The sequence below is a fragment of the Miniopterus natalensis genome, chromosome 14 (assembly GCF_054644295.1).
Source record: "Miniopterus natalensis isolate mMinNat1 chromosome 14, mMinNat1.hap1, whole genome shotgun sequence".
In the NCBI taxonomy this organism is placed as follows: domain Eukaryota; kingdom Metazoa; phylum Chordata; class Mammalia; order Chiroptera; family Miniopteridae; genus Miniopterus; species Miniopterus natalensis.
The window spans coordinates 48,860,279-48,932,367 of NC_142094.1; positions in this window are offsets into that span (position 1 = coordinate 48,860,279).

Sequence of the window (72,089 nt, forward strand, 5' to 3'; positions counted from 1 at the left end):
GATTCAGAAATTATGTCTGCTCAGAGGTTAGGAGTGAAGCCTGTGTGTCACAGATATTTGCCATGGACAATCCAGCCTTAGAAGACAGAAGGCTCCTTGGTAGACCAGAGGGACACTGGCTCATTAGCCCTGCGCCCTGTAACTGTGAGAACCAGCCTATATGCCATTTTCCTCTTTTCTCTTGTTTTCAGCACCGCTGCACCTGCATTTGACGATAATATGCCAACTTTGGCATCAGGAGTTATGTCTAATTACCCAGTCAGATATGATTTTGTTTGATGTCTTCTCAGTTGTATCATCTATCCTACCTGATGGGCATTCAAAAAGGCAATGGTTTCCTGGCTAACTAAGAGAGAAATAAGATTTGTCAGTTGGTCTTGGCTGGCTTTCTTTTTAAATAAGTAGACTGTCTGCTCCCTGAAGGGTGTCTCCCAGCCAGGAAGCTGTCACCTGTCACTCTTGAGTCAATCGCTAAAGAACACCTTGTCTTGCTCATGCTCTGGATGGTGATGTGATCCAAGAGTCTCCTGGTCTGGAGGCTCTGCTGACCAAAAGGAAGGTTTATGTGGTATTTCCATCCTTTCGATAAAGTGCCCTTTGCAAGACTAAGCTAAGTTCTCTTATTACACCTAGCTCAGGCCATTTTTGCAGGTGCATTTTTTTTTTCCTCTCTCTCTCTCTTTAGCCTTAAGAAAAAGTGACAAGCTGCTATGCAGGTCAACTCAGAAATGAGCTCTGAATCTGCTGGTCTTCAGTGAGTGGTTTTGTTTAGCAGAAACTGAACTGGTTCCTTTGGATAATTCTGGGTCCAAATTCTGCCATGTCTCCTACTAATTGATGACCTTGAGAAAGCTATTAGCCTTTCTGAACCTTTATTTTCTCATCTGCAAATTGGGGACAATAATAACTACCTCCTTGGTGGTGATGTAAATATTCTGGGTACTGAGGACCTATCTTGATGTTTTTTACATTTGTCATGCAATGCATACCCAGTAAATAGCTTTTCCTCTTTTCTTTCCCTTATGTTTGACACAGTCTTATTGTGTTTTGTTTTGATTTAATTTTCTTTTGGTTGTAATAATTGAAGTACTCCTGGAATTTCTGTGACTGCGGGATTTTCTAGGTAAACATCAGGTGCCAATAGAACTGAGAAGAGAGTGAGGTCTTAGTGACATTAAGACCCAGGGCCCACTAGACTAGAGAGGAGAACGGAGTTTGGAAGCTTCCAGACTCAGTGAATCTTTAAGGGATTACCAGATTATTAGATATAGGACCTTATTTATTCAGAGGCAACTGAAGCATGACAGTGGGGAAAGTTCCATGGAAATGTTTAGAAATATGTCCTCCAAACAAGGCTGGACTCAAGCCAAATTGGGATGCAGGTGATATTCCATTCATTCATTCATTGAATCGTTCATGTTCCAAACATTTACTTAGCCCTTTGTGTATGCTACACCCTATTTCAATCTTTGCCTCAAAGAGCTCATGGTAGAGTGGTGTGGTGGTAATTGTGTACTATATTTTGCACATGAGTGGATCACATTTCTTTTGGTGGTGGTGGAGGGTATTGGAGATATAATCTGGGAGCAAGAATGGTAGCAAGAGGAAAGCCGGTGTCTGATTATTCAAATCCATGCTTGAGAAGACAGTGCCAGAAAAAGAGGGTGTGGAGTCTCTTCAAGGCACCCCAGGAGGTACCATCTTTAGAGAATCAGCCTCATCCTAGTCCCATTCAACTGAAATACCCTCATGTGCACCTTGTACCCCGAGTCACCCTTTCTATGGCTCTAAAAGGGCCAATGGCCATTGCAATCTACACAAATGGGAGCAGACCCTCCCCACTTACTCACCATTCATTAATCAGATAGTTACTGGATGTCTCCTTTATGTGAAGATAATAGATGTGTATTTTATTGGGGACATAGCTGAGAAACCTTGCCCCAGACAGACAGGACTAGAATATGCGTGGAAGGTGTGGAATACAGTAGGAGTCAGCACCGGAGTACAGAGCCACAGCACGAGGCGGATGGCCCTGTCACTCAGCAGCCCGCCTCTCCTGTGACAGAGGCGTGTGACTGATTACGCACGGGGACCGTGGGTATGCTTCCTCACTTCCTAACTGCAGTTAGTTGCGGGGAGCACTGAACACATTGCTCTTGGTGAATGTCAAGGCGTTTCAGTGGATTCCCCTTGGCTCTCGGAGAAGCCACAATTAACTTGACTAACTATTCCCTGCACCGCATGTGCTTCACTTAACGTAGAACCAAACTAATGAATATTGATCTTTTAAAAACTTTCATTTTTTTTTTCTAAAAGCCATCTTGGCTGCCGTCCAATTAACACCAACAATGGCTCCTTAGACAGAATCACAAATATCATCAAGTCCATTCAAAGTTGGTGGGAGAGAGGAAGCAAACTTGAATTTCAAGAATTCTCTCATTTCTACTCTAGGGAGAGAGAGGCCCTGTGTACCGGCAAAATGCCATATGGCACTTTTGGTTGGATCTGCTTTGAAAGATTTTGAAACTGGCCAAGGAAGCATCTCTGCAGCCACTCATGCAAAGCACCTGGTAGTGGAGGGGAGTTGGCAAACCAGAGACCTGTGCCAAGGATGAGGCCGGGAATGCAGGACAACTTAAAAATGCGCAGAAATCCCACTCCAACTCCAGCAGTACACCTAGAGTTGAGCAGGGCGCCTTCCTCTTCCATGATCTAGGTGGCAGTAATTCAAACTTCTGCCTCCTTAAACTTCTATGACTTTTCTCAAGATTCCCGTGAGTGCATGTCTGCGTGTATGTGTGTGCCAGGAATGTCTTAGACACCCATGGCTTTTCCTTTGTCCATGTGTCTTGCCTCTGCACCACACTGTATTGATTTCAAGAATCAACTCCCTCCTCTGTTTTTCACACACACACACACACACACACACACACTCACTCACTTTCCCAAAGCATTCATGAGAATTTTAGGACAAGATAGTAGCTGGATTCACATTATGTCACCCCAAACAAGCTCAAGTGGAAAAGTTGGCGTCTTGCTTTAAAATGTCCTTTAGGCAACCACTTCATGGAGCTCTTCACCCCATATAGTTCCAGCTGCGCCACCTGGTGAGGAACAGCTCTATTTGCTCGTGGTCTTCTGCAGAGAAATTTCATTGTTCTCCTCTGAAACATGATTTTTCTGATTCAAGTGTACTGATGAATTTTTTTTTTTTTCCAAAAAGGCCAAGAGGAAAAGGGAATTCTCTCTTCAACAGCATTCTCTCTTTAACAGGAATTCTTGTGCCAGCTGCTAGGACAATATTTCTTTTCACTTCATCATCACCACAGTGCATTCTCCTAACTACCACTTAAAATATTTGGTGCTCCAGTGAGCTTTTGAATATAACACCTCTGTTGAGGACGCCATGTCTGGTGGGCACATTTTGCAGGTAAGGAAACAGCCCAATGTGCCTTGTTTTTGGTAAAATGTCCTTTTTTGCCTTATCTTGTTTAAGATGGCTATTTCTTGGAGGTACAAGACAGCTCAGGAAGTGGAGAGTCATCCAGCGCAGGCCCTTCCCTCTCTTTCTGCTCCAAGTCCATCTCGCTTTAAGGCAGTGCTCTGAGATTCATGCAGCAGAATGTGCGAGAGGCCAGCCTGCACTGGGTTATTTGCAACGTTTCTCAGCCTCAGCACTATGGAGATTTTGTGCAAGCTACTTCTTCATTGTAGGTGGAGGGAGATGCCCTGTGCATTATAGGATGTTTAGCAGCATCTTTGGCCTCTATCCACTAGATGCCAATAGAACACACCCTCTCAATCTTATAGTTGTGATAGTCAAAGATTTCTTCAGACTTTGCCAAATGTCCTCCAGGGAGACAAACTCACCCTGGTTGGGAACCCCTGAGTTATTGTTACATGGCCATTGTCGTGTGGATCTTCATGACTTGGACCATAGATAATTGGCTCTTATGAGCAGCTCAGAAGGGAGATGCGAAACCTGCAAAGCATATGGTAAAAAAGAAAGGTTTTGAAACTTGTGTTTCCTTTTCACTGGAGAAAGGACACATGCCTTTGCTTTGGTGGTACAGAGGAAGATAAATATGCCAACTGTCTCCATGGCATGAGCTCTTCTGCTGGGGTATTGCTGCCGATAGCTGTGACTTTGACAGCAAATGGTCCAAACACTGCCAAGGACCACAAGCCAGTCCATTTGGGGAAAAGACGGGATATTTGAACAGCTTGACACGGCAAAAGCATAAATTGTCGGGAGAGATACATGTGAGCTGGAGAGATTTGCAAATGTGGCAGACGGTAATCCTGGTATTTCATGTTAATTGTTTTTCTCAGGCAGGAGACCTCGTGTGATTTACATTCTGGAGCGGCAGGATGACAGGCTGAGCCAGACAGCTCGTTACCTCCAGAGAAGGCAAGTGGGGACGTGACAGCTGCCTTGGACGCTCTCATTTGTTCCAGAACATGAGAGGTGCTGTCGTGTGCCCTCAGGGAGGCCACCCGACATGAAAGAAACCTGTGGCCAAGAGCCGAAGGGGAGAACTGAAGCATGGCCGCAGAGTCCAAGGCCCCGGGAGCCATGTGCGAATAAACAGGGGAGGCCAGCAGGCAGGTGCTGAGCTTGGCTTATCTGGCCCTTCCTGCAGGTGGGAGCCTGCCAGACCTTGTGCCGGTGGGTTTGGCAGGGCACTTAGAGATGGCAGAAGGGACAGGGGGTTTTCATACGGATCAGGAAAACCTTTGATGGGGCGGGAGTGTGGATTTACTCCTTGCTCACCTGGTTCATCTAAAGGCTGTTCTGATGAGGAGACAGGAGATCATATTGTCTCCCCTGAGTCAGTATGTTCCTTTACCTCAGGCTTTCCAGGGGCGCTTTGCCCAGAAGCTATTCCTCCTTTCTGCAAACCACCAGGGATGAGCTAAGCCCCTCTTGCACTTAGTGGGGCCTCAGTAGGACTGATTACCTGCGGACTCAAGCAGAATCGGAGTGAGTCAGGGTCACGGAGGCCCTGGAAGCCAGGCAAAAGAGGTAGAAAAAGATGTTTATTGGTCAGTGTGTGGTCAGGATTGGGCCGAGGAGCCATCAGGTTTGGCAGGCCCCTTTGAGAGGGGTGTGGTCCGAGAAGCAGTGACATTGACAGGGCCAGGTGGGTTTGTTAGGTTGTACTGTGTCAGCACCGCCGAACCTGGAGCCACGTCTCCAGAATCCCCTCCACTGTGGGGTTCTGGGTCAGAGTGTCCTAAGGAAGATTTTGTGTGGATTTGGAAGGTGGCAGTGAAGCAGCAACCATTCCTTGTGGAAGGTGGGCATGGTCACCTATGGTGACAGATGGACACCCAAGTGCCAGTGAGTCCTGGCTTGGCCATGTTCTCCACTCTATGTCCAGCCTGTCCTACTGACTGGGCTCTCTGACCAATAGTGACCCCAGGACGTTGGTGTTGACCCACAAAAGCAGCAGGTCCCCCTTCCAGGCTCTCCTCAGTGACTGGGTGAACTTGGCCTCTTGACTTCCCTGTTAACTCCAGCTTGCCAACCTGCACCAGGTGGACTGCACCAATTTCTTTGATTTTGATTTTCTGTCCCTTCCTTCCAGACCTACACTTTCCCAGCTCCTCCCATATTTGCATATGGTCTAATTCCTTTAATAAAACTCTTATCTCTAGAGTACTTAGAGTGTTTTGTTTTCCCCACTGGTCCTGACTGACATAGTAGGGAGGGTGCCTCTCAAGTTTGGTTTCCTGTTCTCGAGAGTTGGGTCTCATATATCCCAAGAAGAATAAACTGCCTTAAAAATGGGTACAGTGCTGACCCGAAAAGATTTCTTGAGGAAGAGTGATCTTAGCATTCCTTCATTATTCAATAAATAGAAAGGAAAGGGCTGTGCCAGGGAATCTGCTAGAAATACAGTGTTAATTGGTAAATAGAAGAGACATGGCTGTTAGAGTTTAAAGCAATTGGCAGAAAATGAACAAATAATCAGTATGTGATTATAAGTTATTATTTTTTGTGCTTATTACACAACAATACCAAAACCAGCATAAGGTTACAGCAGAAGGGTGAGGCCCATTTGAGTAGGTGTGCCTGGGAAGGCCATCAGAAAAGTTGAATTTTAAGCCAACACTTGAAACAAAAGATGGATTCAACTACAGAAAGACTGTTTGCTCTAGGCTGAGGCAATAGTTTGTACAAAGGCCCTGGGGTAGGACAGATACACCACCACAGAGAGATGGAAGACTTGTGTGTGTGTGTGAAATAGTGACAAGCTCTTCTACCGAAAAATATCAGCTTCAAGCCAAAACAGAGTGAGACCCAAGAACCCCAGAACTCCTAAGAGCAATTGGTGTAGGCCCACATGAAGCTAGAAAGTAGACCTGAGGGTCAAGGAGAGGAGAGAACACTCATGAAGAGAAAGTCAGGACTGTGATCGAGACCAGGGCTGCTGCTGGTGCATACGGTTTCTTTGTGTTGGTCACAGTGATAGACCCCAACTCAGCCCAAATTATTCAACAAAGGGGACTTGACTTGATGTGCATGTGTGTGGGGGGGGGAGGGGGAGGGGAGAGAGAGAGGGAGAGAAGGCAGCTCAGGGATGGTACTAACTCCAGCTATTAGAATCCGTCTTTTTTCTGCCTCTGGCCCCAGCTCCTCTCATGCTGATTCATCCTCGGCGGGCTTGCCCGGCTCAGTGATCTCATATTTATACCCCACCGGCTCGGCAACCCTGGATGTCCTTGGCTCTGAATCCTAGGTGGCCTTGGTGATGTGCACCCCTGGAACAGAACCAGTCACTGTGGCCAGGCGAGGCTACGCCTTCACTGGCTGAGCCTGGGTTCCTTGCCTTCTCCTAGAACATGAGAATGGGGGCTCCCCAAATGACAGGGCCTGCGAATGGGGGAGGAGGTGCAGTTAACAGAAGGGAGAGTGGAGGCCAGGCAGACGAAACCAGATACTGTAATATCATGTGTTACAGTTTGTCATTTTATATATTAAAAAGACAGAGAAAAATGTCTGAGGCCCCCCCAACAAGTCTGTAAGCCCCGTGAAGGCAGGACGGATGTCTGCTTTGGTCGCTGACACATCACTGGTGTCTATCAGAGGGTGTGGCATTCGGAAAACGCTCCGTAAGTAGCAGCTCTATGAGTGGATGAGTGGATTAGTGACCCCTGCTTGGGCATTTGGTGTCGCTCGTCTGGTCTTGGATGAGCACGGCAATGAACTTAGGACAGGCAGGAGGATGGAAAGGGTCAGCTGAACTTGTCACTTCTTTTAAAATCCCTTCGTAGCTTCCTTTATCTAAATTGCTTTTTTGGTTTGTGACCTGATATATCTGGAAGAATGGAGGTTCTCAGAGCCTCTTCAGTGTGAGGCTCTGGCTGAAAGTGAGGAGAAACCTGCCTCTCTTTGTGTCCCTCTCCGAGTATCTCTGAGTATCTCTGAGTATGGTCGCCGGGGCTTCTCCCGCACAGCGCTCAGCCTGCTCTCCCTCTGGGCACCCTGGGGCCCTGTCCTCCCTGCGGAGAGGGTGAGACATACGTTTCACGACTTGGACAAGGGGTCTCCTCTCCTTCCCTGGGCTCGTGTGAGCACCCACCTTCCAGAGGTTGAAGAAAGGAGCGGCAGGTAGGAATCCTGGCTCTGTCTTTTCTCTCTCACCCCCTCTGGCAGCTGCTCTAACGTTCTCGCAACCGCGGGGACGGGCCCTGAGCACAGTCGGGGGAGAGGAGGCTGAGCGTGAGCGTGAGCAAGCGCCTCACAAACGCTGGCGCTCAGCCTGCGCTCCCAGAGGGGCGGGCGGGGAGCCGATCGAAGCAGACGCTGTACCTACATGGACGCAAGAGTAAAACAGAGTCAAAGCCGAGCTGCACCGGGCCAAACAAGATCTAACCGAACCCGAACAGCAAAAGCCCTTGCAGCTGAGAAACTGTGCAGCATCTGTTGCTCCGAGGCTGAAGGGGGCCTTCCCGCTCTTACCCGCCTCTGCCCTCGGCCGCTCCTCAGACGGCCTCCTGTCCTCCGCAGCTAATCATGAATCAGCATGCACCTTCCAGCTGCTCCTCTCCGCTTCTGTTTCCCAATTATCCAAAGAAATAATTCGGCCAAGCGATGGAGGCGGGCATGTTTGCTAACAAAGGGACGCTTCTACCCCTGCGGAATAGAAATGCATCTGCTGTGGGATGTCATGTAAACACTCACTGTGGTGATCTGTGATTCTCGGTGAATCTTTGGTGTTAATCACGCCCAGGGTTTCCAGAATCAGCCTCTAGCCGTTTCCTCTGAAAACACCTTTAATCACTTTATGGCGCCTGAGTAGAGGAATCAGGGTAATAACAGTTCCAAGAGCTGTTTGGAGCTTGGCATAATGAGGCAACACTGGGCGCTGGACTCCTGGGCTCAGTTTAAGCACCAAGGGCTACATAAATTAAATTTCCATTAGCACCGTGGAGTGATTGCGGTATGAAAGAGAACAGCCACCTCAGCCCCAGAAAATGTGCCCCAGAGCAGTGTTTTAGCATCTACGGAGGTCTGAGCTCCTCGCAGATTGGGCCCTGAAAGGAGAAAGCAGGCCATTCGTCCCTAACTGGCCTAGCGTTTGCTGGGAGAGGGCACCCAAGATACCTCTGAGTAGTCTATTTGTCACTCTCCCTTTTGTGATGCTGAGAAATAGCTTCGGGCTTATTAATAAAGTTAATGATAAAATTGATGAGTATTGCTAACTGCTATTGAGCGTGTTTCAGAGTGCATGGCATGTGGCAAGAACGTTATAAGCATTGTTAGCTTGGATCTTTAAAAACACTCATAGGGAGGTACAATTTGATCCCTTTGTTGCAGATATTTGAGACTCGGACCTACCTGAGCCTGGATGGTAGGAGGAGAACTTGCCCAGGTCCTCACTGCTAAGAAGGTGGAGAGGCAGGGATCTCGCTGACCCAAGTCCATGCTTTAAACTGCTAAGTCTCTTTGCTTTTAGAGAAAAGGGGATTAATCACCCACTGTCTATGTGCGGCCACAGGGAGCAGTGTAACCGGGCTCTGATGTGGCTAAGAACCTCTCCTTTTGTATTAGCGGCTGATAGAAAACATTCAAATTTGTCACGTTGACCTGGTGGGAAAGATTCTGGGGCTTGAAAGCATGTTTTGTGTCTTGCTATTCTGTGGCATGCTTTTGTGTCATTCAGATATAGGGGACATTATGATCTATTTTGATGCCCAGTGTGGCTGTTTCATAACCATGATAGTCAGAAGCCGCGAAGATCTGAGAAATCACTTGCTCGAGGACTTGTTTTCCACAGTTGAGGGAAAGGCGGCTCGTGACTTGTCTAGGGTCCTGCAGGTCAGTCCAGGTGGAGTTAGAGCCAGATCCAGCCTCGTCTGTCTGCATCGCTCCAATACCCTGTTTATGGTGGCAGAGACCCTGCCCCTCTGAAGTGAGAAGGGAACTTGAAATATTGGTCCTTGACTGTGGCAGCCTTGGGAAAATAATTTAGAATTTAGGAGAGCCAGAGATGTCTAGGGAAGGCAGTGTTGTTAGTGGAAGGAAACTTGGAATGAGATGCTCGCTCATTTTTTCATTCATTCTTTCACTTATTTATACAACTAACAAATGCTTAGTGGAAATTCTGATTCTAAAACCAATTCTCATTTATGTAGAGCCTCTGTTTACTCATCTGATAAATGAGAGTATTGCAATAATCTAGTAATTTAAATATGGAAAGACTTTTGATCTCATTAGCGGCCATAGAAATGTAATTTTACACACTACCCGGTCGCCAATTTTCTTTTTACCTGTTAAAACAACAAAAACACATTAAGAGACAATGCTTAATGTTAATGAGCATATGATGAAGGAAACAGCCTCACATAGATATTGGTATAAATTTTTGGGGAGAAATGTAATGGGCTGGTAAAGAGCTATTAAAAGATTCATGCTCCTTGACCCAGTAATTCCATTTCTGGGAATCAATTCTAAGTATATTCTAAAAAAGAATCTATGTACACAAAGATGTTCAATGATATTTTTAATATTAGATGAAACATGGAAACAACCTAACTGCCAGGTCAAATGCATAATAGTTGAATAAATTATGGTCTGTTTACAGAGTCAAATGTTTATGCAGCCAATGAAGAAAATGACTATCATGAGGTTTCTATAGTCACATGGAAAATGTTTGCTGTAGTGCTAATTGAAAAAGAAAATATTAATTATTATCATACAGACGTGGAGAGAATTTCATAGAAGAAAGCGATCAAATTCTCGAAAGTGTTGTGGCAGGTGGGTTTGTGGGTTGTTTTTATTTCTTATTTTCTTAAATTTTGGAAACATGTTTATGTTGCTGTCTTCCTTGGAGGCAGAGTAGTGTTAAGAGCCAGGCCATGGTGTCAGACAGACTAGATTTGAATCCCATCATTGTCACTTACAAGGATTGTGTTTGCCTGAGTTTCCTTCTCAGTAGACTGGGAGTGATAACTGAATATATTATCACAAAGTAGATTTGAAGGTTAAATAAGACAATGGATGGTAAGTGCTCACACAGGGCTTGATTGGCTGAAATCTGTTACTTAATTAATTTATATTAATTATTATTATTTTTATGAACAGTTTTAATGTATTACTGGACACCAATGACTAAAAAATAATAAAAAGAAAGGCACATTGAATGATCTCTCAGGATCTTTCTCATTTTCAGTTTTAACACTTCTCATTTGAAACATGTGGTTTAAATAGATTTTTCATGACAGAGATATATTTGTAGATTAATATGGGGCCCAAATGTCTTGCCAAAATTGTAGAGTTTTGAAAATATAGCTTCCTTGGGGAATGAACTGAGATTATTTATGTCTATTTATAATCTGAACTGGCCCTTTCTTGCCCACATGAGGAAACATGGAGAATTTTATATGAAGGGATTTGGGAAGCTGGTTGGTAAAGAAACGGTAGGAGCCCTCACTTTCATCCCCTGATTGCTGCCTTTGGTTCTCTCTAAAAATACAATGGTGGAGTCATCATTTATGCACTTAGGAACAATGGGAAAATCTTTATAATGTTATATGTTTAGAGCAGCCCCATATCTTGCGTTTCCTGAAGCTTTTGATGTGTGAGGGACTTGAAGGGTCGTTCTCTTGGTATCAGCAGATTTATAACACCTCTTAAATATTTCTAGAAACAGATGAATAAATGTTTCCTGGGAGTCAAATTGTTCTTTCAAAACGACATTTGGATGATACCTGTGTAAGGGAAGCAGACAGGTATTGACTAAATGTCCTTCTAATACAAAAGAAATTGACTAGATGTGCAAAGGGTTTTACCAAACCCCAGCATTTGATATCCTCCAATGACATTAGGTTGCTGATTTCCAGCTAAGGCTTGAAAGGTGGAAAGTGTGCTTGGAAATATTTTAGTGGTGCAAGGAGAAGGCAGAAAGGCAAGGAGTCAGCTCTGGGGCAAGGAGGTGCTTCCAGCCCTTTTCTCCATACTCATGCAGATATTAAGCAAAAAAGAGAAACAAAAAAGTGATCTTGGAAAAATCCTGAGTCCTATGTGTTGATTGCCCTCCATTCTGGTAAGATAAGCATGAAGGAGAGACAACTGCTTTAAGACCAAAAGCACAGACCAAGGTAGATTCTATTCAGGGGAACTTGAGAGGGAACCTTGAGCCTCTGACAATGCAGTAAATCCAACAATGAATTTCACAGTTTTTACAGAATGGGAATCCCTCTCTGCCTGAACCATCACATCCTTGTCTCGTTGTACTTATTGAGGGTCTGTCCTTGAACAGATGCTCTGATTCATCTGACGGGGTTACTTTTTCAAACTTTCTTGCTTACTTGCAGCAACTTGCAGAATTACCAAACAGTGATGCCAACATCTTTGTATTATATCTCTGGGGTTCCTATCAGCTGTATGATGTATTTGAGCATCCCATCCAGGCATTCATGGGCTCTGGTGACCAGTACTCAGGTTTGATCAGGGAAAGGGTGGAGAGATGCTAAGGGAAGTGGCTCCTGAAAGTGGTGGTGGAGATGATTGGACCTGCCATCTTAAGGTGGGACAGCACTTGATTCTGGAATGAGTATTAATGAGTGTCTTTGAAGCTTGGGAATTTGGGGGGAACATGTTACAAGTGTAAGTCTTAACATCACCTGCTTGGATTAATATTTCTTATCACCTTTGAGTTGTATCCATTTCCAGTCACGTTGTTAAAGCCTGTCTTGGCCAGCAGCACCCAGGTTGGTAATAGAGGTCTAAGAACTTCAGGGTGACTCCTGAGATTTCTGCTTTAGTCTGCTTTAGCTTGACCAAGGAATTATATTTATGTCGATGGTGGGACTTAGAAGATTGGGAACCCAAGTATATAAGGTAAGTATTTGTTTGTTCTTCTATTGCTGAACATAGGCCATGTCAAAGTCTTCTGGAGACAAAACCAGCTCTTCTACTGTTCCTGACAAAGGATTGTCAACTTGTTCCTCAGGATTTATACCACTCAAAAGCATTTGGAGAATATGACATTGTTAATTCTGATGGATCTTCCTAAAACATGTTGAGTCTGGTGGTAGTGGCTCTGGTGTTGAGTTGATGAGGTCCTTGATTGCTGGCTCCAAAACTGGACCAAAATGCTTGATACCTATTAATTTGGAGAATATAATATCTTATTATCATGAATTGGCTGCTGAGTAATTGACAGCTTCTATTCCACCCTTTCTAGTCCCTAGTAAATATAATCACTTGTTGACCCAATCTGAGCATGATTGAGAAAGAGGTGGCTTTTCCTTCAATTTCTCCAATCAAGAAAACTATCCTCATATTAAATCAGTCTATTGATCTCTGATGAAATAGAGAAAAACCCATTGCCTTGGGAGGAATTAGTAGATCTGAGCAGTGGTTGGTCACTCAAACCTCCATGCTTTGCTGAGTTCTCCCCAACCTGATCTCACCAGATCACATAGTCACAGCAGAAGGTGACAAACACTGGAACAGATAGGGGCACCACACATATGGGAAACCCTTCTCTCATTACAAAGACACCACTTTCTTGGACAAGGCAAATGCCTTTTTTTATTGTTCGTCTTGGCAGAGCCTATGCTATTCTCTGATGAGGGACCTAAAAGCTAGAACAAGAGCCAATGAATCCTCCTCTCCTCTCCACTGTTATTTTTGAGGGAGACTTTCATCTGTTCACAGTAGGATGTTAGGATGGTGCTGAGTTCTGATGCAGGAAGCAGAGTGCACTAAGGATTTATAGATAGATCAAAGGATGGGAGATGAGCTCATGTTGCCCAGGGAACATATTTTCAAAAGGAAGACACCTTCAGTATTTCTCTTTGCTGTCTTCATTTTAATGATGAGGAAGCTGATCAGGGTAAGCTGATTTAGAGCTTTTTTTCTCTCCAAAAAATATAGCAGGGCATGGTTGGGTGGTGGTGGGGTGGGGCTACTGTAGCAATTCTATTTACCAAACCTCTATAATCAATCTTATCTTCTATTTCATCTTCCCCTCTCAATGATCTATTTTCCAGTTTGTAAACTGAATGACAAATAATCCAAAATATCAGTGATATAAGAGGGACAAGCCCTCATGTGACAAGTAAATAGCTGATCAGCAGTGACATTTCAAGAACAGTGTAATCCTTTGTAAAGTCGGTTTCAAAGGTCAAAGCTAAAGCACACTGTACACTGGCCATGCCACATTGGGCCATGGTGTCTTCATGACTGAGTGCTATTCACGTACAATCTTCCCCAAATATTCAATGACTGGAATGTTTGATTTTATCAGACTCATAAAATACAATGTGGTGCTTGGGCTGTCCTGGAACCGGAGAGGTTGGCTCGGAGTCCTGGCTTTACTCCTTACCAGCCGTGTGATCTGGGCTGAGTTACCTCGCTTTGCTCTCTGTACAATGAAGCCAGTCTTCACTGTCATGCATGGAGTAGACACTGTTGATGAGTAAGGTGGTGCAGGCAAACACTGAGTGCTAAGTACTTAGTGTGCTTAGCACAGAGTCAATGTGAATTATTGCGAATAATTAGCAAATGCCTATTGTATACAAGACCTTGTGTCAGGCACAGAACTAAACTCTGGGGTATCAAATACTGTCTTGAAAAAATAATGATTTCCATGCTACTGTTGACCTGCTCAGTTAGTGAAGCAGAAAACCAGATTAAAGCCTTTTAATATTTATAACTAATTCAAGCTAAATTCATGAACGAAGAGAATTCTATGTGTGAAATTCCTGCAACATCTGTGAAAGTTTTGAGTTCATTGAATATTCCTTGGATGCCCTTTTAAGTGACTAATTTTGGTGTCAAAATTACCGTTTATTTCTGGTTGCGTGATGTCCCACACCTAACTCCCATCCAAAGGTACATATGTCTCTCTCTTCTTTGTGTCCATCTGTTCTCTTCTTAGTGATGCTTGCATTAAGATGATGCTTTTTGCAAAATTGGACTTGTAATAGATGATAGAGTGAGAGATTGGGCACAAAACAAAATTAGGCTCATTTTTGGTGCATTCAAGTACTAGCTACTGCCCCAAATGGTAAATTACAAAAATGATTGTGGTGCCCTGAAGAGTTGATGGATTTCCTTCCTCGAATTGCTAGACAGTTAGAGGACCGAGGGTGATTTTCCTAGTGTTAAAACTGTTCCCTGGGGGTAATTTTAGGCTCCTTGGGAAGCTGCATTAACTACTTTTGGCCACCAGACAGCCATTGCTAAATGGGCACTTAAGTGTTCACATGACTATAAAGTGGTACCACAGTAAGAATAATTAGAAAGATCTTTGGGGGTGATAAAGGCCTGGGGAGTTTTACTGGAAGAAATGTTCTGACTATAATTTTCTTGAAAATGAACCTTTCTAAAGGTAAAACTTATAGGTCAGGAATGGCTGGCTGCTGCTGCTGATCTTTATAACCCCTGCTAGAAAGCCAGGTTTTGTGGATTTCAAAGACCTTTCGTGAGCTTTAGCACGTTGGTTAGTCACAGCAATGCTGTCAACTGGAGAAGGAGCTTAGGATTTTGCTTTGCAAGCAGAAGGTTGCAGGACTTTATCGCAAGTCTGGTGAATTTAGAATCAAGAAAAGCTGAGCTCTGATTGGGTGTGGCTACTTCTTACTTATGTGGCTTTCAGCAGTTCATTTTCTCTCTTTTGGACTCAGTTCTATTGTTTGTAGAACAATGGGATTGGGTTAGATCAGGATGGCACCTCTCAACCTGTAGCCTTCACAGATGTTGCTAATTGGTCAGGCATCTCTTCAGCTGCGCATCAGAGACCTCAGATCAACTTTGGCTCTTTCCAAAGGTCAACAACACTGACCTACCATGTAGGCACATCATGTAATGGGACCGGAGAAGGTCATGTGAGATGCTGAATTAAGACACAGAATGTGGCTGGTGACGTTCAGGTAATTATGGGTTGAATTTTTCCACCTTTACAACTGAGTTCCAATATGCATTATGCCACCAGAGGCAGGAGGAGGAGTGTGATCAAGAGGGTGGATCCTGTGTTCAAATTCCAGCTTTATACCTTATTACCTGGTCACTTAACCCTTCTGTGTCCCTGTTTCTACCTCATAAGATGACTGTGAGGTTAGGCTAAGGTAAGTTATGCAAAATATTTAAGACAATTATGGAAATAGCTCTACGTGTTTAGTAAATGCTATCAATTACTATTCAATGCCTGTTTTCTGGTGAGATAGTTAAGAGTTAATGAAGAAAGCATTAGCTCAGATAATTGCACCCCTTTCAAAGTGCTTTGGCACGGCTGATAACCTTGCATCCCAGGAGCCCCAAAAGTAGCTCTCTCAGCACTCTGAGATTTCATTAGTGGCTATTAATTGACGGGATTCTTGGAATTGCTTTTGTTTTATTTTTGGAAGGCAAACCTTTGGTGTAGCCTTATTTGTATAAACCCCCCCCCCCCCCAAATCCTGCACCTTAGTCACATTCGAGGCTAGCATCTGTAGATTTTCATCCCACTCTGAAACATAAAATGATAAAATTTTTAAACTCCAAGGAAAATGGACTTGCATTTGGGAGCCTGGGCGACCTACTGCCTGGATGACTCTCCATTGTTCTGAAATAATTCTTTCTACTTTCCCTCAGTTTGAGATGGGGACCAGAGTGTAATCCTCCCTTCTTGAGGTTCTAAAAATTCTTATCCTAATTTCTTGCCTGTAAAACAGAGTCCATGCTTATGTACCCAGTCAAATTACTGGTGAAATAAGGCTACTTGTGAGCCTATCACCATGGGCCTTATTTAATGGTTATCTTCAGAACATGTCCCAGTGAGTTCGAGCATTTTCATTCCATAGGCAGAGACTTCACTTCTTATGTAGAAAGACAGAGACCCAGATGTGAAGCCAATTGATAGGACCTGGACCTCCCTGTCTGCTGACAGCCAGCCAGACCCTAGGGGCTTGGGAGGTTCCCTAATACCCAGCACAAGGAGATCAGAAATACATTTGAAATAACAGAGATGCCACCTGACACTGAGGGAAAGGCTAAAAACTCTTTTAAGACAAAGGGTTCACATTGGGACTCTATTCATAGGTGAGGAAATGCAGGTGAACACAGGGAAGGCTCTATTGCTGAATTGGGGAGCCAACCAAAAAATCTTCCCCAGAGAAGCTTGACTCTAGACTGCTGGTGCTTCAGTAGGTTGCCCAGAGGAGCCTCCCAATTCTGACAGGAGTTGCTTTCAATCAGAGAGGTCCTTGCCCACTGACTCAGCCTTGGTTGTCTTACCCTGCCCACGCCTCTTGGGTTCCAGTCCTCTTTTAAGAAGCATCACTAAGCTGACTCTGAATAAAACATCCCATGGGTAGGGCAAGAAGAATGGCTACAGAGCAGCAGGGTTATTTTTGTTTTTGTTTCTGTTTTTTATTTTTTTTCAAGCAAGAGCCACACTGTGCTCACCGGAATGTGGAGTCTTTCCATCAAGACCTATTCGCCTGCTGTTTCACATAATGAGATGTGAAATTCCTGACATCTTTACCCCAGAACTTGTGTAATTTTTATTCCTTTACCAGATGGCTCCTTATTTTATGAGTTTAAATAGATTTATTTTACTGGGGATGTAGTTGCACTGTAGTCAACACCTCCTATGACACATGCTTGATTTGGGGTCTTTATTTTTATGGTATAGAGACATATATTGAGATTTCCACCAACATCCTTCCATCTCTCCTTCTACCAATTCAGATTAGTCATGAGAACGTAAAGTATAGCGTAGGGAGTATAGTCAATATTATAATAACTGTTTATGGTGCCAAAAGGGTACTAGATTTATCAGGGTGACTACTTCGTAAGTTACATAAGTGCCTAATCACTGGGTTGTACACCAGAAACTAATATAACATTGTATGTCAACTGTAATAGAAAAATAAAAAAATATTTTAAAAAAAACAGAAAAAAAACAAAACAAAACAGAAACAAATCATTTTCCTTCTGCTGTGGTCATTTGCAGAAGGAAGATGGACTTTCAAGTGAAATTTTGGTTTGGATGTCAAGACTGATAATGCCATATACACACCAAGAGGTTATGAAAAGGTTATGGTCAGGAGCTTGAGTGACTGGAACCTCCCGTCAGCATCAAGTGGAGCACACCCAGGCTTTCTCATCAGCTGGTCTGATGGGTGGAATGGGAAGGGAAAGGGGTCAGGCTTAAAAGCTGCCCGCAGTTAAGCAAAAAAGTGGAGTCAGACCCTTGGCTTCCATTCTTTGAAAACATTTGATTGTGGTTCAACACACCCAGTAAGTGAACAAATCTCAAGCGTACAGTTTATGAGGTTTTAAATACACATAGACCCATGTAGCCACAATCCAGAAGAGATATAGACTGTTTCCCGCATGCAGAAGGTTCCCTTGTGCCCCTTTCCCGGCATCCCTCTTCCCCCAGAAGCAACCACTATTCTTTCTATTATCAAAGATTAGTTTTCCTGTTCTTGCAATTTTTATCAATGGAATCAGAGGCTGCATGTATGGAGTAGCACCTTGGTCGTAAGTTAGGTGACGGTAAATATGTGGATCTGGTTCTGGACTTTACATTCAGTTCTATCCCTGCACCAGTATGACACTGTCTTCATTACTGTAGCTTAATGGAAGCCCTTCAGCTTCGTTCTTCTTTAAGACTGTTTTCTCTATCATTTGCAGTCAACATAAATATTTTAGAATCAGCTCTGCCACTTACGCACACAGAAGCGCACACACACACGCACACGCACACACACACACACACACACACAGGCTTTTGATTGAGACTGCATTGAATCTACACATCAATATGAGGAGAACTGACACCTTCCAATCCATAGTGACAATTTTAATCTATTAATAGGGAATGTTTCTCCAATCATTCAGGGCTCTTCAAGTTTCTCTCAACACCATCTGTGAATTTTCAGCCTAGAGATCTTTCACTGCTATAATTAGATCTATCCTATGTTTTTGATGTTTTTTTAGACACTATTGTAAAGGGTATTTAAAATTTTTACTTTCTAATTAGTTGAAACATATGTATAATCGATTTTGTTATTGCACTTGAATCCAGCAGCCTTGACAAATCTACCTATTACCGGTAGTTTGTATGTCATTTTGAATTTTTGGTGTGCACAATCATATCACATGTGAATAGTGACTCTTTCTTCTAACTTTCTATATTTGTATCTTTATTTTTCTTCTTTCATAGCGTTGCTAGGAACCTCTTGTGCAAGTCAGGGAGAGATACTTTTGTTTCTCAACATTAAGTGAAATGGTGGCTATGAATTTTTTTGTAGATATCTTTTAACAAATTAAAGAATTTCCTTCTTATTTCTAATTTGATATAAGCTTTTCCCATTAATCCAAAACAGGTGCTGAATTTTCTCAGATGTCTTTTCGGCCTCTGTAGAGATCATACCGGTTTTCTCCCTTATTATGCTAATGCAGTAATTCACATTGCTTTTCAAATATTAAAGTAACCTTGCATTCGTGTGTTAAACCACTTCACCATGATGTATTTGGAGGGGATTAGAGCCTGCCACTCCAAAATATGCCACTCTGCAAGGGGATCATTTTGAGCTGAAGGCAACTGAGAAAAAACTGACACAGGATGAGCTCTCTGCCTCTCTCCATCTGCCTGAAAACTGGGGTATCAACTTCCCTGTGAAGGTCCTGCCTCACCTTTTTCTGTACGGGGGTGGGGGGGGAGGAACAAGCTCATCACCTGAGATGAAACGGCACCGAGGAGAGTCTACATAATACACCTGAATAAATAAACTTTATCTACCATGTATTTACCTTCTTACAATTGGCCACCCTTTCTTTTGTCTTGTCACGTCTCTACAAATTTATTGTCCTTCGTTAGAAGGGTATAAAAGTCTCAGAGCCCAGTGGCCTCTTTGAGGGTTTTCTCTTCTTTCTGGGAAGCCCCACCCCCATCTTTTGCACACTGTACTCTTGTTACTCTGTTGTTGGTTTTTGTCAGAAAAATTTTTCTCTCCTACATATTATGCTTTCGTAAATGGCTGGATTCAATTTGCTATATTTTGTTGAGAATTTCCCTGCCTGTGTTTATGAGAGATATTTGCGAATAATTTTTCTTTCTTGTAATGTCTGTCAGATTCTGTTACCAGGGTTTCCCTGGACTCAGAAAACAAGTTGGTAAATTTCTCTCTCTTTTTTAGTTTGTATTTTATGGCTCTTTAAAAATTTTTGGATTTACATCCTTTATTACCACAAAACCCTGTGCATTTCCACATGGTAGGAGAAACCTTTGCTTGTCCTGCCTCCTGCTTGTCTCTCAGGAGTTGCTTTCTCCTTGCTGATGAGATGCTTCAATGTACCAGCTTTGGGACTGGTCGACAAGTCTTGCGCCTCACCCTTACATTGGTACAGTGCCTACATTTTGGTAAACACCATCATGAATGATGAAAGAATGATCCACAAACATTTTATTTTGTGTCTATTGTAAATTTAGTGTGATGCAGCCTGAAACCAAAATCTGGGAGACTTGGAGTCATTGTTAAGTTCATGGTGTAGGAAAATGTTAATGTTATGAGCACTTAAAAAGATCTCTAAACCAATATATTAGGATACATTTCTGTAGAAGTGGAATGAAAATATGATTTCAAGGAAATAAATCAATGATATAAAATGTCTGTCTGTTTAAAAAAAAGAGATTGTTCAGGTATTTTAATGATGAGGCCCAAGCCCCAGCTGCATCATGCCAGTGCCTTCAATTCAATGTTGAGGGTAGCAGAATTCAAAGTTGAGGTCACACCCTTCATGCCCCAGATGCAAAGGAGTCTGGAAAAATGAATATTTGACACGGTCAGGTTCAACAGTGGTAGGTGTGCCTCACTTAGGCCTAGTCTTCTGTCCTGTTCTTGCCAGTCCCTGCCCCTGAGACCCCAGTCTGCCTCTAACCTAGGCCTTGTAGCTGTGACCTTATTGCAATATCACTAGTAAGTGCTCAATAACTGCTGGTGATGTACCTACAGGCACTGTGCCAAGCATTTTGCATGCATTAACCTACTCACTTTATCCACATTTTACAGCGGAGAAGACTGAGGTTCTGCGAAGTTAGGTGAAATTCTGATTCAAAGATGGCAGCAAAAACTCTGCATTTCCCCCCTTTTCTTCCTGGAAATCACCCAGAAGCAGCAAGGAGAACAAAACATAACTTTATTTTGGGTGAGTTAAAAGATAGCTAAAACTTTGCATTCTGAGACATTTCACAGCTACCTTTCTCTACTAGTTGAGGAGAAGTTATGTCTGCAAAAGTTTACATATGAGCTTGGAGACAGAAAGGCTTATGTGTAGTCAGGAGCATGGCCCAAACTCTGCCCTCACACAAACCTCCAGCCACTAACTGGTTGAGGAAAATCTTTCTTTCTTTGAAGACAAATAATAAAAAAGAAACAGGCACATAATCCGTACAAGATATAATAAGAAAAAAATTGGAACAAACGATGGTAGAAGCCAGAAAAATGTTACCATCTATAGAGCTGATAAAAAAAAAATTGTGACTAAAACTTTATGATTTTTAAAAGAGAGAGAGAAACATGGGTTGTCAAAACTCAGAAAAGAAGTTTGCATGTGTATGTGCGTGCGGGGAGAGGGGACATAAATCATCACAGAAATGAAAGAAATTAGAAAAAAAACCCAAGGGAGACCAGACTCTGCTGAAAAGGTGCTAAAGGACATAGATAGTAGAAAAAAGAAAAGTAAACAACATTAAGTTGAAATAGAGACAAAATTAATGCAAGTTAGAGAGAAAGTGACAGATAGTGCCCAGACAGATCCAAAATACGTATAATTGTCTCCCCCAGGCCCCTCAGGAACAAAAAGAAAATAATGGACAGAACAAATATTTAAAAATGCAATTCAAGGAAACTTCCCTGAAATAAAACTTAAATTTACATAATGATAGGACAGACAAACCCTGAAGGAGCACAACTTTGGCAAAACTACGGAAGCAAATAGAAAGCATGGCTAAGAGGAACTAACAAAATACTGTGGAGATGCGCATGTGTGTGTGTTGCTGTTGTTGTGGGGCATAGGGAGATGGCTGTGCCATTGGGCAGACATCTGCCAGAGGCATCAGAGAAGTTGGAATGGGAGAAAGCTTTTGAGTTCTGCTCTTGCTCATGCCTCTTCCCTGGATTATTTTGAGGCAGACATAGCCTGTCCTTATCTTGGATGACATCAACAGTCACTATTGTCAACAGTGGGGTAATAACAAGGCAATACTGGGGCGAGCAGGTGGAGAAAAGTTGTGGGATATCTTCTTTCGGGCAGTATCTCCCTCTCCTCCTTCTCCTCCTCTTGGCACCCTGGATTGGTGAAGTAAAGTCTAAGGGTAAACCTCCTCCCAACATCAGTTGTCTTTACTGAGTTTAAAAATGAATCTAGGATCAAAGGAATTGCTTGATGGGAAGGCACTAAACAGGAGGACCCACAATGACTCTCCCATGCTTGGAGCCCTCTTTTTCTCCTCTCTCCTTAACTCCATAGACTAACGCTTGAACTTCAGCACTTCTTTCCACACATTATTAAACAGAATAGTTGTTACCGAGGAGACATGTTCTCCCAGGCTAAAATAAATAGACATCCGCAGAGAATAGTCACTATAAAAGAAAGAAAACAAATGAAATGACAGATACCAACCAAATCAGAATCATGAGAATGGATCACACTCGACAGCCTGTCTCTATTTCAAGTGCTTTTAATGACCATGTGTTTTGATGAGTCTCTATCTACTCTACCCTCCCATGGCAATTGACTGGCATCTGGGTACAGCTGACCCTGGATATCCTACCTCTGTCCCCCACTTTCCACCTGATACCCCCCAACACTTTGTCTTATATTTACTGCTCTTTCTTGTCTCTCTCTGCCCAGGCTGGTGTGAGATGTGTCTTTACTCCATGCTTCTCCCCTGGATGAGCATCACTGTCAGTACCTGATGCTGGAAGAACATTTCACCTGCCTTGTTCTTTGGGTATTCTAGGGCAAGGCTGTTCTCCTTCTACTTCCTGTGGTACTGCCTGGTCTTATTGTCAACCCCCATCCCCTAGTCTTGAGAGACAACTGTCTTGTCTACCAAGAAATGAGTTTCTTTTAAATTGGGTCAATGCCAGCTGAAGTAAAGGCTGTGTCACAATAAATAAATCTATAGCCACACAACAACACTGGAAATAAAAGGCATTTCTCTTGCCTAAAACAAAAACAAATCTCTAATAAACTGTAAGAACTGAGTGTCTTCCTATATACACATTTCTAGAGGTAGACTAGCAAACCCAAGCCAAGAATGAGGATTTCTCTCCTACTTTCTTCTCTTCTGTATTATGTGAGAGCCCTAGATTCAGAGGCTGGTTTGCTGGGTGACCACAGACTGTGGGAACATCTAGTCACCAAGGGTTGTGAATCCATGATAAAGTGAGCTGGTATCAGTGGAGGGGGGAGACAATGGAGGGGTGTCTGGAGAGAGCCACACCCAGACATCCAGGCAGGCAGGTGGCATCAGCAGGGATGCAGAAGACAGATATTCTTTGAGGGCCTTTTGTAAAACTTGTCCGGCTAGGAAACTCAGTCCCTGATATCTGCTCAGCTGTAGTTTCAAAATCAGAATCCCCTCTCAGAGGGGCTGGTTTCTTCCTGAGGAACCTAAACGGAGCTCATTGGATCAAATGATGTTTTATGAATCACTGAGGTCTTTCACATGGAAAGTAGGTCACTGTGATGAAGAAAATTTGTTTAAGGGAAGAGACCAGCTGGTGGGTATGGTGATGAATTATAAGGGTGAGTGTTGTACATTCTTCAAAGCTTGTCATGAATTAATTCTTGGAGCTGGTGCTAGTAGATTGGTGACATTTCCAGAAAGTATAATTTGAAATTGATTGGACATTTCACATCCTTTGAAGGTAGGCTCTTCTCTTAACATATTAAAAAAATTAAACACAGAGGAACTTACCCAGCGAGAGCAGCAGAACAGTCTGGCTGCTGACACGTCCATCTAGCATCACTCAGGATGAGCAATGTGTCTGTTTGAATTGGTTTTGAGACGCAGACAGTGAGATGGCCAAATTGTCAGCTGGCAAATTGGATAAGCATGTGATTCTGCCTCTTGGGAAGGATGACATACATTTGAGGACGTCTAAGTCTTGTTTTTTAAAATTTTTGCTGCATTTAAAATATCAAGCTGGCTGGGCTGCTCAGATTGCTTAAGGAAAAAAGAGTCACTGAGTAGCCAGCTCACCTCCCCATCCAGTACTACCTAGACTCTCAGCACCCTGCATTGTGACCCGCCAGGCAGGCCCAGCTTTTGACTGCTTAGTTGTAATAAGAGATCATGACACATACGGCCCATGGCCGTTCCAGACCATAGTCTTATGTCTTCTATAAGGGGTGATAGGAGAGAAAGCCAGGACCATCATAAGGGAAGATGCAGTTTTTGTGTCTCCTGGGGTGCGAGGGACAGAGAACAACCAAATGACCATCTACCATTCAGAATAATATTTTCAGTGCCACAGGCAGATCCAAATCTCAGTATTCATTTGTCCAGTTGAGGAATTTCATGACAACAACCTTCTGTCACCCTGAATGCTTTTAACCAATTTAATGAGAGGGTAAAACTTTTTAAAATAAGCTTTTATACTGGAATAATTTTAGATTTATAGAAAAGTTGAGAAGAGAGCAGAGTGTTCCTGTATATCCATCATCCAGGCTTTCCTAATGTAATCTCTTACATAACTGGTTCATTTGTCAAAACTAAGAAGTAATGATTAGTATGTTACTGTTAATTAAACTCCAGACTCCATTGGGATTTCACCTGTTTTTCTACTAATATCTTTTCACTGTTCCAGGACTTAAAGAAGCCTCCATAATCTCCTTTGCTCCTTACCAGTTCCTCAGCCTGACTTCGTCCCCCGTTCCTTTCTCCCTCCTTTCCTTCCTTCCTTCCTTCCTTCCTTCCTTCCTTCCTTCCTTCCTTCCTTCCTTCCTTCCTTCCTTCCTTCCTCCCTCCCTCCCTCCCTCCCTCCCTCCCTCCCTCCCTCCCTCCCTCCCTCCCTCCCTCCCTCCCTCCCTTCCTTCCTTCCTTCCTTCCTTCCTTCCTTCCTTCCTTCCTTCCTTCCTTCCTTCCTTCCTTCCTTCCTTCCTTCCTTCCTTCCTTCCTTCCTTCCTTCCTTCCCTCCTTCATCTTTCAATGAAGTTGACATTTTGGAAGAGTAATGGTCAGAGGTAATTTATAGGGTGTTCCTCCATTTGGGTTTCTCTGATGTTTTCCTCACATACAGACCAGGATTAAGAAGTTTGGAGAATACCACAGAGGCGAAGTGCCCTTCTCATCACATCATATCAAAGGGTAGATGCTAACAACATGATTTGTTACAGATAATGGCGACTTTGACCACCTAGTTAAGATGGTGTTTTCCAAGACTCTCCATTGGAAAGTTGCTGTTTTCCCCTTTTTCATTGTCTGTCCTTTGGAAGTGAGTCACTAAGTCCAGCTAATATTCAAGGTTGGGAGGGAATTAACCTTTACTTTCTGGATAAGGGAGTATCTACATATGTTATTTGGAATTCTATAAAAAAAATATGTCTCTCCCCATTTTAAAAGTCATTTTAGTATTTATTTATATTAGCATGCATGGACTTATGTATATTTATTTTATACTTTGAGTTATGATCAAATACTATGTTATTTATTTTGTTGCTTAAATTATTTCAGCTTTAACCATTGGAAGCTCTTTAAGATTGGTTCCTATGTCCCCGATCCTTTTTTTTTTTTTTTAATACTTGCTTCTTTCTGGCACTATAAGATGCTCTGGGCTTATGTTGTATTTTCTCTTTTTCAACCCTAGAATCAGTCATTTCTCCAAGGAACCCTGGTTCCTTTCATTGAAGAATGATATTAGAGCCCAAGATCTGGGCACAAGTCTGCTTGACTTGAAATCAGGTAATGTTAGTTCTCCTACTTTGTTCTTCTTCTGCAAAGTTTTTGGCTACTTTAGGTTGTCTGACTTTACATATGAAGTTTAAAATCAGCTCATCAACTTTTAAGAGAAAAGCCTGTTGGGATTCTGATTAGGAGAACATTGAATCTATAGATCAATTTTTCTATTGTTTTTACTTTAATTGTATTTCTGATCACTAGTATTTTATTTTCTTTTATTTACTTTCATTTTAACTTTCTTTCCTTTTTAATAATTTATAAAGGGGAGTGCTGATATTATTACTTTGAGACTTTTCTTCTTTTCTAATCTACTAGTTAAATCCTATGAATTTCCCTCTAAGTACTGATTTAGCAGTATCCCATGCATTTTTATAAGTTGTGTTTTCTTTTCTTTCAGTTTAAAATACTTTTTAATTTTCCTTTTGATTATTTCTTCTTTGGCCTATGGCATTTTTAAGAGTATGGTATTTAATTTCTTAATATTTAGAGATTTTTCAGAGATCACTGTGTTAGTAATTTCTTATTCAGTCCCATTGTGTTCAGAAGATATAACTTAATATAACTTAAGTTCTTCACATTTATTGGGGCTTTTGAATTGCCCAGAAGGTAATCTATCTTGGTAAATGTTCCACGTACACTTAAGAAGAATGTGTTTTCTGCTGCTGTTGGATGAAAAACTCTGTAAGTGTCAACCAGTGAAGTTAATCAATAGTGTTGTTCAAATCTTCTGTATTTACTCATTTTGTCTGCTTATTCTATTGATTATTGAGGGGTATTGAAGTACATTAATGAAAATTGTGGATTTGTTCATTTTATGTTACAGTCTATCAGTTTTTGCTTATGTGCTTTGAAACTCCATTATTAGGTGCATCAATGTTTAGAATGATTAGCCGATCTATTTAACATATGAAATGACCTTATTTATCCCTGGTAATATTCTTTACTCTAAGATCTACTTTGTTTAATATTAATACTAATACCCAGCTTTCTTTGATTGTGGTAGCATGGTATATTCTCTCCCATCTTTGTACTATGTCATACAAACTTGTGTATTTATATTTGAACTGCATTTTCTATAAGCAGAGCATAGTTGGGTCTAGATTAAAAAAAAAAAATTGAATCTGATAATCTCTATCTTTTAAGTGTGATGTTTAGAGTATTTATATTTAATGTGATTGTTGTTACAGCTGGGTTTAAATCGAACATCTTCCCATTTGTTTTCTACTTGTCCATATGTTCTTCATCCCCCCTTTTCCCTATTTCTGCCTTCTTTTTGATTAATTAAGTATTCCTGGTTCTTTTATCTCTTTCATTGATTAGCTATAATATTTTGTTTTTTTTCATGCCAGTGGTTGCTTTAGGTTTATAGTATACCTCTTTAAGTAACCATGGTCTACCTTCAACTGTTATTTTACTACCTCCTGTTAATAAAGTGATGGGTACCTTACAGATATAATCTAACTGACTGCCCACAAACTTCATGTTGGGCAAGAATCCCTGTCTCCATTTTAACAATGAGTAAATTAAAACGTAGCTTTCTCAGGATCAATCAACTACTTTGACATATAACTAAATTTAAATTTGGGGGAAGGGGAATGAGGCAGTGTCACTATTTCACCATAGTAGGTTGATAGTGTAATAAAGAGGAAAATGGTTCTGTGAACATTTTAGCTAAGGAGCTCCCTTTAGATGGCTCTAAAGCTCCCCATCTGTTTTATAAATCCCAAATGTTTGGGACCATCTGAAAGAATTAGTGCCATGTGCTTTTTATTCATTTTAAAAATCAGAAATGAAGGATCTTGCCTACCAAGATTCAGCTAGATATAAATGTTTTAAACGCACACACACGAATGAACTCCATGATGCATGTGGCGTTCTTCCCATCCCAGAAGCAGCAGCAATTCCTAATTTATATGTCCTAGGTGAGGACCTAGGAGTCAGTTTTCTTCTCTTTTCTGAAGTTTTAATTTGACTGCGATGGGAAACGGATTCCCTGCAGAGGACACCAGGAAGCTCCAGTGGTGGCTGGAAGAGCAGCTGAGTGTGGGCAGAGGTGACAGGTAACAGTGTCACGTTTGTCAGGGGGAGAGAAAGGGGCATTTTCCAAGGTAGCCCCATTTATAGGAAGGGAGAGCTTATCTTTAGTTAGTTAATAAGTGACCCTTTGGCAAAATTCAATAGCCTAAAAAAATTTAATGAGCCTAAAGTCAATAAGCGTGGTTTCTATGTGAGACCTCAGAATCACTATTTTATGCTTGTACCATTTAAGCATCCAAGACCACTGGATGAAGGGTTTAACCATTTAGCAATGAAGGAAAATATAAATCTAAACCAGCAGTTTTAAACTTCAGGTCCCTGAACCCCTAGGAGTTCATGGATGTGTTTTAGGTACATCCATACATTTTCCAGGGATGAAGGCCCACGGTTTTCATTAGCTTCTTAAAGGGAACTGTGGTTCAAAAGAGTTTAAGAACTTTTATATGAAGAAGACTTCTCTCCAATTATAGAGAAAATATTCAAAATAGCTCAATAAAGGTGACAAGGTTTAGTCCATAAGTGTGATTCAGACACTGTTTTGGAACTCTAAAATGGATATGAACCTGAAATTGACTAATAAGTGTTTTGTATTAAGTTAGCACCAGATTCATATAAGCCAATAAAATGGAATAAAAATTTAATTAATGAGAATATTCCAATGTTGTTTTCTGGCACTTAATTTTTCATCTGTAGGAAGCAAGTGACAAGAAAGGAAATTATTATTGATTAGTCAAAACAACTTCCTCTAAGGTGTTTTGAGGTCAGGTGACTTCTGCATTCTTTGGTTCCTTACACAGAACTATAGATGGTCAGAAAGCTGACCGTGAGGCAAAATGTGGTCAGAGTCTCCAAAGATTAACTTCGTTTCAAAGGCAGCAAGCTGGGCTGATGGATGTCAAAAGGATTTCAACAGAGTGGAAATAAAAAAGAGGTTTCTGGTTAACTCGCAAAGAGTAAGGAAGTTCAGTCTCTTGTTTCCTGAGCAACACTTGCTGGTCAAGGTTTCACAATCAGAGGATCTATTTGTAAGGTGCTCAGTCTCTCACTTTTCCTTGCTCACATGCTGGCTGTGTGGATAGAAGGCATTCGATGAGGAGGGGATCAGCTTGTTTAAGACCCTGAGATGGCCCTGGCCGGTTTGGCTCAGTGGTTGGAGTATCTGCCCTCGCACGGAAGGGTCGAGGGTTGGATTCTCGTTCAAGGGCATGTACCTGGGTTGGGGGTTCGCTCCCACCCGGGACGAGTGTGGGAAGCAGCTGGTGCATGTGTCTCTCTCGCATTGATGTTTCTCTCTCTCGCCCTCTCCCTCTCTCTCTCCCCGTCTCTCCCTTCCACTTGCTCTAAAAAGCAATGAAAAAATATCCTCAGGTGAAGATTAACAAAAAAATAAAAAATAAAAAGAATTTGAGGTGAACGGTTCATGGTAACCTCCGTGTCTAGGTGGGGCTGGGGGATGGTTCCCAACAGCAGCAGCAACTGACACAGTAGTCGGATTTCAACACCACCACTAGTTTGGGGCCCCTTACTCCACGCCAGACCCTGTGCTATGTCCCCCTTCAGCCCCTGTATGAGGTAACTCAGGTAATGTCTCCTTCTGACAGGCGTCATCCTACACTTCTTAAATGGGGATCACCCCAGCATGCTGGGCATTTGGGGTTTCATCTTCCAATTACGAGTTTCCCTGCAGATGCGCCCACATCCCATGAGTTTGCTGGGGTTGTTTTCTTGTGTTTCAAATCATGCTAGCCGAGCAGAATCAGAGCCTACCCTGAAATCACCTTGCCCGTGACACTCTCCCCGGTTAACCGGATTAGACCTCTTACCCTGTAAAGCTCCCACAATAATGACTTTATAACTGACATTCTTGGCACGATCTTGCCCGGCACAGCGAGCGCACCTCCATTCTGTGTAACAGCTTCTCTCTGCCAGCTCCACCCTTCAGTGCAAAGCCGAGACGGGGAAGGGTGATTTGGCTCGCCAGGATTTCTCACTCCAGGAACTTTGCTCTTTTCTTCCTTCTTTCACACTCACTGTTCCTGCTTTTTTTCTTTTTTCGTAACTTGTGGCAAACGTTACACATTTACAAAGGTAGACAGGATAGTATAACAAACTCCCCTGTACCTTTTACTCAGCTCCAGCGTTCGGGGTTTCTGGCCACACTCTGTCATCTGCACCCTCACGCCCCCGCCCCCGCCACCTGGCCGCCAGTCCCAGGCAGGCGTGGAGCACGGCACCCGCGCACATTACAGGATGGATCCGTAGTGGCCGCTCCTGGTGCCCTGGGTCACACCTGCTGTCCACCTCTGATTTCTGCTGTGGCCTTGGCAGAAGTGTCCGTGGGAGCTCAAGCTCATGGATGGTAACGTCACCCCTCAGGTGTGTGCCACGTATGTTTCCACTTTCGGCTTCAGAAACTTCTCTGAAATGTGGGGAGTTATCAGCACTGGAGTTATCAGCTCATCCAACAGAGAATGGGGGTGGGAGATAATGCCCCAACCCCCCGTCTGCAGATGGACCGTTCTGGGGGGCATTCGGAGCCTTCTCAGAGGCCTGCGTAGAGTCAGACCCCCATCGCCACGGCTGTGACCTTGTAACACGCCCTTTGATTGGATTCTGCTCTCTCTCTGTCTCACTCTTGCTTCCTGGAATCACCTCCCCCAAAAAACCACCTGAACTCAGGTCTTTTTCTCAGGCTCTGCTTTTAGGAACGGTTCAATATTTCTAGGCCTTTCTAAGTCGTTCTAGTGAACAGAAGTAGGAAATCTGTTTTATTTGTTCGTTTGTCTTAGAACAAAATACATCTTGAGTTCATACTGATACTTCTTTAAACCAGCACTGTTTTTCTTAAGATATTCTATCTCACACTGTACCCCTTTTTCCCACTTTGAGAAACCCAGTTCTCAAGGACACAGTGATAATAAATTTGGAATACCTCATAATTACTTGTTTGCTTTTTCCTACAATACACATACAAATCTAAAAATAATGATTTCAATATAATCACTAACAACATGATTACTATAAAGAGTTAAAAATTTGGATTTTGTTTTGTAGCTTTCTTTTTGTCCTTAGAGTTTATCCTGCAAGGGATGTGCCCTATGAAAGGCGTCTGACTTTTTTCTGTGTAAGGGAACATGGGGTATAAAGGAGCCTCACCAGAAAACAGGCCTGTGGCACACACGGCCATGCCCATTTGGAATTTAGGGCCTCCTATTGACACAAGAGCAAACCAGAGATCTTAATGTGATCTTGGCCCATGTCCCAGCCTTCGACTGGGGCCATTTCACATGCGAGCCTTCAGTGCTGTGGCCCCTCGGTCCCTCTTGAGTGGACAACAGAAGCCCAACTCAAGGAATTAAGAAATTAAGAAATTCCGTGTATCAAAAATCAAGGGGACATCCTCTTCTTATCTATTAGTTTGGAGCAAATCTGCTCTTGGAAATAAAACGGTCTAAAAGAAAAACAGTCCATGCCTCATATTCAGCTGGTGGCTTCCATTGTGCCCACCTCGCAGGCCCAGGGAGGTCTAGAAATAGCCTCTTCCATCAAGTATTTGTCCTAGTATTTACCCTTTGTTTAAAGAAAGGATTTTATAGCTAAAAATAATTAAAATCCATTGGTTTAATTTATCTCTCAACTCTATTTACACACTTACCCATCCATGAAACTGTCATAATTCTAGAAGACCCTCAGTGCAAAGACAATCAACTCCTACATGCCAGGCTCTGTGCTGGGCTCTGGGACACAGAGAAGAGTAAGGCCTGGTGAGCCCTATTGCGGGTTCTCGTGCATTTTCTCTTCTTACTGCTCAGATTACTGCCAACTGGCACAAGCAGTCCAGAGACAGAAGACCATAAAAATGTTCGGGCAGATCGCTGATTCCATTCTCTATCCCTGATCTGCAAAATTAATGCTGCTGGTGGGGGTGGAGGGGATGAGGCAAGACAGTTTCAAATTATCCAGATGCTCCTGGCTTCCTGTCTGAGCTATGCATCGGTAAGTGGTTTCAGGGGAAGAGATAAATTGACAGTTTAACACATTGTGCAATATCTGGAGGGGGCAGATAATCAATACTCATTGTATCTGCCACTAGGTACAGATTCTTGGAGCCTCTGGGTTGTCTCCAAGCTGCTCCAACTTTTTGTGCACTCTGCAAACCCTGACAGTGCCTACAGTAAAGCTCCTCTGGTCACTGAGGATGGATTCCTTTCGCTGTGCAGAATTGATGGCAGGTGAAATTGCAGGACATGAGAGTCTATCAATTTAATTTCCTCTGGAAAAGTAACCCCACTTGGTTGAGAAATAGCCAGCCTTGAAGTGGGTGGACTTGACATTCAGTAAAGACTACAATCCCCCATCCACGCCTTTTGAACTGTAAAAGAAAGTCGCCAAAAAGAAAACAGAGAGCCTGCCCTGGAGTAGGACACATTGATCCATCCATGTGGTATTTAAAAAAGGAAGGAAAAAAAGACGAATGCTCTCATTTTTCTCCTTTGCCATATGTTGGTGACTGTGCCCAGGGAGAGGCAACAGGGGATTCAGAATTTAGGAAAACGCACGATGAACTGCTGAATTTTCCACCATCAATTTTATTTATTTATTTATTAAAAATATATCTTTATTGATTTCAGAGAGAGGACAGGAGAGGGAGAAAGAGAGATAGAAACATCAATGGTGAGAGAGTCATTGATCAAGCCCACAACCCAGGCATGTGCCCTGACCGGGAATCGAACCCCGATCGCCTGGATCCTAGGTCGATGCTCAACCGCTGAGCCACGCCCGGCCAGGCTCCACCATCAATTTTAATTCTCTCCTTTCTCCCCTCTGCTTCTTTCAGAGACACTCAGAAAATGTCCCTTATCTACTTGGCTGGGCTTTTCCTCCACCCCTTTTTGCACCGAAGCCCACACTCCAGTCACACTGACTCCCTGAAGTGTCCCTCAAATTCTGCCACAGACCCTGCCTGGAGCGCCTCCCCTGCTCCTGGCCTGCTAATTTCCCTCATCCTTCAGGTGTCTGATCAGACATCACTCCCTCGGGGAAGATTTCCCCCCAGGTCTGGACTGGCTGTCCTTCCTCCGAGCTTCCTTCAGTCTCACAACCACAGTCACCTTTTCAGAAGCCCAGCGCCAGCGCCAATGCCCGTGGCCACAGTCTCTGCATGTGTGGTCTCATTTAATCCCTGCAAACATGCTCTCTAGGAGTAGATGTTATTTTACAAGCAAGGACATTATATGTACAGTGGCACCTCGGTTTTTGAATGTGATCTGCTCCGGGAGACCGAGTTCTGAAACGTTGGAAAACCGAGGGATCCACAGGCCACAGCGAGGCTCAGGACCTTGCCCTCAGCGGAAGCCCCGGGGCATGTTTGACTTCCGAGGCGTGTTCGAAAACCGAAGCATTGACTCCCGGGTTTACGGGGCTCGTAACCCGAAATGTTCACCAATGGAGACGTTCGAAAACCGAAGCACCGGTGTATTATTGTGATTTATTTATTTAAAACATCATAAGTTTTATTTTCATGTCCTTAAATATTCTTCATGAGTGTAATTTTTATTGAGAGCACCATAAATACTTTATGGACATACCATAATTTGCTACTATTTTTCTAGCCCTGGGCACTGCAGTTCTTTCCAGCGCCCTGTTTCACTGAATGCCTGATAGGTGTGGTGGAGATTTTGTTTTCCTGGTGCTCACTGTGAGGTGAGCAACTTAATTATCCTAATGGCCGTCTTAAACAGCCATTCCAAATTTCCATGTATCTGTCATGTAATGACACCATGTGGACACTCGGGAAACTCCCTCCCGAGGGCATTACGGCTGAACAATAGTCCATGAGAACTTACAATGTAGTCTTTGGCGTATTTACGCTTTCTAGGAAAGGACTGCTCTCCCCCGACTATTCTGGATTAACGTGGTTCTCCGAGGAAGCCTGGGGGAAACAGGCCTCCTATTTAACGAGGGGCCGTGAGCTCACTTAATGCTGCGTTCCCTGTCACCCAACAGAGCTTTGGAGGTAATATTCCCTTGCTTTTGTGGGGTTTCCTGTGGATTATCCCTGTGGAATAATAATGTTAACACCTCCAGGACAGTTGACATCCAAGCCTGAAGTGGGGACCGTCATTACTTAAAAATGGTGATTATGTAAATTTAATCAAGCGTTCCTCTCTGGCAAAGTTTATTGCCATCCTTTCTAATTTATCAATGCCTTATTCTTACCAACCCCCAACAGAGTCGGCTGGTAAAGTTACTGCAGTTAATTAAAAAAAAAAATGAAATCAAGACAGGGTAAAGAGGTAAAAAGGAGATTTATAAAGAGACAGCTATGAAATGGACCAGTTTCAGCGGAGTGGCCCAATGGCCTGGTTCATCTTCCTCTGTCCCCTCACGCTCCTTTGGTTTCCTGGGCTTGCCTTCCCCTGGGAAGCACCTCATTCTCTGGATCTTCTCTCTACCTTAAACATCACAAATGGAAATTATAGAGCATTTTTAGACCTTAGAACCAATGATGAAGCCAAGAGGTGAACTGGGCCCCTCCATCTCCAAAGTCACCATCAATAGGAATGCTCCTATTGGTGAGAAAATAACAGCAAAACCATGGACAAATAGCATTTTCCTGGTCTGATGGAAAGCATCGTTAGAAAATGTTTCCATCCCTATTGATCTGTGTCACATGCTGTGGGCAAAATGAACGTGCTTGCTGTGCAAAGACAGCTTTGCAACAATCGTTTGCCAGCTAGCATGCTGCCACCAGGCCCCTCCTGAGGACACGTTCCGCGTCTGCTTAAAGAAGTGGCTTTTAATTGACTTTTGGATTATGGGTCCCTTTGAGACTCTGATGGAAGTTGTGGTTGTTCTGAACTCAAGGTGTGTGCAAATTTAGTGCTGAGACTCAGTCCTACTGCTCCAATCCCAGTGTCATTCATCATATTCCTTGTTTATTGGGCCTTTAAAACAAAATACCATCCTTATGAAGATTTTTTTTTTTTTCTTTAGCAACTTCCTAAAAATATATTCTCTTCTGTTGCTCTATATATTTTGTGGCAAAACATATTATCAAAAGTCTCAAGTCAGAGTAGATTCAATGGAGCAGTATCTTCCTCGGAGGGAAGTCAAAGCGGCCTCCTGAAAACAAATCTAAAGTGGATGTTTGTGAGTCTGCTACGGGCAGAACTCTTCGGTGTTGGACATGAGCACAGCTCGTGTGCCAATGGGGTCTCATCTTTGTGGTACTGCAGAGGATCATTCCATGGCCAGGGATGCAGTTTGTCCCAGAATAGGTGCCCCTCTGTGGGATTCCAAAGCATTTTACTGCAGTGTTTTATTGCCTTAACCTTTCCAAAATGGCAAAAGAGACATTTCCTGCACCTCAGTGTTTCTCAAGGCAAATATTAGCTTGGCGTGTTTTTTTTCTCCTACACTCCAAAGAAATCTCCGACTGAAACTTTGGAAACAAAGATAAATGAACCCATCCTCCTATCTGTTTACTGCAATTCCCTTAATTGCTAAATTACCCCATGCTGTTTGTCTTCCTACAATATTTTTGTGCTCAAGTTGAGGTCTGGAACAGGTAAGGTTCTCTGGGTTGTGTCAACAGGATTATCACAAACCCTCTTTCTAATCTGCATGTGTCGGCATACATCAAAGTACCAGCTTCTGCCACCAGGCTCTCCATATGCATGAATATCTGCATATGAAAACTAGAGTTTAATTTGCATATGGATTAAAATACTATGTGATATGAGTTTTTCTACAGTTTATGTTCCTTAAAGTAGGGGTATAAATGGGCTTCATTTTCCTTGCACTTTTATTTTTACTTATGTTTTAAAGCATAGTTTATTTTTTTCCTGATTATAAAAATAGTATGTGTTTATTGTGAAAATTAGAAAATGCAAAATAATCCTAAGAACAAAAACATATTCCACAATCTTACCACCCAGTTGCGTCTTGATGAGCTTACATTACTACAGGCTTTTCCCCCCTGAAGTTGTCTGCATACTGTATATACAATTTTACCCCTTTCTTTAAATTTAAGATGACAGCATTTGCATTTTGCAGTGTTTTAAGATGGTGTTTCTATATCATTTTTAAGAGCTGCATAATATTCCATCCCAAAGGTACATCATAGTTATCTATGGGCTAAAGTGTTTCCTTTTATTAATTTTATTATTTTTGCCGCTGTAAATTATACTGCTTTGAAGATTTTTATGCACTAACTGTTGAGTAACTGCTCTTAAATACTTTATCAGAAGAGGTATGACTAGTTCAAAGGGTTCTTTTTAAGGTTTTTTGATATGAATCATTGGTTTTCAGTCTCAAGTAGTCAAACTGATTCACACTCTCACTAGCACACTGTGGGGATGTCTGTTACGTCTCAACCTCGCCAGCTCTGATGTGTACATCTTCTCTTGTCTATAGACAAGAGTGGAATCTCATTGTTACATAAACTTAAACATTTTTGATTACAAGTGAGATCAAACTTTTCCATGTGGTTCTTAACTAGCTGTAGTTCTTTTTCTATAAACTCTCTTCCAGTCATTTCATGGACTATAACTAAAGACTGGAGCTGAGCACCATGAGGACGCCATTGTAGGAGGCTTGTCTGTAATACAGCACAACAGACGTACAAAGCCAAAAGAGCTTTTCTTGGTGTCGGATGGACTCTGCCAGTCCTCCTTAGAGAGGTATGAGCTTGGGATATTTCCTTGTATTCAAGCAGATGTAAGTTTTTCTACTTATGACTGTGGAAAACCAGTCTTAAATGAACCCCTACTGAAATGCCACATGTTGGTTACCGGCAGTGGGGTCTCATTTGGAACGACTGAAATAATGTTCTGTCATTAGCCTGGGGGTTGTCCTAAGAGGTGGGCAATCACTCGAGAAGAGGTCTAGCAGAGTGGAGGTGGTCCTGAGCAGTTTCTTCTTGACACATGCCAGTAATGAGATGTCTGCGCCAGAGGGTTCTGTTTAATTGGTGTCTTCCTTCTCTGTTTCCATCAAGAGGCAAATCCACTTGGGACATTTAAGTGGCGCCTTCTCTGAAGTCTCCTGCCCAGTGTTATCTCCGAGAAATAAAAGCTCTGTCTTGCAGGGCTTATGCAACTGGAAATATTTGACACTTGGCAGTTCCCAGATTCATGGAAAGGAATCAAAGGGGGGTGAGGCGAGAAATGCTGATTTTTACCACATCCATTGTCACCTTAGTGGAGCAGCAGCCTTCCCAGTCATGTGTCATGTGTGTGTATATGTGTGTGTGTGTGTGTGAGTGTGTGTGTGTGTGTGTGCATGCTCTTGGTTGAGTGAATTCAACTATTTTGTAAAGGACCAAAAAAAAAAGAGAGAAATGATTTAATATTAAAACCTTGCAAGTTGATGTGATCTTTCATCTCATTGCATTTTTAACCTATTCTGAGTTGAAGAACTAATGTGCCCTCCTTATTGTTGTACTCATACTGCCAAGACTTGACCCAGCCATGTGTCTATGCGGTCCTCAGTAAACTAAGGCCTGGGAGCAGAAGGCATTTGCGTGGCTTTACAGAGAAGTCGAGCTATTGGTCTCTAAGCTCCTTTGCAATGCATTTTTATATACTCTTAGACTTGATGACCCATCCTCAGAAGGAAACATCCTTTCTTTTTGCATCTTAGGATCTCAGCTGCTTGTAATTTGTTCCCTGGTCTTCTTGTGACCTAGGACATTGCGTATCTGAGATGGATGCCTGGGTTAGGGGTATGATCTGTGACTTGGAAGCAGGGTTCTCCTTTATGAATCCAACAGGCCTATCCAGCTCCCAGTAGCCTTCCTCAGTGTCGTATGCTAACAGTTGTGGTGCCTGAGGTACAGTCACTGTATCTTTGTGACCCGAATCCAGAGCTGTATATTCAGAGGCTCCCTAGAACTCCCCATCTGATTCTAGTTTAGTTGATGTCCCACATAAAAAGAAGTTGAGATGTCTATTTGCCATCAGGAAGTCCTGGGAACTGAAGCTCCATAAAGCACTCAGACCACAGGGCCAGGTCAAACACAAGAAAATGAAGCCATGTGTACTTACAGCTAGAAGCCACTGTGTGGGTGGGTGGTTTCCTATGGGAGAGAGGGTAGATTAAAGCAAACAACACAACTAAAAATATAAAAAACAAAAAGACCCACGACATCCTTTTAAACATGGAATGAATTTGGAAAACAAAACGTTTTCATTCATTCATTCATTCATTCATTCATTCATTCATTCATTCATTCAACAAATGCTTACCGAGTGTCCTCACCTGCCAGTCGCTAATTGTGCCAATCTAAGACTAGAGAGGCAAGATAGTGGTGCGTGTTCGGCTTGGGTTCAGCCCAGAAACTTCAGGTTTAAGACAGGAGCTACAAGAAAAGGGTAAACAGAAGAAGGGACACCTGGATAGTTTGATGGTAGAGAAAACACAGATTCCCAGATAGAAGGCATATGTATTAGTTTCCTATTGTGTCACAAATGGCTGCCACAAATTACCACAAATTTAGTGGCTTAAAAACCCCCCACAAATTAATTTTCTTACAGTTCTGGAAGTCAAAAGTCTTAAAATGGATCAACAGGGCTGCATTCCTTCTGGATGCTTTAGGGAAAAATCAGTTTCCTTGCCTTCTCTAGCTTTTAGAGGCCACCTGTATTCCTTGGCTCATGGCCCATCCTCTACCTTCAAAGCCAACAGCAAATCTTCCAGTCTTTCTTGGTCCCTCTACTTCCCTTGTTACATTGTTTTCTGTTTTCTGAGGATCCTTGCGATTACACTGAGTCCATCTAGATAACCCAGGATGATCTCTCAAATCCCTTAACTTAATCATACCTGCAAAGTCCCTTTTGCCATATTTGGAACATATTCATAGGTTCTGGGGATTAGGGCATAGTCAGTCATCTTTGAGGACCATCATTCAGCCTACCATAATACAGCAGAAAGGAAATTGGATTATTTTGAGACATGATGGATTATCCCTCATGGTTATTTGTTTTGGGGGAAAGGACAGGGAGAAGAAAATAGTGCCTCCTCTCATACTCCGTCTTGGTGTCTCCCCTTGGCCCCAATAAGAATACTCAAGGGTGGTTATTTCCAATAAGACTGCAGAAAGGAGAATTGCAAGCAAAGGGATAAAAAATAGGGAGGGCCCCTGATTTACAATTCTCCTAACTGGAAATGTCTTCAGTCAATGAAAGTTCAGTGCCAGGCAGGCCCACTTTAATAAGATCCAAATTAGTGACCTTGTAGAAGAGGGCTCCGTGCTGACTGAAGAAAGATGAGCATTTTCTCGATAGGACTGCCTTTTGTTCTTACTCTGCCAGGTCTGGGGTATGGGAGTGGGGGAGTGACTTGCTTGGGTCTCCTGCCGTCAGAACTACGAGGTCCCTTCTAACCCTTCCCCACCCCCACCCTGCCCCGTGCGTACTCAGGCACACACATACCATTCACATTTATACACATACCCATGGTAATTCCTTCTCTAGAATTTTTAATTAGTAGACCAGTTTTCGAGCAGTTTTAGGTTTACAGAGAAATTGAGCAGAAAATACAGAAAGTTCCAATACATTCCCTCATACCCCTTCTCTCAACTTCCTGTTATTAACATATGCATTAGTGTGGTACATTTTTTACAAATGATAAGCCAATATTGATAGATTATTAACTGAAGTCCATAATTGACATTGGCATTCATCCTCTGTTTTGTAAACTCTATGAATTTTTGACAAATGTATAATGCCTTGTACCTACCATTATGGTATCATCTAGAATAGTTTTTACTGCTGTAAAAATCCCCTCTATCCCTATCATTCAAAATTTTCCTTTCCTGTGAATTTTAGTAAAATTTTGAGTCTTTTCATACCAATTCATGTGTGGCTTCCTGAAAACCCTATAGTTTAGTGATCTTGGGTATGCTGTACCTTGTCACAATCCTACATGGACTAGTTTGGAGAAGTGTTGCCCTGGAGCCAGAGCTATGCTCGAGCTGCTTCTTGTGACCTGTGAAATGTCATTGTATGTGCAACTCTAAATGCAGTGAGGTGAATCTGGTAGTTTGAAATCATCCATGGTAGAAGTATTTAATATACCATGGAAATCAGCAAATGCTACAAATCAGGCTTTTGCCCCCAAGAGAGCCGGTTATTGAACATTGACTAACACAATGCTTCCTGGAGTTCTTTCTCCCTTTGCCCCTTTTTCAGGGCTGGGAAATGAACCAGAGTATTTACTTGGGAGCCAGAGATGAAAGCCACAGGTTGGGCATGGCTGGGTTAACTCAGTGTCTTGTGTCCTTGATAATTTTGTAGGGCAAGGGTCATCTTGCAAACCCTGGATTGCTCAACTATAGACATAGGAAAGAGAGATCAATTTATCTTTTTTGAGCTACAGTATTGTGGGATCTTTTTATTTTAGCAGCTTTTCTTATACCTAGTTAATACAACCTGCCCACTTCTTGACTGCTCACTCTTGCTCAATACTCCCTCACCTCTTCCCACCCCAGATTTAGAATGAGAATCTGCACATAAGATTGCATCTGTTCTTACCCTCCACAATCCATTTTCCAAACAGAAGCCAGAGTGATCTTTTTTTCAGATCATGTCATTCTCTCATCTAAAGCTTTCCTAAGGCTTCTCCTTGGACTTAGAATCACACCCAGAATCTATACCATGATCTAGCCCCCTTCCACTCCATCAGTCTCCTCACGCCTTTGTCACCCACTTGCCAGGTTCCAGTTAGTATGTTGGCCTGCCTTCTGCTCTGGGAACATGCCAAGATCACCCACCTGTTAGGAATGATGGCTGACTCTTTATGATTTAGTTCTTGGAAGTCTTCTCCTCATGTTGCTTTTTATTTCATTACTGCTTTATTTCTTTATAGTGCATTATAGAATTTGTCACCACCTGCAAGGATCTTATTTATTGATTGGGTTACTTGTTTATAATCTGTCTTTTCGAGCTAGATATAAGATCCATGAAGGTAGGCATCCATCTGTTTTATTTACTCTTGGGCACCATGGGTGTGCTAAGGAACAACCACTGGGGATGCTCTATAAGTATTTATCAAGCGAAAACATGTTTATACAACAGAGCCTTGCCTCTGTCCTCAAAGAGCTTATAATCAATCTACTGGTGGCACTGAAGCCAGGCTGCCTGCAAGATTAGAACAATTTCATGTAGCACATTCTGGGATACAGTCTGCAGGGACAAGCTCCTATTTATAAACCGAGAATTACAATACCAAAGCAACCTGATGTATTTATGAAATTAATTTAGTTTAACTTAATTTCTGGTTGGACTGTAGTTCCCCCACCTACCTTTTTTTTCCTTTGAGAATTTCCACTTCATCAGAAGGAGAAATAGAAAAATTGTTCATACTTTCATCAAGAGGTCTGTTAAAAACGAGAGATGATTCTGCAGCTATTGATGTTAGAGCAGAGAAGGAGAGAAGAGGACAATGACTTTTCTGAGCCAGCATTTAGTCTGACTCTGCTGACTTTTTCCAAATGTCTTTCTTGGTGATGCTGAAGAGGCCCTCTTGCTTTCATCAGTTAGGAAGGGGAGCTGATCAGCCAGGATGTGAGAGTGCTGGCAGTGGTTTCACAGAAAACCCATGTTACACTCCTTACATCTAAGACTCCCACTGAGAACCTACAGGGCCGGGCTTTGAAAAGAGTGAACTGTCTTTAGAAATCTTTACACCGTCTTTACTCCACAGTTGCTGTCAGTCTCTGGCACTCCCAGCGCAGATGTGCAGGGAAGCCGCCCCCTCTCTTGAATCAATGGTGCCCTTTCCATTAGACTGGAGGGTCCCACAAAATGTGCAAAGAAGTTGTCTCTTGATGTGTTGATTGCTCTCCAGAAAGGGAGAATTTCCCCAGCTCCTCAGGCTGTCACTGTGAATAGTACTGGAGGGGCGGATTTGCCAAATGGCTGTCAGAGCCCACACAGGGGCAGCGTCAGCAGGGAGCCTGAGTTGCCTTGGGTGATGTGATCTTTCCTCCTGCACATGTCCTTGGGTTCCCTCCGACTGCTCTGAGCCAATGACACGGACCTCAAGCTCCAGGACACAGGTGAGTTACTCCCCAGCTGGTTCTTCTAGTAAATGGCGAGAAGGAGCCAGGTCTCTCCTTTTAGGGCCTGCCTGAACCCACTTATGGAAAGGGGGTGGGTGAAGGGGTTTTCTTCAAGGCAGCCTTACTCAGGGAGGGTATTTTTTCTGTTGGTTTTCAGAGAGAGTGGAAGGGAGAAAGAGGGAGAGAGAGAGAGAGAGAGAGAAACATCAATGTGAGAGAGACACATCGATTGGTTGCCTCCCACATGTGCCCTGACCAGGGCAGGGGATGGAGCCTGCAACTGAGGCACGTGCCCTTGGCCAGAATCAAACCCAGAACCCTTCAGTCTACGGGCCAAACCACTGAGCCAAACCAGCCAGGGCAGGTTCCTCTCCTTTGTTATGAGACAGCCCCTCAGTGTAGACCTGTTTCTCTCACTGCCAAACCTGCTCAAGGGGCTCTCCCGATAAGGAAACACGGGATAGGAGAGTCGGCTGATTAGAGACTTTGAAATGAGCGCTCTAATTTGGGTATTCATGTTTATGATTCATGTTGCTGTTTGCGGTGGGAAACAGTAATTGAAAATAATAATGCAACGGAGAGTGACAGATATTTCAACATTTTGAACAGAAATCCACCCTGCCACCGTCATTCCAGGTGGGGGACGGCAAGCACTGGGTACATGGCTCTGCCACAGCAGACGCGGCTGAATGATCACAGCCTTCTTCTTGTTAGGCTGACATGCGGCCGGAGAATCCTTCTGAACACAGTGTTCTCAACAGCCGCTCTAATCTATCAGGCATGTCATGCAAAATGAGACCCATTTGCCATTCCCGTTCCTAGTTAATGAGGCCTATTGCATGAGCGGGCGCCCAGGTGCCACCTGGGATGGCCTCAGCTGCAGGCACTCATGTTTCCAGTTTCCACGCCAGACTCACCTTCTTGGGGACAGTTTCCCGCCCACAGTGAGGCAGCCCTCCTGTTTCCCTCTGCACTGAGGTTTCTTTCGGGTTCACTGAGCGCGGATGAAAGGGCAGCCATTGAGGGCACCCCTTCCCGAGGCCTTTAAAAGTCAAGTCCTCTAAGGGATCATCCTCCCAGAGACGAGGGCCGTGCAGGCGGGGCCTGGCCCCACCTTCCGTAAGGGATCTGCCTTAAGCCATTGTCTATCCTGCTGCAGTGTCCTGTGACTGACCTTCTTATTTTAGAGAATTGTGTGAGTTTCGCAGCAAACTGCAACGAAGGTCTGGTTCCTGAAATCAGCCAAAGGCTAATTAAAGTTTCTTGGGGCCCTTTCCCTCGGCTGCAGTGTCTTGGCAAACGCCTCTCCAGGGCAGTGCAGGGCTGACATTTTGCAAACCGATACCCTATCTTGGAAGTGATTAAAATCTTTATCTCAGTCACCTGCCTGCCCAACTGCCAGTAGCCACGAAACAAAAGGATTACAGTCAATTCATGTGCATTAAGAAAAGGACTTGAAACACTATTGGTTTAAGCTCAGTGGGGCTTAATCTGATTTGAGGTAGAAAGGGGAGATGGGCAATTAAAGTAGAGAGAAAAGGCAGGAAAGAAGTTCAAATGAGCATTTTCCCCAAAGCCCAAAGCCTTCTTGGTTTGTTCATTTCCAAAAGGATTTACTAAGTACCTGTCAAGTACTAAGTACTGCGGTAGGTCCTGAAAGGGTGCAGGGGAAGGAGGAAACAGGGACAGCGGCTGTCCCGGGAATTTGCCACCGAGTGGGAGAGAAATTCCATATACTGAGGAAGCAGCCAGAGAATTAGTGGATTCAGATGAGCGGTAAGTTTGAAACTATCTTCTAGGTGCCTGGCACTGTTGGAAAAAGAAGACAAATGAAAAGTGATAGTTGACATTTACATGTCTCTCACTACATGGTCGCATCAAGTGTTTCACACATATTAACTCAGCCTTCACAATACTCCTATGATACATAGACCATTATTATACCCATTTTTCAGATCAGCAAACTGAGGCCCTGCAAAGTGAAGAAACTTCCTGAGATGACACAATCAGTAAGTCAAGGAGCTGGAATTCGCACACGGACAGTCTTGCTCTAGGATCTGAGGATTTAACCGTAACTCTGTGTTGCCTCCCAAGGTGATGGGGTATTTCCTACCCTTTGGGATTTATACTCTCCCTGGAGGGATCAGGCCTGGATATGTGGAACAGTTGAGCTAGAGGCAGGGGGTGGAACAATGGAGGCAGTGAATCCGGAGTGATGACTTCTGGATGGGAGGGAAGTCTGAACTGAACTCTGGGTGTGGATGTGCATATGCGGGGGGGGGGGGGGGGAAGGGGGGGCAGGGGCGGGCAGAGGGGTAGAGAAGGTTCTAGACCAGGAGAAGGGCAGGAGCAGAGCTGGCTGGGAGCATGGCTGCAATTAGGGGCTCAAGGGTTTACAGCTGTCCTAGGCAGAGGCCTCACTAAATCAAAGGCTGTCTTCACACACGCACAGGGGTATAGCCCTGGGAACGGAGCAAGGACTTGGAATGGGACAGACTAGGCTTAAAGTTTGGTTGTGCCACAGTCACCTTGAAACCACCCCACGACACGTTCCTCCTTAGGTAGGACAGTGAACGTGGAACCTCCTGTCCGAGTCATTTGGGGCTGGATTTTCTGCTATTGGCAGCCAGAGCATCCTGACTGATGGAGGCACAACACGGACACAATGAGAGGTCAGGGTGCTGGTTCTTTCTAAGGGCTGTTGACTTCAGGAGAGGAAGAATCAGACTCTGCTATTGACTTGCAGCTTTGGAAGAGCCATCCTTATATTTGGCAGAATAATCCTTAAAGTAAAGCAGGGAGGCCCTTCCTGGTCCCATGGCTTGTGGGTCTCTCCTAAGAACACTGCTCCTCAAATGTGGGCGTACGTACCCTATCCCTAGGGCAAGGTGTTGAAGGCCAAGATGGATGCTGTACATCTGCAAGGCACTGCCATTTCCTACCAAAATGTGGGAGGAAACCCTGGAATGCAACTTATGACGACAGGGACCTTATTAATCATGGTGACTGCCCCACCCTCCCCACCCCAGTGCCCAGAACAGTTCCCAACACAAAATGGGGGCTCCAAAAATATCTGTGAAATTAATAAGTGAATTGAAACAAACATGGAAATGTTTAAAGGAACATACAACCATGACATGATTTTTTTAAATCCAAACAAGTAAACATACTGGGAGTGCGTCTTTATATTTTCTATCACTAATGACATTTGCTGAAAATGTTGAAGGAGCTATCTCATAGGGATATCCAACTTGGCTTTACTCTGAGCCTGACTGCATATCCTTAAAACCATTTCTAAATCCCCTTTCCTGGAACACGGTCCTGTCCACACAGCCCAGGTTCCTCAGGCCCCTGCAGCTCTGAAGGAGAGGGAACACCCGTGCATTTGCTTCCTAATTCCTTTTCCAGGAGCCAAATCAGCATCGTTAGCTGAGGCTAACTGGAAGGAAACGGGCTCTCAAATGGCACAGTGGGGTGGCCTTTGCTGCTGCTATTTGCCTCATATGTTCTGGTTTCTCCTTGCTTAGAGCATCCCTCTCTGTCCTGCAAAGCCTGGCGGGAAGCCCATTCAGCTCTCCTTGCTTCCCTAGGCCACTGCGAGCTGGCTCTCACATCTCACAATCTGCATAACATATTATCTTATCTGTCACAGGCATGAAAACATCAAGTGGCAGCACAGGACAAAGCCAGGCAGAGCCCAGCAGGATATGCATGCTAGAGGCGGAGGCCAAGTCTTCTGCTCTTTCGGATCTACTCTACTCCTGGCATTTCTGGGTCAAGTCCCCCTGACGCCACTTGCCACTTAAAGCTTTTCAAGCCTCAGTTTCTCCAGTTATAAATGTGTACTGTCCTCCTTCACAAGGATGTTATAAATATGAAAGAGATAAAGAGCGTAAAGCTACTCCTGCAACATCTTGTGAAGTTTGGAATCAAAGGTTGTTCTCTTGTTATTAGTCTGTGGTTGGTATCAATCCATTTGAGGATTTATTGAATGATCCATTTTCTGAGAGCTGAGATCAGACTCCCCTCTCTCATCTTATCCAGGTAGTAGTGCCCCTGCTGTGCTTGAAACACAAGAGTTTCTCAACTCCTGCCCTGAAATTGCTGTGGAGGGGGAGCCAGTGGTTTCAGGGAATGGAAACTCAGGGAAGCTGGGCCAGCCCCTGCTCTCTCAGGGTGGTCAGCAGTCCCTGGACTGACAAGGGCCTCAGGTCAAGGAGGTCAAGTGCAGAGTTGCCGGAGACTGTTGGGGGTGGCAGGGATTATATCATGTGCCCGGGCCCTGCAGGAGCCCTTGGAGGTTATGCAATGCAGAAGTCGTAGAAGCACCAGCTCTCGGAGGGAACGGGGCTGAGCCACAGAAGCCAGGTCCCTCCCTGAGCTTGCTCTCTGTTACCAGTCTCTCTATGAGAGCCCCCTAGTAACGATCAGATAGGGGACTCGTGCTGTCTAGCCCGAGACATGCAAAAAAACTACTGAGATGCCAACAACCAAAAAAGCCATTGACTCTTTGCTCCTCTTGCAGCCTGAGGCCTGGGCCTGGCCTGACCCCTCAGGTATTGCCTGTGCTGAAGTCTGGTGGCCACATCAAGCCTACCTACGGGATAGGAGAGGTGAATGGACTGTTGTTGACTCTGGGGGATTCTTTAGAGGCCACTGATGCCACCTCCGCTTTGTACAGATGGGGAAACTGAGACTCACAGAGAAGGAGGGGCTGGTACAAATCACATGGCCCACTGATGTTAAATTTGATCCCAATGTCCCATCTTCTGCTCTTTCTAATTCTAAATATAGTTAGAAGACCCCTTCTGTTCCAGAAGACAGAAAATGGCCAATTTTCTGACCATAAATGCTGAATGTATAGAACCAACCCAAGAAAAATAGATTGCGTCCACGGATCTTGGGCCTGGGTTCAGAGAGATCCTAGACCCCAAAGGAGTGGATGGATTAATTCTTGCCACCTTCTTATCCCGAGCTCTTTTCAGTGTTTTTGTAAACTATGATGCTTGCAAACGCTCGCACTTGATGCTCCCTGTAATGTGGGTTTCACAGGAATGTGGGCCAGAGAAAGGTTTGCTTTACTACCCCAGAAAATGAAAATCATATGATAGGTAACAAGGCGTGCTCACGGCGCCAGGTGCTGTTCCAAATTCTTTATGTGTATTAAGTCATTCATCCTCAGGACAATCTTATCAGATCAGTTTATAAGTGAGCAAACTGAGGCATGGGAAGTAATGAGTCTGAGATCACTCGGTCTGTAACGGTGGAGTTGGGATTTGAATTTAGGGAGTGGGACTCCAGAGCCTGTGCTTTCTACCACGATGCATTACTGACCCAGGGGCTGTAAGTGGCTCCTCGGAACAGGGCTGCACTGTCGTTTTTTATAAATCTTTGATTACAAATTCTGTCTTCCTGTCCTCAGGGACTAGAGGTGGGATGGCTCAGAAAGGCAGTGACTTCCCTTCCCACTTCTCACCCAGTGTGGTGGCCATTCAACCCCATCCCCCACCCCCCCAGGAAGTAATTGCTGGCTGTAGCTAACCCCCCATCCCCACCCCTGCACTCTCAGATGCTCAACTCCCTCCAAAGGCAGAGGAGGTCAATACTGGATTGAGTTTTCATATTCCCTTGGGGTAAAACTTGCAGATTCTCGGTTGTGCAGTGAAAAATAGCCATTTGATCTCTCTCAACTCTGTATAAATCTCATGAACTGGTCTCCAGAAACCACTCCAATGACAGGAAACAAATAAAAGGGAGCCCGCTAGTCCATCTGTCCAGAGGAGTTAGAAGGCTGGGATAGCTCGTCAAGCCCCCTGCCCCTGAGCCCCTGCACACACACACACACACACACACACACACACACACGTGCACCCCCCCCCCCCCCGTGCTGTACTCTACCAGAGCAGCATTCGGGTTGCCTCTGAATTATGTGCCTTTGATTAATTTCTAAAGAAAAAGATCAGCTTTGCCAGAGCCGATGTTGTGTTTTCTCTAAATCAGAGCAAATAACATTACTTCTCCAAACGTTGCTATTAGGATGAGATTTATATTTACCTAGAGAGGCTGCTCCTGAGAGAGAGGCAGTGAGAACTTTATGCTACAGACAGAAAAATCTGCCCTGCTGAAATGTGATTTGCTGCAGAGGGCTGTTTGGGGTTTGCATAAATGAGAAAGATAAACATGATGACTGCTGGTGGTTTTTAGTAACATGATTACCGCTGGGGAATAGATCTCTCTTCCTTCTCCTGTGTCTCTCATCCTCTCAGCTTGTGAATGAGCCCAAACCAGTAATTTTCTGAAGTACAGGATTGAGCTGGTAAGGTCATGACCTATGTCCACGCCCACACCCACCTCATTGCACACGTCCACGGTCGCACATGCACTCACTTGCACACTTGTGTGAATGTGAACACAGTGGCATTTGGACCTCAGCTTCTGCAGCCTGGTGGGCAGAGGAACACCCAGGGTCCTGCCACGGTTCCCTTTCCCCCACCTCCAGGTGGAGCACATTGGGTCCTAGAAGAACTACCAATACACCGGCAGGAAGCTATTTGTCCCACAAGATAAAGCTGTAACATTCAAACAAAGTAAATTTGACTATAACCCCCTCTAAGCGCTCAGAGTTTCACTGTCATGGTTTCAGGCTATAGATAAAAGTATTTCATGGATGTAGTTGACCCTGCATCACTCCTGTGCATTTTGCATTTCAGAGTCAGATCTGAAAAGAGGACCCAGGGGTCCTAGATTCAGGTTCAATCCTGTTACACCTTTGTGGAGCTCTCACTTATGTGCTAGGCTGGTCTGGGTTTTTGAGGAGGAATCAAACATAAACTCTGTCTCAAGGAGCATCAAAGCATGACCTGAAGTAGACCGAATATAAGCTCAGAAAGGAAGAGGTGCCAAGCAAGAGGCACAGTGGAAAGTTTCTGCAAGGGACATATCACCTCTGGCTGAGGAAGGAGGGAAGGGCACTGTGGACTCGCCCCTGAGCTGCGTGCTGGAGGAGATATGAGATTTGGCCAGGAGATGATGGAGAATGCAGGCTATTTCTGGAAGAGGCACCAGCATAATTAAAGGTAAGTCCTTTGTTTTTAGTTTAATTATCATGTGCTCAGGGAGGTCTTTGTTTACCCAACAAACTACACCGTGTTCTTCGAATCTTATGGACTCTGAAGCACTCCGTGCTTCTGGCTCAGCACTCTTGTCAGTTTCTAATTAGATATCAAGTAATGACTAAAAGATATCATTTCTACTAGACAGAAATTATGTCGGGGGTTGAAGGTTCCATGGCTGATTTCTCATTACTGTATTCCTGGAAGATAGCACCTAGTATCCTAGGTTCCTGGCACCCAGTAGTGTCCAATGCACATATATTATGGGTGAATGAATGGATTGATAAATTCTTAAGCAAATGAACCACATACCTATAAGTAAGGACCAAAGGCAGGTAGTCCCTGGGAGAAACACTGTCAGGCTGATTGTTGGGCTGATCTCTGGTTTTCTCTTTTTAGATCGCTTCTGGCCAGCAGAATGTGACCACTGCAAAGAACATGTGCATGTCAAGCACCAGATGAAGAACTGGCTTCAATCTGGGGATGGGGTCTTTGGGCACAAACCTCTCCCTGGATATTGGGATCTAGGCTTTATGTGGCCTTCCTCAGACTAAACTCTTACCTCTGAATTTCTTCCCATTTTTATATGAGGAAAGTCTGAGAGAGTTAGGTCCAGCGTTCAGTATTATGAGCTTTCTAGTTTTAAAAATGGCCTCCTAACTTGTCTTCCTGGCTTTAGTTTCCCCAAATATCAATCACCCTGACACTATTGGTATTTGCATTTCCCTAAAGCAGAACCTTCAATCTGTCATTCCCTGGCACAAAATCCTGCCACTCTGTTTATAGAAGGGAGCCCAAGTGGTATAACTGAGGACAATTTAATCCTCTGCTCAAAGTATCTTTTCCCTCAAATATAAAATGAACTTTAAGGCACACTCCCCAGCTTCATGCTATAATTGGAACCCCTGGGTGCTGCACTGAGGCTCTTTTTGGCTTCATCCCATTGTCCCAATCCAATTGGAACCAACCCTGGTTCCCAACACACTCACTGCTCTGGGGGTGGGGGTGGGGTGTCTGTTTTATTTTCTGGCCCTTCAATGTCCCAAGTCATCTCTCCCTGGCAAAACTAAATCTATAATAAGGCAAATCATAAATTATACTTTTGTCTTTTTATTGAATTTATTGGGGTAACATTGGTTAATAAAATTATATAGGTTTAAGGTATGCAATTCTATGATACATCATCTGTATACTGTATTGTGTGTTCACCACCCCAAGTCATGTCTCTTCCCATCACCATTTACCTCCTTTACCCTCTCCTGCCTCCTGACCTCCATTTCTGTCTGTTAATGACCACACTGTTGTCTGTCTATGAGGGGTGTTTTTATGCTTAATCCCTTCATTTTTTTCACCCAGCCCCTTACCCCCTCTCCTCTGACAGCTATGAGTCTGTTTCTATTTTGCCTGTTAGTTTATTTTGTTCATTAGATTCCACATATAAGTGAAATCATATGGTATTTGTCTTTATCTGACTGGCTTATTTCACTTAGCACAATACTGTCTGGGTCCCCCCAACCTTCCCTTGTGTGTTCTCCTTTTAAATGATAGTAGGCCTCTGTGTTGCTTAGGATAGGTTCAGTTATGTTGCAGTAACAACTTCACCTCAAATTGCAATGCCTTGACACACAATAAAGATATATTTCATCATTATGAAATATATCCAGTGCAGTTCAGCAAGAAACTTTTCTCCTCAAAGAACCTCAGGAACCCAGGTTGACAAAGCCTCCACAGCCCAGAAAGGTAGAAAGTTCATGTGCTCTTCTTATTTTGACCCAGAACTGATAGACATCAAGTCCCTTCACTGCCTATTGTCCCAAATGAGTCACCTGGCTCTAGCTAAGTGCACAGGAGCAAGGATATGTGGGCAGCAGGAAACGCCTCTGCCAAGGTGAGTAAAACATGAGTGCCTACATACTCTCAGTAAAGGTCTGCTCATAGTAGGATGCAATGCCAATCGATTTTCTCTCTATTCTGAACACAATATTTATGCCTGGAGGTCTTATTGACTGAAGGCCAGACTTTGGCCTTGCCTTCATATTAGCTCTGTATTATGTTTGACTTGTTTCTCTTATCAGATGATAAATGCCTTGAAAGCAGGAACCCTTTCCAATATTAATAAATAACTTCCTCAAGCAGCAGGGACAGAGGAAAGCGCTCTGAGTATAAGTGGAGCTTTATCTCTGGCAAGTCACATGATGTTGGGCTAATTATTTAACCCCTAAAGAAAGAATAGCCTTGAATTTCAGGGCAGGGGTACAGAACTTCCTTAGTTTAAATACCAACTTTGTCACTCACTATATGTACAACTTAGGGAAACTTAACACAATCTCTCAAAGCCTCAGTTTTCTTATCTGTAAAATTGAGATAATAAAGTACTGACCTTATAGAGTTGTTGTAAAAATAACGTGTGCAGATTTCTTTGTGCAGTCCCCGGCACTCAATAAATGCTTGCTCTAACTGGCTGTTCTCGGAACCCTGGTTTCTTCAACTATAAAACAGGTGTAAGTCCTGCCATGTGGATATAAAAGAAACAAGCCTCTAATGCAGGCTGGGGCACAGAATAGGTGACTAGAAGATATTTATTGAAATGAATGAAATATAATCATCAAGAACAGGAATCTTTTCTAATTGCTTGGCCCCAAATACATTCCTGTGGATAATCCTGTTTGCATTTCAAGTGAAAAGCACTTGCCATGTCCTGGCTGGTGTGGTTCGCTGCTTAGAGCACCGGCCTGCACACTGCAGGGTTTGTGGATTTGATTCCTGGTCAAGGGCATGTGCCTGAGTTGCAGGTTCCAACCCTGGCCCTGGTCAGGGTTCGTCAGGGAAGCAACCAATCATTGTGTCTCTCTCACATCGATGTTTCTCTCTCCCTTTCCTCTCTCTTCCTCCCTCCCTTCCATTTTCTCTAAAAATCAGTGGGACAAAATATCCTCAAGTGAGGATTAACAAACAAACAAACAAACAAACAAACAAACAAAAAACACGCTTAGCATACTTTCTGGCACATACAGGGCTGTCCCTCCTGGGGGCTCAGGCTATTCTCCATGGCCTGGGGAACTGTGCAGCTCCATCACGCTTGTCCCCCATTCATCATGCTTCTGGTCCCCTGTCCAGGTGGTAGTTGAACCAGGGGCCCTGCTCTGTGCTTGGTTGCTTTAGTATCACTGGAGAGAAACTAGAAACAGTGTCTTCGAAAGGGGAAGTGATGTGTTATTTCTTTGCTTTAACTCGTTTTTCTCTTAGGGACAAGGCAGAGTGAATCATTTCTCTCTGAAGTCTTTATTTGCCTGTCAGTGAAAACCTTGTTAGCTACCTGGCTGGGCAGGGCTTACCACTGACATGCTCATTTGGTCAATCCTGTTTCTATCCCTTCATTAACCCTGGTTTGGTGTTGGAAAGTTGAAATGCTGGCTCCTTCAAGATCAGAGCTCTCGGGTACAGTCAACAGCCCGGGGCTGTTGATTTGAGTTGGAATCTTGTCCTCTCATTCTTTCAACAAACATTATTACTTATTTTACCAGGATCTGTGAGGGACAAAGAGAGGCATTAAAGGTGGCTGGGGATGGCTTAATGGGGGAAACGTGGGTTTAAGAGTGTGTTCTCTGGAGTCAGATTGCCTAGGTATAAAGTGTGCCTTCATCAACTTAGGATGTTTCTGCACCTATTTATGCTGATATGGTTGAAATAATGACTATAAAGTACTTGGCATGGTGCCCAGGAGGAAGTAAGTAGGCAGTAAACTCTAGCATTGGTAATGATTACTCAATGTCCCCTGAGGATTAAAAAGCATCACTTACATGCCAGGGGCTGTTTTTGAATGCTTGGAGTACATCAGGAAACAAAACAAAAGGCCTTGTCCTCATGGACCTTACTGATGATGACCACGATGATGATGATAATGAAGATGGTTCCTGCCCTCTGGGATCTTAAAATCTATTGAAAGAAATAAAATAAATCCACATGTAGCTATGACCTTACACTGAGACACTTGCTGCTCTATAAATGTCCCGTACTGCACAGTGAGATCATCAAGAATCCAAAAACCGTTGTATTCATTGATGGCTCTCTACTGCCTGGTTTTCTGAATGTGTTAATGAGTTTCTTGTATTAACTTTTCAACTTTATGATAGCAGGTGGCCTAGCGTGGGTGAGGATGGCTCATGGAGGCCCCATTAAACCAGAGAAAATATGCTGGGGTGTTGCAGGACAGAGTTCACTCACTTATTCATCCATTCATTCAGAAATATTTCTTCAGCCCCTAGCAGGTGGCAGGAAGAGTGCCAAACACTGTGGGGAGCAGAGAGATGAGTGATGAGTCACGTTCACCAGAGCCAATGACACACACCAGTGGCTATTTCCGTAAGGTTAATGTGCAGCAGCTCATGCTCCCATTTCCAGCCTTCACCTTCCTCCCCTACAATGGGGTCCCTCTCTTAGGGAAGAGGGGAGGGGCTGCTACTAATGGAAGTGTGTCTGGGCAGAGAACAACCCATTGGAACACAGACCCAGAAAAGCAAGGGAAACTGTTCCGTTCTCTGCCATCTGTGGGAACAAGGTCAACGTCTCGAGGAGAAAATCAATTACATGAATAACTGACCTGTAATTCAGTGAGAAAGATTCCACCCAGGTCAATACCTTCTAGAGTTCATGTTTTGAGGGTTTGCCATGAATGACAAGAGAATGCTGATATTGCAGTGATTCGAGGGTTAGATGGTTATCCTTAGATGCCGCATTTGTATCACAGCCATCTCCTGGTGTCACCTTGTGAAGGTCCTTCGCTTACAGACAGGATGAGGCCTCTGGGGTGGACATGATCTCCTCAGTGATGAGCATGTGAGGGGGGAGGAGAGGAGGGGGGAGAGTGCTGTATTCTGCAAGCAGTTACACGTGTTCCTCCACACAACCCAGTAGAGTAGACCATGTGTCTCTTAGTTTCAGTTTCCTCAGTTGTAAAATGGGGCAAGAGACTTTCCCAAGGTCTCAAAACTAGCAAGTGTCATAGAGGTGTCTAAAACTCAGGTCTCTAGGCTCCAAGGCTAGCGCCTTTCCCATCATTCCAGCCAGCTCGTTGCTTGTGACATGGACTTGAGTACAGAGACTTCTGGATGAGTAGATGGTTTGAGTCAGGGAACTGCCGGCATGAGGAAAATTAAATGGGCGTCTTTACTGCAAGACGTCTCAGTGCCTTTATAGGCTCACACAAGCGATTCCTTGAGACTATTCAAGATAGAAAGAAAGGATCCAGTGACTTCTTCAGTTATGAAATTCTCTCTTCATGGGTTACATTGTAAAGGGCTAGTTTTCTAAGAAATATACTCACAGAAACTATGCTTTATTTTGCAATTTTCCTCTTTTGTTTCCTCTACAAACTGCACAGAGACACTGCTATGAATCAAGGAGGACTTTGCGGGGAAGGTAAACTAAGGATTTGTTTTTGGCCTAGGTGACCATCACATCCATCCCTCTGTTCTTACACAGGTCTGTTCTTCTAAGGCCCAATATTCCCACAGAGCGGGGCTGACTTGGAGGTCAGGAGGCTCTGCCACCTCCCTGCAGTGTGACCTTAGGCAAGTCAATTTCCCACGTTTGTCTTCAGCTTCCTCTCCTGTAAAGGGTGCAAGAGGCTGACCAGGGCACTTTGTTAAGATACAGAATCTTGAGCCTCATCCCAGAGATTCTGTGATCAGCAGGTTTGGGGTGAGGCCCTGGGATCTGTATTTGTAATTGTCATGCCAGGTGATTGTAGGGGTGTGAAAGCCTGTCTACGCTAGGGCCCTGGAGAGATTTATTTAGACCAGTGGGGACCACAGGGATGATGTAGTCAGCCAGGGGCTGTCAGGTATATACATCCAGACACTGCCCGACGCTCTGAGCGCGTGGCCTTCCCCAGCCCCCATCTTCTTCACGGTCTTTATTACTTTCTTTTCATTTACCTCCAGATGGCAATCATCCTCTAACGGTCCTCTTGGGGGAAGGAGAAGGCTCCCTTTGTTTATCTACAATTCACTGCCTAGTACAAGGCATTTAAAAAAAACATAAATCGTATCACACTTTCAAGGGTATCTGCTGGAAATACCACCATGATAGTAAAATCCGTTTACAGTCTGCCTAAAAGCTGCTTTGATCCGATGGGTTTTAGAAGAGAAGTTGCCCTTTTGGAAAAGTTTTCCTGCTAAACTGAGAGTTACATAACTCCAAGCTCTGTTTGGAGGCAAGCCGCCAAAAGTTTGGGTTGCTGAGAAAACAATCATTTTCCAATTTCACTTCAAACCAGGCGTGATTAATAAACTTTAAAATTAGGGAGATTTTCCAGTGAACATGTATTACTTTGGCAATCAGACATAAGTTATTAAAAAAAAAAAAAGAGTTCAGAGAAATAAAGTAGGACAGGGAATATGAGAGTATTGAAATCCTTTCCCCACAGGGAGAACTGGCAGAGAAAGTTCTGACCATGAAAAGGCCTTGGTAGAGGTTCCTGCCACCCAGCTGGTCTCCTTTGCCACCGTTACACTGGCAGAGGGTAAAAACAAGCAGAGGCTACACGGCTTGCTTCTTAGGTTCTTGTGATCATACCATCTACACGCTCTTGACCTTGCTTTTCCACGTAGCATCTTAACACAAGTGCTTCCCCACGAAGCTACAAAGCCTGGCCGCATCATATATAATGGCTGCGCTGGTTTCCATCACACAAAAACACCACATTTCATTTCACCATTGCCCTCGTGTTGGGCGTTTTGGCTGTTTCTGCTGTGTTGAACTCTCAATGCGTAGAGTTTTCTCTATTTAAAATTATCCTCTAAGGAGAAATTCTAATATAGATGGAGTTCTAACACCACAGCAGTGTCAACTGTCCTCTTTATTTTCTCAGAATGTTAGGAAGAGTTTTTGAAGACAAGCTGGTCTGAAGTCACATCCCAGGAGGGGGGTCTGACTTCAGAGCCAAGTTTTATGAAAAGAAAAAGAAAAAAACCTAAGTAACCCTAGATATAAAATCGGGATGTAGCTAACTACTAATTGAATTCTGTAGGTTTAATTCTTTAAATCTTCTGCACACGTATCATCTTTTCACTCATTTATTGCAACATATCTGAGATAAAAGAGTCACCGTGTTTAGCCGGAAAGTCTAATTCATGGTACCTATTTCATTATATTCAACTTACACATTAGAGATGAAAATAGTCCGAAACAAGTCATTTCTCCGGTGGCCATTGCTACCCATTAGGGGAGTTGTTTAGTTATTATTTGGTCACTGTTCAGACTGAAGAAGCAAACACAGCTTGGAGGAAGGGGTCGTGTAAGTTCATGAGGCCAAGCAGAGGCCACACTGATGTCTGGGGCTGTTCCCTGCTTCCCAAAGCTGCGGTTAAAGGGATGCTTATGACACTGCCCTAAGCCGCCCTCCACTCTCCCGTTTACTCTGCGTGCAGTAAAGGCCCCAGGACTGGCTGGGGGGGGGGGGGTCTGGGGAGTATAAGAAAGACGCAGTTGGAGGGAAGGAGGGTGAGAAAGTGAGTTGCCTTCCTGCTGTTCAAAGGGGATCCAAGTGGCCCTGCAGCGGCTGGAGAAGTGAGTCGGAAGTCGGGGCAGGACACGGGGACTCGGAAGTCAGCTCAAGTGCAGTCTGCAGCTGAAGTGAGCGGGGCCACCCGGAGGGGGCAGGCAAAAGGACATAAGAAAAGAGGAAGGAACCACGGCTGGGAGATGCTGACCTTCATGCAAAAGGACCCAGTAAAGGAGCCTGCAAAGGAATGGGGGTGGAGGCAAAGAAAAGGAGTGATTTGGGAAAAAAAATAATTAGAATTTGTGATTTCTCTGCCTAAAAATTCCCTGCTGGAAAGAGTGTGGCTGGATAAACATCACTCTGCCTGGACTCTTCTGTCCAGCAAATGCTAAACTGGGCAGGACACAGGGCCCACAGCTGTAGACCAAGGTAGATGGTGTTGCCCTGGAGGAAGTGTCTTAGGAAGTATCCAGAACTTGGCCTCGCTCCATTTCCAAAGCAGGTTGGGGCAGGGGGAGAAGAAGGAAAGAAAATAACCACAAGTGGTCACTGGCTCTCTGATTGGTGCTGCACTTACCGATCTCAGTTAATTATTTCACCAACTACAAGAAGGGGGCGGTGGTATGTAATTGGGGAACCTCTTCCTCGGCCCTTGTTTCCAGGCTTCCATCACAGACCCTTCCAGACCCTGGCACATTCCCACCCCCAGGAGAACCTGCTCCCTTTTTATGATGGCTGGGTCTCTGCACCCACTGGCGCACTGTTCTTTCCCCAGGTGATCTGGGGTCATAGAGGGCCCGTTTCCTCTTGTTTTTGAAGTGATGCCATCCTCTGTCTCATCTCCTTTATTCTCTCCTTTGTGATCATTGAGGAGGACAGATGGTTATGACTTTCTAGCTATTTTCCCTGAATTTGGTTCATTTTTTGGAAAGGGTAAAAATATTAGAAATATTAGGAATTACTGGCTCCAGCTCCAGGCTGCATTCCCAAACCAAGATGCACCAGTTATTAGGCTGATGTTGACCCTCCCCTCCAATTTGACTCATGCCTGTTTTAATCATGTTCAGATTCTTATTTGCAGGAGGAGAAAAGCATTAGTTATTGACCTATTCAAATCCCAAGATAAGTCTATTCTACCTATGATGAAATTGAATTCACTTAGCTTATAAAGGACAGAACAGGGATTAAACCAGAGTTTAAACTCAGAGATCCAGCCCAGTCTCCTTACCCTATTTCTGTTCCTCCATGCTGCCTCTTCAGGTTGAAATTATATTGAGTGAAGGAAAAAATGTCTCATAGTCAAATTATGACAAGTCATGGATTCACTTAAGCCAGCTTCTAATGTTCTGCCTGCCCCCAGGCTATCAGTTCAGGAAGGTTCTCTGGTCTGTTCCCACGAGGTGTATTCCAAGATGGTCTTCTCATAGGCCCTGCTGGGAAAGAACAAAATGTTAACACGGCACACACTCTTTCTTTCCCCAAAGAGTCCACTTCTTTTGATGACAGCAACTTTCCTAATGGGGAACAGGAAGAGAGTCAAATTTTTCTGCAGGACCATTCAAGCCCTTTCCCAGGACAGCATGATCCTTTGGAAAGTTATGGGAATGTCCCAGCAGGTTCTACCATGCTCCAGGCCATAGAGAATTCTTGACTGTTTTCCCCTGATCTTAACCATCACCCCAGCACCCCTTCCCTGCCCCCTACCCCAGCACAGGCGTGCATGGGAGAATGCATTACATTTAGGCCCAAAGTAAGACTGTATTGCTTCTTTGCTCTTCACAAAACCTCTGCTGGTCCATGTTCCCAAATGAGGAAACTGAGTCCCAGGGAGGCAATGAGCAGCGTCCTAAGCTAACCAGTTGGGGACTAAGGGAGTGCTAAACATGGATCTGGGTCTCCTGACTTCTGGCCCTCTTTACATGGTAAGAGTGAGTATATTTTTAAAAATTGCATTCTAATATATATAGCAGAAGAGGAATCTGTTGGGTTTCCTTGTTATTGCCTTTTTGGGTATTTGGAAGTCAGAAGTACTCTCAATATCTTTGAGGTAGCACTGAGGTTCACAACTGAAGTGAGATGGAAAATCTGTGATTACTAAAATTCACTAAGTACAGACATTTAAAAATATCCAAATTCACCCTGTGAGTTGTCTGCAAAATATATGTGTTTTTGCGAGCTGTGATACATGTGGAGTTGGGGACCAATGTGACTCAGAGCTGGTATTTGATGGGAGAGTGCTGATCTAGGTTTAGCTGCTACAGGAACCTAGTGAGTGGGTCTCCAAGGCCTCCTGGGCACAAGTGCTACCTTCCTCCTTAGACCAGGGTGAGCGCTCTAGGGGTGGGGTAGGGTGGAGTGCAGTGGGGGAGGGAGGGGGCATGGAATGAGCTGCTTAAGAGATACAAGTCAGAGGAGCTCCTGTTTATTATAGAATATTTTTGCACTTTGATAAGCCTTTAAAAATAAACAAAAGCCAATAACCTCCAGCCAGTATGATATAATATTTGTATTTCTTTATAAGACAACTTGAATATATATAGGCAAAGACTAATGAATATCCCTGAACAGTCTGTGTACTATTTTGAATATAGATCAGTGTCACGTCAAAAAATATTTTTGTTATTTTAAAATAATAAAATTTAAAATAATAAAAGTTTAAAATATGAAACTAATAATTCTTAAAATGATAAAAATAAAACACATCATAGGTGAAAGCCCCTGTTCCTCCTATGCAGCTGGAAGAAAGGTACTGACCTGGAATTTTATATGGGATGATCAATATAATTTTTAATTTTACTTTTAATAAATATGTATCACTTCCAATTTGGAAATGAGTGAAGCGCAGAACATCTGACATGGAGGTAAGAGGTAAGGATTCAGTTTGGTTTGAAATCTAAATTGTAGATTTCTTCGCATTGGCACTTGTTTAAATAAAAATGTATGGTAGAACATGTTGTTTTTCTAAATAAACTTTTGAAGGAACAGAGACACAAAATGTAAATTATCTTTTGGAGAAAAAATAGCTTAAAAACTTTGCAAATTAATAAAATAAATTTTTTTCTTGACTGCTATGGAGTTCCTCACTAGGATGATTTCCTAAAAAAGTAAAAAGTAAAAGGAATCTCAAACCATGTACAGATGTAGGCAGATAGGTAAAGTTTGGACTTTCTGGACCTATTTTAGTATCTTACTCTTCAAAGCATGATATGAGAACCAGCCCCAAAGAATCACTCAGGAGTTGGCTAGAAATGCTGAACCTTAGGCCCCACCCTGGACCTTCTGAATCAGAACCTGCATTTAACAAAATACCTATTGACTCCTGTGCACATTATAGTCTCCAGGGCTTTGGTACTTTGAGTTCTCAGGGATGAAATTTGGAAACAATCCTAAACTAGATGCCATACTAGACCTCTGGAGTCACAAAGGGAGAGGCTGCTGACATTGGAATGATGGTTTAATTCCCAAATACAAGACACACATATTTCTGTGAGTGACCAATTGTCCTTTTGTATAAGTGGCTGCCTCTGGCCCTGGGCTATGGGTGAATCAGAGCATGTGATTTATTGGACAAGGGACATATATTTAGAAATAAACGACTGCCAAAGGAAAGGAGGGTATGAAGAAATAATATCACTCATATCTGGTTTTCATTATAAAATAATATTGCTGTTTTGCATGCTTTCTAGACTCCTTAGGGTATTCTATTGCCACTCTGAGGTTTTTTTTCCCCCTTCTTTTTACATATTTAGAAGCTATTTAATAGAAACGTTGCTGCATGGGAACAAAAATATTTTTCTCACAAAATGTTCCCATTCAATAAGTTGCCACATATTTTTGTCCCATATGGTGCGTCATAAACTAACAGTATCTGTAGGCAATGCAGTTGAGCAGGGGGTACATTTATATGCTTACAGTGGCAATACGAACCCATGTTCAAGGATTTTTGTTTTAGGCAAAAGGAAATTGATGCTTAATTAAAACACACACACATATAATGTTAAAGAGTAGTTCAAGCTAAATTCCTTAAAAGAGACTGCAAAGAAAATGAATTCACTTATTTATTTCATTGATTCATCAAACACTTACTGATCTTTTCCTGGGACTACGAAGATAAATAAAACATTGTCTAGGGCACTGAAGAACTCACCCTCTAGCGGAAGAGAAAGAAAGAAGACACTGCAGGGTGTTGAGAGCTTTTAGAGAATAAGTGTGGGTACTCTGGGTGCGCACAGTAGGAGTTCTCAGTGAACATGAGGGGTGGGGCAGGGGCTGAGGGAAGTCTCCCTGGAAAAGGCATTCTTTAAAAAGCAAGCCACAAAGTTACCCCCTCAGGTCCCTGCTCCGTATCAGTGAAGTCCTCTCTGACCATCTGTATCAAGAGCAATGGTAACCCCAAACCCATGTTCCCCTATCATTTTACTCTGCTTTGTTTCCTCCATGGAGCTTCTTACCATCCATGACAGCCAGCCTCCCAGACAGCCCCGAAAATCCCTGGATCTTGGTATTCATGCCCTTCTGTGGTCCTCCCTTACATTTTATCAGGGTAAGGAAACCAATAAAATATGAGAAAAGCAATAGTATGCCACTTCCAAGATTAGGTTATAAAGGCTTCCATCTTGATCGCTCCCTCTTGCCCTTAGATTGCTCACTCTGGGGGAAGCCAGCTGCTAAGTTGTGAGCAGCTCTCTGGAAAGGCCCACATGGTGAGGCATGAAGCCTCGTGATAATGCCACATGAATGAACTTGGCAGCAGATCCCCCAAAGCCAGACGTACTTTCAGACGAGACTGCAACTTCATAAAAAACCATAAGCCAGAACCACCCAACTCCTCTGCTCCCAGGCTCTGCCTCTCAGGAACTGTGAGATAATAAACTTTTGTTGTTTTAAGGTTCTAAATTTGAGGTAGTTAGTTACATAGCAATACATAATTAATATAGCATCTGGTACATTATAAGTTTACTTTTAATTCACTTATTGTCTCTCTTCCCAAGTAGGATGTGACCTCCATGAGGACGATAAATTGCCTTATTCACTGCTGTACCTCTAGTGCCTAGAATACTACCTACATGGTGGTAGGTGCTGGATATACATTTAAACCAGTGACTGAAGCCTGCTGACGCTCATTCCAATAACCTGAATGAGGATTGACAGTGTTTCCACGTACATGGGAGGCCTTCATGATAAGAAGACTAGATTTGTGTCTCACCTAATGTAACTGGTTGAACGTTTTGTAAGTGATGAACCCCACAACTACTAGAAAGAACCCAGTAAGGCATTCCAGGGAACAAAAGCAGAGGCATGAAAGCTAATGTTTTTATTCAATCACACCTCCCAGGATAACAGATTTTTCCTTCTTAGGTTCTCACCAAAGCCAATGGCAGAGACCACTGTTGGAACTGGCGATCCACACAAAGCGGTAATGGACCATCAGAGTTGGCTGCTTCCACAGAAATATGGTCCCTGAAGCTATGAACCGAAACAACCTCCATGGACATCATAGTTCTATATCTGTCTTTTAATTGCCTAGCCTTGGGTCCTATAGGGCCAATGAGGGCCACAGTTCTTTAAAACTGGGAGACTCCACGGGCCAAATCTAAGCCATAATTGTGGAAACCCAAAGGTCAAGAGTCCAAAGGCAAAGATGAAAACCAAAGGAGCAGGCTGATGATCACGGGCAGGTTGAACTGACTGGGGGCTGTGGAAAATAAAAGCAAACCAGGAATGCCCAAGGAGAGTCCGAAATCATGGTTTTCAATAGTTAATGGTTCTCAACCCTGCCTGCCCAACAGAATCACCTGGGGGAACAGTGCTGGTTATCAATTCGTATTTCTTACTTTACCCACCCTTCTATATACTGCTTTGAAATGTTAGTGCCAGAATTGTGCCAACAGCATTTCTCCTTTACAAGCTCTGCCACTAGAGGAAACTGAAAAGATGGAATAGGAAAAAGGGATTTCTCTCTACCCTGTTTGCTTTCTGTTCCTATTAGTGTCACCCTAGCCCTACCAGTTAGTTCCACTAGGAACAGCTTGTTTTAGTTTTCAGTTTTGCCACAACCCCAGAACCATTTGTATCTGAGATACAAGCTCTAGCAAGCCAGTTCCTCTGAAGTCTGGGTCCCATCAGCTGCTGGAGGTCCTTTCTCTGAGGTCAGACACCAGCAATAGCTAGCAGCAGCACGTCCCCCTCCCCCCAGGGGTGACAGTCTCAGCTCTGTAGGGACCCTCCTCTCTGCTTTAATAGCTCTGACTTCACTCCTTTGTTTTCCCCACCCTTAGAGGTAGTAGCTACTTCCTGCATTCCTTAATAACTGGTTAACTTGTTAAAAATTATTTTAATTAAGTTCTTTGTTTCTGGTTTCTGAGTCCTGACAGGCATATAAAAATATATAGATGTCTAGATTCTTCCATACCTAATGTTGATTTAATTGGTCTGTTGTGATTAGACACAGAGGATTAGTTCACAGGTGATTTAATGTACCATGGGCCAAATCTAACAGGGTAGAGAACCTAGTGCTCTTATTCACCTCTATGGAATGGCCCGGCCTACTTCAAGCATAGAGGGTGAGATGTACTCACAGCAGGACCCTGAACTGTCTCCCGTTTTAAACGATTGCTTCAGCTGCCTACACTTGTGTTTAGCAGAAACCACCTTCTTTTTAATTGACAGAGTCCATTCATCCACCGAAGAGTGAGGGTTCTGTTGGCCATTCACACCTCCAACTCTTTGGTACACATGGTACAAACCACTTGGGCTGCTTCCGATTGAGACTGTCCCTGGACTCCTAAAACACCTCTGGATGTCCCATTCTGGGTGGCATCAACTGAGGCAGGGAATTGCTAAATGGATGTTTCCCTGTCACTAAAAGCAAAACAAAGGACAGCTCTTGGGTATTTGCCAAGAAAAATATTTTTATTCTTTAGAAGAAAAAACCAACTTGCATTTGCATTCAGAGAATATGTTCATTATATAGGCTCTCTTTGTGCAAATTCAACTCCCTAGCTCCTGGTTTTCATTAAATATTTCATGTGTGTGGGAATATTGTCGGCATTACTAATAGTGTTTCTATTTAATTTCTTGATATAATTTATCCTCCAGTAAACTCCCAGAAAGGAGTGCTGACCAAACTGATGGGCCCTCACAGAGAAGGATGGGTTGTTTCTGCGAAGGCAGTGATTTTTCAATTTTGAACAAGCAGGAGCTTAGGAAGGTAAGGACCTGGCGACTTGGCAGGAACCATGATGAAATGTAGCTAAATGGATGTTTCCAGCACAAAGGCTTGCTGTTTCAGGTTTCTGCATAATATATCTCTTTGGATCAAACAGGGAGAGGCACTTCATGAAAATCACCACCTTCCCCCTGAATGGACTTTTCTCTGCTTGGCTGTCTTGCACTAACTAGACCATGGAATTATGCTGATCTCAGGTGGCCTACATCTCAGCAGATAGCAAGTGTGGGTCCCTGCCACCGCCTCTCAAATAAACCACAGAACAGTTCAGAATAAAAGGCAATAAAAGGGAATAAGCAGACTTACAGGAAATTGGTAAAATGACAAAAGATGTGCGCACTCGCAGACTCTAAATTGAGCCCCACGCACCTTTATTTGCCCCGCTCTGTTCTCATCTCTCAGAGAGAAGCCGCGACCTGGCACCTCTACTACCTGTTATTTCTTTAAGGAAATGAGATTTGAGACATGATAGACGACAAAAGAAATGTGTTTAAGCAAAGCTGCTTACGACCTTCCAAGTGTTTCTAGTTTCTGCTATAGAGAGAAACATGGGGAAAATACTAACAAGTAAAAGGGAAAAAAATCTTGAAATGGATTAGAAATAGGACACATTCACTTGATCTCCTTTGGTTTGTTTAGGGTTTGGGAGAAGTAGCCTTAGAAGGTGAGCTGTGGATTCCTGGAGATAGGAAGAGCGGTGGGAAAGCGTTATTTGAACTAATTGCTTTAGTGCCATGAATATCAAATCAGTCAGGAACACTTCCACCTTGTTCTGATGCTCAGAAACCTCCAGTGACTTTCCGGTACCCGCAGGAAAATCCTTGAATTTGGATTCACCACAATTTTGTACCAATTGCCTTTTCTTTGGTTTGTTACCTAGACCTGTGCCACGCAAATGCTCTGTGTTAGCCTAAGGATGCATGTCCCGCACTAGCAGTTGAGAGCACTCTGTTTCTCCCGGCTGGTGTGGCTCAGTGGTTGAGCATCGACCTAAGAACCGAGAGGTCACTGTTGGATACCCAGTCAGGGCATTCCCTTTCCCTCTCCCTAAAAATCAATACATATATATATATTTTTAAAATATCACTCTCTTTCATATCTCAGGTCCCCATATATTAGCGACTATGCAATCTGAGATACATTCCCCTGCCTCCTGACCTTCCTTCCCCTCATCTGTAAACTGAGAGTGATAGTAGCTTAGATCTCATAAAGTCATAAGGAATGCATGTTGGTGAACAACAGTCCCAGTGTGTCCAGGACTGAAAGGCAGGAAAGTCCTACACAAACTGGGATGAGTTGTTCTACATGACATATTGCAAATAAAACATTTAGCTCTGTGCTTGGCATACAATAGATATGATCATAATCATGAATATATTTACTTTCTCTTTCCTAAACATGCCTTGCATTTTCTCCCTCCAAGTTTTTGTGCCCTGCCACCTCAACGCCCACCACTGGACCCACTTATCCCATTTATTTTGCTTATCAAAATCATGTTTATCTCATTTCCTTGACCAGACTGGACCCTAGTGAGGGTGGGCCCCATTTACTCAGGCTGGTGTTTTCTTTACCTCTTGGCAGAGTTACTGTCACATGTTAGTATATTAACTAATGTCCATTTTCCACTTTAGAAAAAAATTCACATTGGTAACTATATCAAATGTGCAGAAAATACACTTGTCCTGCAAGTATTTGCTGCCTGAGGCCAACGCATGCCACAGCGGCCAGATGTAATGCCAAAGTGTCAAGTAATAAACTTACAGTTGCTGTATGTTCACTCTCACAGTTGCTATGGAGTTGTTTCAATATTTCCTCAACTATTGCGCCTAAAAGGAACAGGTATATCACTCAGAGGAATCAGAGAGCTTTTACTGCATCACCAGCAGGAAGTCTGGCATTGCAGGGTCATGCTTTGGCGCTGCTTAGTGGAATGTTTGAGAATGTTCTTTTGGAAGAGATTGTATTTCACTATTTCCTTTATGTAAATATAACGCTTAATTACCAACACAAAGAAAGCACTCTGAGAACGAAATTGCTTATTAACAAAAGATTTGAAATGGACTGGAGTTTCAAAAGGCAGCAGAGGAAAATGAAGACATGTATCTTTAAACAATAATTACACAGCTGAAAATTATATACTGAACGTAATTTTGCAGATTCAATTTTCTTGTTATTGGTGGAAAGACAGAAGATTAATCCTATAAATTTAAAAGTGTCTGGATTTGTCTTTTTTCAAAACTTGACTTAAAATGTGATACTTCAGATTTGGAGGTTCTGTTCCTTATTCCACAGTTCAATGGACAATTGTTTGAAGAGATAAATCCACTTTTATGGTGACAGTCTCAGAAAAGTTTACGAGCAAACCATCCCTTTATTTGCTTATGTCTCTCCATCCATTACAATTGGAGCCACATGGAATGCTGATTACTCAATTTTCAGAATCAAGCTTATTATGTTTTCCATCTCATCCCAGAGTTCATTGAATCTGAGATTCAACCATAATATGTGGATGCAATTGCTGTTGTTTTCTCTTGTTAATACAACCACATGTCATTTTCCTCTGTTCCAATTCTTAAAATAACGATTGCATCAATAGGGTCTTTAAGTCTGAATCCAGAATGACTGACAGGTTCTGAATTCAATTTAGAGGAACGGCAACCCACTCCGACAGGACTAGAAGAGTTGAAGGTCAAGAGTGGTCTCTAACCCACCAGGCCAAGGCAATAGGGTTCAAACGGACTGCGGGGATTCTTTAATACCCAATCCTTCCTCAAAAGAGATACATAGCCACAGCCTCCCTGGGCCCTAAAGTCCTCATTAAAGAGTCTGCAATAATCATCAGGTACAGAAGGTCTAAATGACCAGGGCCTTCTGGGATCTGGAAGGACTCCCCTCCCCTCCCCTCCCCTCCCCTCCCCTCCCCTCCCCTCCCCTCCCCTCCCCTCCCCTCCCCTCCCCTCCCCTCCCCTCCCCTCCCCTCCCCTCCCCAGCCATCAGTGCTGTTTGAGGTAAAGCAGAAGCACACCAAATAAGACAAAACTGCAAAACCCCCACATATTTAAAAAACATTTGTGTTATATACCTTCAATTCAATGAACACTTAGTATAACTGACATGTTTTTCACATAATATATGGCAGAATTATTATTTTTTGACTGATAGCTGTTGACCCCAAGAAAGTAATATCTACGGAGGAGGGCTCCTGCTGGCTAACTGGGCTTAAATGTCAAAACAGAGCCCAGCAGCTATTTCTGAACAGTGGCCTCTCATGCAAACTGAGCTCCAGGGAGAAGCTTGCACTACCCTGCCCGCCTCTTGCACTAAGCTGCCGGCACTGCGCTCCTGCCAGCGGAGCCAGTCCTTAGGCAGGAGTTCCTGGAATTCCATTTCAACCAACAGGACTGAGACGTTCCCCATCCAATGGAGATGCGAAGCTATAGCTCCATCAGCATCTTCACCAACCAATCAGATCAGCTCCATTCTGACCAACTGGGACTTTGCCTTTTGTACCAATCAAATTGCAAGGGTCTGGAGCCCTTATTTGCATAAGGATTGACCAAACAGGGACCACAATCATTAAGGGTGGTGGTGGTGAAGACAGGAATTCCTGTTTCACTGATAAGAAGATTCAGATAAATATAATAGCTAACTCATAGCGAAGGCTTATTGTATGTCAGGTTCTGTTCTACATGTTTTACATACACTCTTTCACCAGATTCTCATAGTGACCCAGTGAGGCGGTTACCATAGGGGTTTAGAGGTTAAGGAACTTGTCTAAGTAACAGATCAGGTAAGTAGGAGTATTGTCTCATACTGTTTTGGCTGCAATAAAATGCTTTTAGTTTAACCTGAAGCTCCATTTTTCTACAGACTCAAGCTGAGCATCTTCTTTGTGCTCACAGGCTGAGGAACACAAAACACAAAGAACATTTGAACCCTGAGCTGGGCTGAAAGGCAAATGGCGACCTGCAGCAGGTATTCTGAACTCTGAGGTTCCAGGTCTTGACTTGGAACCAGGTGCCAGTGACATCTAGGATGTCACAAAGAAAAGCCTAACACTCCAAATCAGGACCACTCTGTTCTCTGGGCTCTGCCCATGGAAATCCAGTGCGGCCAGCAGGACTCTCGGTAGAATCCCGACAGTGAAGGGTGGCCGCCCCTGAGTGAAGCCCCTGTCTTTCTTTCCCCGCGGTGGCCCAGAGCTTTGCGGACAGCCCTTGGTCAAACAAGAGGTGACGCTTTCTAGGAACTGAGCAGGTGGTGCCGACTCTTGGGAGTCCACAGTGAGTCAGAGCAGAGCAGAAGGAAGGCTGACAGATAGTCCACCTGGCCTTAAACAGGGTAGAAAAAGGGCAACTCCACACACATCGAAAGGGCAACGGAACATTGGCCAACCTCATGCTTCCCAGCAGGCCGCCGAGAGCACAGCTGTGCAGCTAGAGCGTGTGCTGCCTGGGAGGCGCGTAGGGGCTGGACTTGGGCCCTTGCCTGGGCTTGGCTGTGAGCTGCGTGAACCTCGCTGTAATCCCCCCACCAGAGGGATGTTTCTGTGGCTCACACACTAGGTCTGTCCCACACCAGGGACTGCCCTGCCTGGTTTTAGTCCTGCTACTCTCTCTGGGACCTTGACCAAGTCTCCGATTCTGAGCTAGTACCTTAATCGAGAAGACAAGGAGCTTATCCTGGGTGACACTGAGAGCTCCTTATCCTTAAACAGGATGACTCCCCCCAACCCCCTTTTCGGAAGTCTCTCTCTGAATAGTTTCAACCTTGGCCTTCTAAGTCAGGATTTGGAGAATTTAAATGGGTCTGCAAGTTGGAAGTTACCTTATTAATGAGCTCTGAGATGAACCAAGTTGTAGACTCTAGATTCAAAGATTTAAACTGATGGCATATTTCTGCCATTGTTTTTTTATAAATCATTATTTAAAAAAGAATTTTTAGCTTTTCAAAATGATTTTAAATAATAGTAATTAATTACCTTTCATCCAACTGATTCTGTACAGCTATTATTTTCATTTTCCCCTCCCCTTCCAGTTCGCATCCATCCGTCCAGTTATACTGATAGATCTGCAATCACTATGTCCATACATATGGTAAATTTTCTTTCACTTATACTTTAGCTTAAGCACTTTCCATGCATCCAAGTCCCTCTAATTATCATTTCAATGAATGCATTATCTTTCATCATAGTCCATGCACCATAATTTACTTAACAAGTTCCAGAATGCTGGCTTCCAATTTCTTCTTGCTGGTATTGATAATGCTGCTAATTAACATCTTTATGCACACAGATTTTTTTCCCCCTTATGAGTTATTGACTTTTAAAGGGGGAAAAAAACCACCATTGTGTATTTTGAAAGTGTAACTGTTGGAATCTGTGAAGCAATATTTACACCCTTGGAATATGGTTGTATATAAGCTGCAGAACCCCCCCCCCCACACACACACACCTGTTGCCAGCAAAAGAGGAAGATTTGGGACACTAATTTTTAGGAGCGGTCCCTTTTGAAGAGACCTGTAAAAACTGTCCAATGGCTTTGGGCAAGTCCATTTACTTTACTGTCCCTCCTTTTTCTTTTCTTCTTTTAAAGATTATGTTACAGGAGCTTGAGGGCACAGTGGCTCACTCTTGTGTAGATGATTAGGTTGTCATAATGCGAAATCCAGGAGGCAAGACAGAGTGACCCTCCTCCCACCCCACATCAGTCCTTTACAAACCAGTGTTTTCACATATAACAGCCTTGCCTGAGTAACTGCCCATTCGATTTAAAACTCAATCCCAAAGCACAGAGAGAGCCATTTCTGTTTAAATGCAGTACATCAGACACAGCGAATGTGACACTTCACATCAGAAAGGGCTATGAACAATCTCAACAACACTTAGAAACAGCATTTTTAACATTGTGGCAAATGTTGCCAGTTTCAGGCATAGGGTAGACACACTGGTGCCCAAATTCCTAACGTCGATCTTGTTTGAGACAAAAAATAAAAAAAGAATCGAGTAATATTCATTTCATGGGAAACCAGAGTTATTGCCAAATGCAAAACATTCGAATAAAACTAAATGAAAGCCACACCTGCAGTAGTGCTTTAAAAGGGAAGATATTTTCCAAAGGCATCATCACCAGGCTTGGGTGGCGAAGAAAGTGTAGCCTGAAAATGTCTCATGCAGCGAAATTCAGGTCATTTTTATTCATTGTGTTATGCGGAGTCACAGACCTCAGAAAAACACACTAATAAAACATCATGCTCAGCTTAATGGTCTCCCCTCATTCAGCGCCATAATGATAAATGAAATGCCATTAGTATAAGGCAAGTCCATTGCTCTGGCTGTGGGGCCAGGACTGTGACAGAATTAGAATGCAGAGAATGGATGGCTCAGAGCTCAAAGGAGAAATATGCCATGTTTCCGAACCTCATACAGTGGCCCAGATTGAACTCCAGGCCCTGAGAAGGCTTGGGGTCTTCAGACCTAGGTATGTGAACTAGAATAATTCTTGGAAAGATTTTTTTAAAGCACCACCTAAGAAGACCAGAAGAACAGGAAGGTGGACGCTTCCAAGGGCCTCTCCCTTGCTCTGCAAGGATCCCCATGTTCAGTAATTATGCAAAGACCGTTCCGTTTTCCTACCCTGGGCCAGGAGCTCTGCTGAGCCCTGGCAATACAGGTAGAAATAAGATGGACATGGTCCTGCTCTCATGGGGTTTATGTTCTAATGAGGAGACCATTATGATAAACCACTTAAAAATGACACTAACACTTCTCACCGCCTGGAATTATTTAACAGGATAACGGGTTGGTAGGGTTATTAGTTTGAGATAACACGGTTTTTTAGTGTTTGTCTGACAAATCCTATGGGATATATTTATACTAAAAAATTCATTATTTATCTGAAATTCAGAATGAACAGAGATTCCTATATTTTATTTCGCAACCCATGGAGTGGGTCCTGGGAGAGAGGAACAAAATAGGAGGGTCAGAGGCCTTTCCAAGTGGGGAGCAGCCTGCCTTTTAAATTTTTTCTCGCCTCTCAATACACACTTCCTGTTACCACTGCTGACATCTGTGGGGTTATCTAACATCCTAATAGCACTTTTTATTTACAGTCACTTTTATAGGCGTTGTTGTTGGAGCCCCATCTAAGCCGTATGAATGAAGCTTTATCATGTTCCTGATTTCACAGATGAAGAACTGAGGTTTGGAGACGTTCAGCCACACAGGTGGCTGTGACCCCACAGGAACAAGCAACAGGGCCAGGACTTTGCATCCTGTAAGCACATCCTCCTGGCTCCTAGCCCGCATCAAGCAGGTGCTCAATACATGTATGTTGACTTGAACTAAATACAGTGTGTTTGAAGGACGTGTAAGATCCTGGCGATCAGCTTCTGGGTTGCAGTGGAAGTGCCTGACATTGAACTTCTGATCACCCAGCACCCTTTTCAAAGACGGCCATTGTGACCAAACACACTGCGGCTACGAAAGATGAAGAGCCAGGTCCCCCTCCTGAGAAGGCCCCTTTTTGGAAACCCCTGGTTGAGATAGATGACTGACCATTTGACTGATGAGCTTTTCCTTTCCAGAGCTTTAATTCCTGCTCTTATGTTTTAAATTCACCAATAAAGAGTGATCCAGCAAAAGTACAGGCTCCCCACTCTCAACCCTAATACAGGCAGAACCTTAGGTTCTCTCTCTCTCCCTTCCTCCCTCCCTGTGATGTCACTGTGTGGCCCTAGGCATGCTGTGGACCCTCTAGAACTTGTGCTTTCAAAGTTCCCTGATGGCTGTCGCTGAGAAGCAGAATGGAGCAGGGGGCTTCTGGAGCTCAGGGTCCAGTGGGAAAGAGCCATGCACACAAACAATGTCAGGCAGAGGTATTCCCAGGACAAAACAGACAATTCCTGCATATATATGGCCAGCCCCACACCCTTCTAGTAGCTATAGAAAAACTCTTGAGCTCCAGATGGGACCGGAACAGTCACATGACTCTGGCCCCCAGTTCCAGGGCCTCGTCTCAGAGCTCTGCTTTGAGGTGCAGCAGAGCAGCCAGCGGGCAGGTTAGAATCAGAGGGCTGGACTCATCTGGAGAGACTGACTTCCCAGTCCCAGGTCTGCTCTGTGCTGGGGAAAGCACTCGACGTTTACATCTTTCCTCACCTTCAGTATTCACTACAACATTGAGATGAATGCAGCATCCCCATTTTATTGATAAGCAAGCAGTCTCAGAGAGGTCAACTCATTTGCCCAAGGTCACACAGCTTGAGCACAGGGTTTCACCCTCATGGAGCTTCCAGCAGGTCATCCTGTCTTATTCCTTATTGAATTCCCACTGTCCTGCTCACAGCAACGGCTCAGTAAACATGTTGCATGGATAAAAAATAGCCCCCAAACTTGTGCTTAGTCATGAGGTCATGCTATTTCCTTTGAGGTATAGATTGAAGAAGCTGCCTTCGCCCTAGGTTTCTCTATGTGATGAAACAAATTCTGCTCCCTGGAAGCCTAACTCCCCAGGCTGAGAAATATTTGGGAAGACCGACTGCCTTGGGGCTCACTCTCACTGGTCCCAGCCAGTCTCTGCCTCAGCAGGCAAGTCACTCACAGGTGAAGAGGTCTTATGAAAAAGGCAGGCAGGGCTCACTAGTTCCCAGGACTCACCAGGGGACTGGCACCTGCAGCCCTGGTGTTTATAGTCGGATTATATTTGATGGCATGCTAAATTGG